Source organism: Tetrao urogallus (genome assembly GCF_951394365.1).
Source record: "Tetrao urogallus genome assembly, chromosome: 6".
Classification (NCBI taxonomy): domain Eukaryota; kingdom Metazoa; phylum Chordata; class Aves; order Galliformes; family Phasianidae; genus Tetrao; species Tetrao urogallus.
Genome location: NC_136819.1, coordinates 44,776,613 through 44,848,455, shown reverse-complemented (window position 1 = coordinate 44,848,455; position 71,843 = coordinate 44,776,613). Strand labels below are relative to the sequence as shown.

The following is a 71,843-nucleotide window of genomic DNA, read 5'->3' as shown; positions in this document are numbered from 1 at the left end:
AATACTTGCAACAAGAAATCAAGGCTTATAGAAGTATATATTAGTACTGTTGGAAACAAATTTAGTAAGCTCAAAGATTTTCAAGAAAGGTGAATAATCACAAGAAAAGTCACTTAATACAAGGAAGATTTTTCAACAGTTAGGAATTAAACTATTAAGATTTCCCTTAATTTCAGATTTCATATAATCACATTGCATGTGATTCATCTAATGAATTATTAAGTGACAAAACTTTATTATCGAGAATTAATGAAAAATATCTTTGCATATTCAAAATTTTACAGACTATTGTTTGGACCAATGACAGTGAATGGAGTGCCACATGCATTAAAAGTTCATGACCAGATGAGAAAACAGTGTCTCGTAACTTGTAGTTGTTAGCGTCAACTGAGCAATGCAGTTATTGGAAGCAATGGTGCATAAATTGCCAAGAACATCCACAATTTGCCTACAGTATTCTAATCATTCATTGGTATCAGACATCATTCTAGCTTCTCCGACCACAAAACTGAACAAAACACACTTAAAGACCTGTCAGTAAAACTGTCTAGGTTCCCCAATCAAATCTTAGGCCCATGCGTAATTTTACAGGCAATAGTTGATAAGATATTCATAATCCTCTGAAGCAAAGCGAAATATCATCTCCTTGAGAAAGCCATTAGTTTTGGTCATTTCTCCTTAAATTCCACAGAATCTAGGGCTCTTTCTTCACTCCATCCATACCTTATTTCCAAACCAAGAATACTCAGGCAGCTATCCCTCCCCATTCTCAAAAAGATATTCTCTTCAGGCTGCTCAACTAGCTAGGAGAGTTATTTCAGAATGATTTCAAAATTGTTAAAACACATGTTCGGACAACTGAAGGAAAATTCCATTTGCAGATCAAAGAAATAACTAATAATTAGAAAGTTATTCCTTTCCTACAGAACAATCGGCTGAATAGCCTTGCGAGTGCAGGACTAAGATTACCAGAAGTATGAAGCACTCAAGCTCTGTACTCTTAGGTATACAACTATTAACTCCAGTACATACAGCTCACACAGTGTTGTCTCTGTTTCTCACATTATGCACACATATATGAAAAGCTTGAATTTTATGTTAAAGCAAATCATGTAAATCATCTGTTTCTGTGTATCAACTTAAAGACATACATTTTTATTTACAATTAGCATCAGAAGTACTGCCAAGTTATTTCATCTTCCCAAAGGTTGCCTTGAACACAAAGCTGATGATTTCCTTCACTATGTGTCCTAATACCTCAACTACCAAGGCACAATGAGACTACCTTTTGTGAACTGGCTTTCTATAGCAATCCATCCTAGAAACAGAACTTGTGAAATTAATGAACATGTAAAATTAATATTATGGGTCTCAACTGACCAAAGGCAATGCACAATACTGAAGGAGGTAATGTCATTAATATACAAATAGCATTTTGAAACAGCCATATAACAGCAATTAATGTGTTAAAACAAGAACAGGCTACCCAGAATGAACCAACAGATGGATTTTTGCAGGATGAGGCTGTTATTCTGTTCTATTTTATAGCTATTCAGTTTGGAAGGTAGTGACTATATGTGACTTCTATTTGCTCAGTTATTTCCTTTTATCTGCTCTACACAAGAATTTAACACAAATGTCAACAGCACCCCCCCCACACACACACTTCTGGAAAAGAAATAAGAACTATGAGAAGTCATGAATTTCTGTGATAAACACAAAATGTTTATCTATTCAAGTTATCAACTGACAAAAACACAAAAGCTCAGCTGAAAAATTGCTGCCACCAACTCCACAGGAAGCAGATTAGGATCATGGTTTGCAATATCAGAGTGTTTTTTGACTGTAACAGAAACTAAATTTAGACCAGGTTACATAAAAAAATACTAATAGCCTTAACACTTTTAATCAGCATAAGAGGTTTAGAGATACACAAATGATTTAAAGTCTGTTGACTAGTTTTATACTGCATTTGCAATATTGTGCATTAGTAAAATCAGGGAGATTATGAAAGAAATACTGAAGCATAATAAAATTACATAAAACATGAAAAGCTGTCTATATAGAGTAACTCCAAACACTGATATTAGTAGAAATTGTACTGGAATACATCAAGAACAAAATTACTGTACAGATTCCTGCAGCATAGGGGCTAATCTGGCTAACCTACACCCTGGAGGCAACACAATGGAAGTACCTAGTAGGTTCAAAAACTGGACTCCTTAAATGCAACTTTAACTCTCGTGATTCTACAGAGGGCAAAAAATAAAATGCTTCCTATCCTCATTCTGTCACATACTGCTGATCTATGGCTAGCATAACAGCACAAAGCAATCTGGCACACTTTCAAACGCCAAGTCTGGCAAGGTGATGGGCAATATGCTCTGCCAGCTGTGCGGCTTCTTCAGGAGCAGCAACATGGCAAAAACTGAGTCCCCGATGATTTTTATGAGACAGATCATAATTATGGCTTGCGTAGCACCTGCCAATGATTTACAAAGTTTTGATCACATCATGCTCTGGGTTCACCCTCCCCTGACAGCTAAACATGTTCCTTGAAAACAAGAGAAGACATAATTATTTGCATCAGGATTGATTTGGACAGCTAGAACTGTAAAACTGTAAAACAGAGGGCAGTAATGTCTTATGTACTAACTCTCATCTTTTGAGAGAGGCTATCTTATGAAAACACTCTCAGTGTCACACCCTGAAGCAGCTGTTAACAGACCAATTAGCCAGGTACAATTATTTTTTGTTATTATTATTTTAAACCTTAACACCTCATATTATGTCATCAAAAAGCATACCTTTAAAAGCCTGTTTCTACCACCATGGACTACTGACAAAAATGAAACAGGTGATATTTACTGAATTCCAGTGATGTCTATCTGCATTCCATTTCTTTCAAAAACTCTTTCAAAAATCCTTCATACAATTTTCCTGCACTGAGTACTACTGCTAATAACAAGAGATTACCTACCTGTCTTCATGATTATTTCTGAGAAACACTGCAGGGTAAGTCACAGCTGAGACAACAACACTTTACAGCTTATCCAGATGGATTTAAAAGAAAAAAAAAGAAGAAAAAAAAAAAAAAAAAAAAAAAAGGTCAACTTGGAAGCAATGACTACAAAGTTATATTTTGAGGTTTTATGGTTTTATCTCTGATTCTTGGCCAGGAACTTCTGAGGCCAGTTGCTCTTTCTACTGAACTAGAAAGATCAGGAAAGGAAGCAGTAATTTCTCTACATTAGATTAACTGCAGTAGCATTATATAAAAGCACAATTTTAAACAAACTTTTATAAGAAATTGGCTTTCAACTTCTAAGCCATTAATCATTTTTTATTAGCAGGAATTCATTTTCCAGTGATTTAAGCTGGCTCATTCTAGGGCTCTTGTTCAGATTTATACAGCTGTAAAGCAGACAAGAAAACCACTGTCTGTGTCACAATTTTATGGTGTAGAGCTAAACCAGGCTCCGTGCAGAAAGGGCAACCAAGTTAACTCTAGGGAGGCACTGATGAAGCCACCAACTCAAGAAACTGATTGCTCCAAGTGCCATCACTTAATATCTGCGTTTTGAAAGCTCAGTCTTTGTCAATTTCTAATTAACATACAAATGATTCCTGTACTTACTGGCCATAGAGGGAAAAAAATAGCTTTGATTATATTTTTAAAAAGTTCTTTCTACATTGGACATGGAATGCAGCGTTATGATGGTAATATTTGACAAAGGTTTTACTATGTCTTCCATACCAGCAAGGGTACCATAGCCAGTACCAAATGATGAAAGCTTCCCTTGATCTCCAAAGCCAGTTTTAAGAAACTGGCATCAATCTCATGCAGGATTGGACAGAAAGTGTTTGGCTGTTAAATTACCACCTTTCCAAATTTCTTCAGAAATGTTTGTCAGAAACATCTTTTAGAGAAGTTTGCAGCACTTCAGAAAACCCGCACTGAAAACAAGTACCATGGAAAAAAATTTTATAATACTGAAATCAATTATTTGCTCGTTACTAAAATTTGTGAACACCAGATTGCAGTTACAGACTATGCCTTTTGGCAGATGCCTAGCTCATTATCATTCAGCTGCTGAACCACAGATCCAGCTTGCACCACCTAAGAGGATTATGCAACAACAGGCAGGTTATTCCTGCTAAAGCTCATATGCCAAACTTGCTTCTTCATAGCATTTTGAGCTTCTAGTGATTTTTCATTCAGGGAAAACTGATACATGGCTTATTGGAAATTCTACTCAGAAACCATTGTAATTTATTTTATTTTGTATCACAGTGGTAATTTTATAACCTATCAAAGATAATATAATCTGCAGTGCACTGCATGAAACAATATAGTTCTCCCATATCTTGATACTTCCCATATTTATCAAACTTTCACATTTTCACTACGTGTAAGAAAACACACTCGTCAAGTCATTAACGTTTAAATATTACGTTTATATTCCTTTTCCACAGTGAGCATTATAGAGCTGAAAATAGTTCACCTACCACTGAAGTGCAACCACTCTTCAGCAGAATTTCTCTGCCAGAAACACATGTGCACATCCTTTAGGACAAGGAATTAATTAAATCAGTAAAACATTTTCAGTTATTTAGATAGATCCAAAACAACACACTCTATTGTGCTTATGTTAATACTGGGAGAGCAGCGTGATGTAAACCAACAGTTCACAACGTACATTGTTTAAAATGCAGGCAGGGTGAATTTTTAGACTAAACATTTGATGAGAAATCTACCCTGCCAGCAAACTTCTTGGAAGATGATTTTCTAAGTAAACTTGTATTATAAAAGAAGAGATAATACATGCATTCATTCCTTAAGACTAATACTGCTCACATTGACATAACTAACTCTCCTGTTCTGTATTTACAGGTAATGAAGCATACACAACAGTGAGTTGCATCTACAAAATGAATCCAACTTTAAATGCCACCAATTTCTTATACAGTTTTTAGGTATCTAAGATCTAAAATTCTGTTCCCTGATATCTTTACCTGATTTGACTTTGCGCTCATCTTCCAACCCACCATCTTTTAAAAGATGACTACTGGCTGGATGGTTGCACTCAGAGAGTTGTGGTTAACAGCTCAGCGTTCCCCAGGGACCAGTGCTTGGACCAGTGTTATTTAACATCTCAGTAGGTGACAACTTTGCAAACGACACCAAGCTGAGTGGTGCAAGTGACACACTAGAGAGAAGTGATACTATCCAGAGGGACCTAGACAGGCTTGAGAGGTGGACCCAGCCAGTCCTGCATGTGGGTTGGGGCAATCCCAAACACAAATACAGGCTGGGCAGAGAATAGCTTGAGAACAGCTCTGAGGAGAAGGATTTGGGCATGTCAATTGATGAAAGACTCAACATGAGCTAGCAAAGTGCACTTGCAGCCCAGAAGATCAACCTTATCCTGACAGCAGGTCAAGGGAGGTGATTCTGCCCATCTGCTTTTGTGAGACCTCACCACCCAGTTCTGGGATAAATTTATTTATTATGGTATCCCCTTCAGTCTTAAGGGACATCTGCCCACCCCAAGACTCCTGGTTAAAAGTTCTAAGGCCAAAATTATTATGTACAAAGTAATGCACTTTATAAAAGTTCGTTAGTATCAACAATAGTAATACAATAGTATTAACCAGTAAGCATCGCAAATCATGTAGATTTACATCGCACTGCTAGAAAACAGCTAAAAAGAAAACACATTTCTGAGAAGTTCTGACTGTCCATATAGTTTGAAACATTTTTCAATACTGTTGCCAAAGAAGTGTTCAGGGTTTAGTCAATCCTAGACAGGAAGTTTTATGTAACAAAGTACATTCTCACTTAACACTTTCAAATGTTTTACGTTTTTAGCATCTAGTTTTAGCAGCTTGGGTATTTTGTAGTTTGCTTTTTTTCTTTTTGAAAGGAAGACTTCAATTTCAAGTTCCTATTTTAAACAGAATAAATATTCTGTAGATCAGATAAGACACTATTAGCCAAAGAACAAATCAGAAGGCAAATCATCTTTTCACTGATAGCCCACAGGGCTGGTTTTTTGCCACTTCGCCCAAATATTTTATTTAAACATTCGACAGAGAGCACATATTACATTGCTGTTGAATGTAAAAACAAGCAGGCAACTTTTCATTACCAAAATTGGTGGTGCATATGTGGATGGGGGGAAATGGGATTAAATAAACTCTCAAGAGGCTATTTGTATGCACACATTCATTTCTGAGAAACTATATTAGAAGAACTGCTCATCTTCACCAAAAAAGTAAGTTCAATTTCTAGCATCATCCGCTAGAATAAATCCCACTGTCAAAACATGCAACTACTATGAAACACAGCACGAAGGCATTAGATTTATCACATGAACTCAGCTTTCAAGATAAGGGATCCTGAACTTGATTCATGGCATTCTGAACAAACAGCAGTGTGTAAATAAAGGCTTTAGTTTTCCAAGGTATTAAAAATCAGAATTTAAAATAATTTATAGTTGGCACAACTCCGCAAAAGCTAGAAGGTACAAATTCAATGAGTTTGTACAGAAGTTACCCTGAAGCACATAACGGCTAGATTTTACGCTGCCTAAGGATCTTCACCAGTCTTCTTAACTTACCTTTTCAAAGTAGTTTTTTGATCCTGCAGATTAATACTTCATATAGAATAATGAAGTGCTGTACTGGAACAAGTCAGTAAGAGGAGACAAGCAACAACATTAAGATGCAGCCAGATTAGCACTGGGGGAACATATAGACAACTTTAAGCGGGCTGTTAAAAATATATTTTAACTAGACCCCATTTAAAAAGGGAAAAAAAAGAAACAAAACAAAACAAAAAACACAAGACAACTCAAGACTCTTCTATAAATCAGACTTGTTGAAATAACAAAAAACTAACAAAAAAGAGAAAACAAAGAAACCACAACTCCCTATCTGATCTTATTTGAGAACAGAAAAATGACTTTTATCTATTGCGTAATCTTTGGCAGGGAATCTAACAAATCAAAGTGTGACTTATCAATGCCAATCCTTCCTGAGAAACAGTTTGTGGTCATAAACTCATTTGTGATACATTATGTGGGAAATAAGTCATAACAGTTTGAAAGTCAAGAACATGGAACATACCAACAGATTTATGAAGAGCAACAACGGTCGTTATTTACATGTTCAGGGTGATTAACTGTTCTTTATGAATTACTTTTCCCCTGTATAAATTAGAAAACTACAAAAAGTCCAGAGAGAAATCCTCTGCATATTCAGAAGTTCAAGCGAAAACACCTTTAAGTGCTTCTTTTAGACAATAGCATATTGCTTATATAAAAGTTCTCTTATCCTATAGAAGTCCTGACAGAGACAGCCTTCCAATCCAATGCGCCCCGTTTCAGTCTGAAACAAAATGATATTTCAATTTAATATCTTTAAACTAACAAGAAGCATAATTTTCATTTAGAAAATTAGTTAGCAAAGAGTTTTAAGACACAGATCACCTACCCTGCGAACAGCCACCATATTGTTGCACACAAGCACTCCTCCTACAAATTCAGCTTGAATTCCTTCTCGCAAGAGAACTTGCTTGAAGTCAGATAGTCTTGGCTCATTCATAAACACAGACTGATGTCCAGGAACCTTTAAACAATGTACACAGTTTTAAAATTCCTGCTACTTACCGCCTTTCATTTTTCCAAAGATCTTTTCCTTATTGTGTTGGCAACAGCATGGCCTATGGATAGGCTACAGGACTACAGAGGAGAAAATTAGCAAGACAATTCCAGGATGGAAAGCCTTAAAAGTCATTTATCAAGCAAAAGACTTCTTTCCGCGCTCACATATTGAAGACTCTTTTGAGCCAAGTTATGCCAGGGCCAGAGCTGCAGTAAGCTGCACTACTGACCAGTACCTGGTTCTGTGATGGCTGTCATGAATCTGAAGAGACTTTAGAGTTGTTTATCTATGTTTATCTAGCTCCTGGAACAGATTACATTCAAGACTCTGCAATAGTATCTTAAGTAATTCTAGGATAAGGAAGTACTTCATTAACTGAACAAATGAAATTACCTATTCACACATGCAAGTATTTTCATTTAAGAGTAATATCATGAAAAAACTTAATGAGCTTTCACATCACTCAGAAGTAGAGATGCACGAATTTCAAAGACATATGTCTACTTAAGTACATAAGTGTATTTCCCATGGCATCAACAACACATAATGGAACCCAAGAAGGACTAATATCAACTCATTTAAAAATCCACAGGTATTAATTACAAATATGGAACACTAAGATCTAATATTCACAAATAGATGATAACCACATGCGAGGCACCATTATTGAATGCAATAGATAGTGCTTGCTGAAAAGCTTGAAATCTGAAACAATAGTAACAGCATTAGCACACAGAACTCAAAAAAAAAGAAGTAGTCTAATCCAGGAAAGTTTCTGTACCTCGTGAGGTGGCAGTGGTTCCAAAGTAGGGATGATTTCACTCTCCTCACACATCTCCTTATCATCGTCACCAAAGAGACTTTTCATGGCCTTTTGTTGTGCAATGACACTAGAGTCTGAAGAAGGTACATCCACTTGCATCTCTAACTCTTCATCTTCCCTCAGCTCTCCCTCTTCCAAAATAACTCCAGTATCCACTTTCGAGACCCGCATATCCAGGACACCATCTATCCAAGCCAACTCAGCATCCTTGGCTTTACAGAACTGAAGCGAGCTGACAAGAGAATCTTTTAACCTGACCTGGGGTGCACAAAAATAAAAGCATGGTTTGATAGAAAAAAACAAAACAAAACAACCCGGTTCTTACTTCATGCTTTTAAAGCAGTTTTTCTTCTACTCTCTCTGCATAGGTTTAGTTCATAGTCATTTGGAGACATCCTACACTAATACAAATTATATTTTGTATTATCTCATTTCAGGAGTCAACTTAAACAGTAGAAGAGAACTATATCTTTTAAAATCTTGATTAAAATAAGAACCAGTATGACTGCAAAACAAGTCAGACTCACAGAAGGAACAATCATTGCCTTCTAAAGCAACTTGTTTTTTTGTGGCCAAGGGGTTCTTCAATTGGCCTTATCAAATTTAAGGAAAATGTCTAAAAATATATTCGGGTTACAAAACAGCTGCTCCAAATTTCAACCTTCTTAAAAAATATATTTTATAGAGAAAGGGAAAGTTGACAATATCAGACTTTAAGTCATCAAAATATTACTTTGATTCCTCATACATTCCAAGACATGAACTAATTAAATAAGCCCTACCCTGAAAGACTGCTATCCACAAGGGATGGTGCACTATCGCAACAGAGAAATCAAGGCTGCAACTGTACAAATGAAATTGCAACTAATTATCTGCAGCACAATCCAACCAAAAGACATCAGGATTCTGATATCCAGCTCTCATCTATTATCTTCTAATTCAATGTCTCCAGAGTACTCCATCTGTTCAGTTGTTTCAACGAGAAAGAAAAAAAATATATTAAGAATCCCTGAATTTATGAAGATTGATTTCACCTTTATGAATAACAACAAAATTGAAACGAAATATAGAGCTATTATAGTTTTGTTCAGATAAATACTTTGTGAAAAATCATAGATTTGTCATTTCTTACACCCTAGCAATACTAAAAAAAAACCCACAAAAGTCTGTTGTCTTAAAGAATGCCAGAACAAGGTAATTTTGAGTAACAGGAACTTTCTACTTCCAAGGCTAACAGATTTTTCTCTGAAAAGCAGCAAAAACACTTCTTTCAACAATTCTAGTGATGCTTTTAGATTAATTGTAAAAGGATAAAAGGAATAAAGAACTCATGTCTAAACAGCATACAAAATGCTTTCCTCTAACCTACTGGGTACAGAGAGTCCAATATATGATTTTTTTTTTTCCTTTGCTCTCTAAGGTTCCTCTTGAAATTTCAAAAAGAATCTTGAATTCCAGGTCACATATGGCAGTAATTTAAATATAGACACAACAAAGCTATTAAGACTTGAGTAAAACAAACTGATGCTTCCAGAGACATAAACACGGCCTTCTGCACTACAGGTTGAAGAACACCGACCTCACATTCAAGTTTTGTTTTAAACACTTCTTATGAGAAATACTCACTTGAGCATAGGAGAATGCTTACACCTGAAAGCAGCTGTTAATGTCAAAGTCAAGTATACACATGAAATGTTTAGCATCTCCTCTAACAAAAAATTGAGGGTTAAAAAGAAAGTCTGCCACTACAGCTGCTCTACTACAGTTCTCAGTACTTGTACATACAAGTAACAAATTCCAGCACCTTACCTGGTAAATATGAGTTTCACTGGTTGCATCTACAGTTTCATGTAGTTTTGGCATATACACTTTAATATCTTTTCCACCAAAAGCTCTGCAACATTCAGCAAGGTCCTGGCTGGCTTCAGGTGGCCCGTGGACAATGATTAGTTGTCTTGGTTTCATTTGGTTAATGATTTTTTTAATTGAGTCCCCATCTGAGCGTCCTTCATAGTCGATATATGTAACCCTGGCTCTAGTTTGAACAAAAAAAAAAGATGCAAAAGAACAAAAACCATATATCTCAAAGATATTTTGTGAGATTTAATTTAAAAATGGAAAACATTGCAAAAAATTCTTCTACATCATAGTAAAATGTCAGCAAAAGGTACATTACAGATCAGTAAAATACAGATTAGTACAATATCAGCATATATACACGTGCAGCTCCAAATAATCCTCTAACAGCTGAGGCTTTGGAGGATGGATTCAGGAGAAGTGCAGTACTAGAATTCACCCATAATCTCTTTTTTGTCACACAGGTAACAAGCAGAACAAAACAGAATGTGAAATATGTGCATTATTAATAGCCTGACACTAGACTGGCATAGATTTCTTATTGATCCTTCTGCAAAAGACATTTGTGCAGTGGGAAAAATACAGGGAGCCACTATCCAGTCTCACAATGTTAAAAAAAACAAATAATTATATAATAATGATTCTTTTCCTCTCTTGGCTCTGAAATTATGAAAACAAGAACAAAGCCACTCACTTAATTTCCATGGATTCTGTTGCTGATATACACTTGGTAGGAACATCTGATAAATCCTGGTCCATTGGCTCCTCTCCATTTGTCAAACCAGATTCTAATTTGCTTTTTTCTTCTTCTGTTGCCTGAAGTTCTGGAACTAGAAAGTCTTCTGGTCTAAAGGAGAAAAAGCATTTTGCTTTTAATAGTCTTATAGTAAATCCAAAGCATTACATAGTATAGAAACAAGCAGTTCTGACATAAATACTGAGTTATTTTAAAATTTTTAGTGTTAACAATTTAAACATGTTTTCCTTAAATAATTCCACATATGGACAGAGCTCAAGTGGAAAGTGTCACCTTTGTATCTTAAAAAAAAAGAACTTTGATATCTTGCAGAATACTACTAATTTAAGGGTTTCTACTATGTATTCATCATAAAAATAGGACAAATATTGCCAGATTTTTCTAGGCTAAATGATACCCCTTAATGAAGCTCTATAAATTTTTCAAAATTATGCGGAATATAAAGCAGGAAAATGCCAAATTCAAAAGAAGTTTTTAATCTTTTCTCCCATAAAGAGAAAAAAGAAAGCAAACAACAGCAACAAAAATCAAAACAAAAACCTGGACTGGAATCGCTTTGTATTTTTATTTTTGTTTTCATTACTTCTATTTTTGAACTATTTCATGGCTATTACATGTTACTAAGCATTACCACTGCTCTCCCCACATACTTGATAATCTCGCCATATTCATCCCATTTAATTCTTTCTTCAGGGGCTGGGAACATTGGATAAGATTTCTTTGCCTGTTTGAAGAAGCTTCCTTTCCGGCTACCTTCACCCTTCATCATCAAATCATGTTTGGTCTTATGCACAGTTGGCTGATCAATGTCTTCTTCCGCATCACTCTCATCACTGGAATCAATATCTGCCCTGAAATGGTATTCCAAGAATAATAGCCTTTTCTTTTCTTTTTTCATCAGGTTTAGTATTACAAAAACACACTGACTGGACAGTAACAGTTAAGACTAAGGGCAAGGACAGTTGAAGAGAAAATGTTCAGAAAATTCAGATGAAACAGGTCTATAGTAACAATGGATTAAAGACAACCACTGACTAAAGACAACCATTCTGACTCCTCGATGCACTCAGACAAACCTACCAAAACTGTTACTTTCACTTGCCCCTGTAAATGGTTGAAACATCAGGCTGAACATGCATCTCAACTAATAACAGCAGAACACAACAGCTAACATACTTACTCTTTAGACTGCTCTAACTTCTTAGCTGCTTCTTTCTTTAGTTTCTCCTTTTCTAGGTATTCTTCAAGTTCTTTTCCTTCCAACTTGACACGTCTTCTCAACTTATAAATAAAGTAATAATTAGACTTTCTGTGAGTAGCTGACTTGCTGTTAATACTTCTCCTACACACTGCTGGTAAGATAATATTTATACTTAAGTACCAAGGACAAATATGATCTTGTCCTTTATGTAACAACTTACATAAACACATGGCACCTTAGCATGACAACGTCATGACAACGTAGTCAATTAGTACAAACTACATAAGAACATAAAATTAATTCTGAAGTATTAAGATCAATTCATTTTACAATAATTCCTTAAAATATCTTGAGGAAACACCTCCCTTCAATAACTAAATGCAAATACTCTAAGGTGAGCTGCTATTTTTTGACCTTTGAGCCTCTAACGTGAACAGAAGTACCTGGCAAAATTACATGTTAGCAGGCAAAACAACATTAAGCCTTGTTTCTTTTTTTTGGTTTGTTTTGGGTTTTTTTTTGTTTGTTTTTCAGAACTGATTAGACTACAGGTCACATATGATAATGTTCAATTCTAGTAACACTGAACCAATCCAACCTAAAACTGAAAGCAAGTTGCATCATCAGGACTGAAATGATTACTGGGATCGCAAAGGACTCCCAGAAATTACCACTATTTACCAGAGTGAAGTAGGCACAGGTATACTATTTGAATACAATCTGGCAGCATAACTAACAAATAATTGTGTTCTTTTAGTTCATAAGTTTCACTTATCTTACTCTGGTAGGATACACTGTACTCATTTGACTTGATTCTCCCCTAATCTAAACCCGAAGTAGTTTCCAGAAAGAATAATCCATCCGTAGTTGGATCTGCACCTAAACTGTATGCAGAGATTTTTTTTAATGTGAGGACAAAAAACACTGTGTAAAGATAAATATTTAAAAGCAACTTCATGCTCACCTTATTAGACCCTAATTCAACTGCAGCAACAAAAAATATTTTGCACTTCCTACTAAGACTTGTTTTTTTATACAAATTTATCCTTAACACTTTATATATGTAACATACTCATTTCAGATTTTCTTCTGCCACTAAAAGCATTTTCAGCAGGTAAAAAAAGAGAACTAAATTCAATTTTACTTATATTCCCCCAGGTAGCCCACCACAAAAACTTTAAGATATACAGGCAATTTTTACCTCAATATCTATAACTTTTTCAGAAGGATTATCAATCAGGAATCGTGCCAGTGTTCCAGGTGTGGTACGGTAAGTTAAAATTATGGAGTTCTTGGAATCCTGGCACCACTGAATGAAAAGATCTCTCGAAAACCCGCATTCTAAATCAGGTTGGCTGGCAAGGACAACTTTTGGACTAGGCACTCGAGCCAAATCAGACAGACTATGACATAAGGAGAGATGGCGGAACTGGAAAGGATTGTTTCTCTTGTCTTCGAAGCACCTCATCAATTTATCACTCATCCATTCCACCTACAATATAATATTTAGACAAAGTTATCTATAGTAATACAAGCTATATAAAAATGTATAACCTGACAGGAAGCAGAAGAATGAAATATGCACAATTACAAAGTTTCTCAATATGTGTAGAAATAATGTAGGGTAGACAACACAAGTGAGTAATTTAAATACACCTTTTTAAGAGCTATAAACTATTTTAACAAGTTTTGTGATAAAATGAATATCAAGAACCACGGCAGCAGCCATGACTGGACTTTGTGTAACTTAATTGAAAAGAAAAATATTTGCTTGAGAAAAACACCCACTCTAGAATAAGGACAACACCCAGATTTCAGCCACTTCTTACTGTTAAAGAGGAAAAAAAAAAAGCTCTTGAATACACATCTTGCTACCCCCCTCACAACTGCATATCAAAATGAAAACAAACCTGTGATTTAGAGAACTCCACTACATTGTAGCTGACGTTATTCAAAAGCGCCAGAGAGTAAACTCCTAATCCTGCATCTTTCGTTCTCCAGATCTGATCAAGAAGTTGAGCAAGTTCCAGAACTCTGCCAGCTGTATCCACAGCTATCAACACATTTCCATCACCTCGTAATGTCTCCAAAACATTAGCTAAGTAGAGTTAAAACAGAAAGAACTACTTTTAACCACATCTAGAGCTTTGAAGATCCCACCACCTTGATTACTAATTTTTACAATAACTTTTTTTCAAACATCAGTAAAATGGAGATTAATAGAAGAATGTGCTAAGGAAAGTCATTTAAAAATCCCTCAAGTCAAACATTACTGGGTAAAATACACTATTTTCACATACACTTGACTTTCACATGACTGCAAGTCATTGTTTTTATGAAAACATTTTCCCCACAGGGTTAGTACCATCAGGAAAAAGCAATTCAAAAGTTGTTAAAATTGAATAAAGATTCTTAATTTAGATGTTAGCAAACTTCTTAAAAAAAAAACAAAAAAAAACAATTTACAGTGGCTAATAAATCAGTTACTGCTATCTTGAGCCCCAAACAGAATACGTACTTAGTAGCTGTTCATCCCTTTGTTTCCTCCTGGGTTGTACATAAGTAGCATTAAATGAATCTGTAATAAGCAATGAAGGCCTGCTCAGCATTTCCAATGAACAACCATTCAGATGGCTGTGGAAAAAAAGGCCAGAACTCACTGTCAGCATTTTTATTTTACAAGGAAAAAATAAGACAGCGAACATACAGTTTTCCATGTATATTTCAACAGTGGAAAAAACAGGGTATCACATATAAGCAAATCAAAGAGCTGCTTAAAGAAAATACTTCAGGCCAAGAATAAGAAGGTGTCCAAGAGTCAGTCTGATTAAACAAGTAATTCCAAGGAGGTTAATGTAGTAAATATTTATTATCAACTGTATAAATATTTACAATTACTAGAAAAAAACAGTTTCAATTTAGTTCACTTTACTTCCTTCCTCTTTTCCTCACTCCCTGAAAGTCTCTTTAGCGTAACTTCAATTAAACCAGAAATAGGCTCCCTAAGGCTGTAGTCACAGCACCAAGCCTGCCAGGGTTCAAGGAGCATTTGGACAAGCTCTCAGACATAGGGCTTGAATGCTGGGTGGCCCAGTGTGGAGCCAGAGGCTGGATTCCATGATCCCTGTGGGACCATTTCCATTCTGAATGTTCTACAATTCTGTTTTTATGCTTAAATTGGGTGAGATGCATATTAAAAAGCACAGTAACAAACACTAACGAGTAAACGCTACTTCGATATTTATTTTCTTGCCTTTTTTCCTCTCCTAAACAAGCATTTTATGGGAGGAAGGCAGGACATGAGAAATATTCTGTCAGCTAAGATAGAAAAAACCCACACATTTTTCTTTAACATTTTCCAGGAATTTCAAAACCATGAACTTTCTTAAATCTCAACCATCCAGTAAGCCACGCAGTAATTTTTAAGAGTCAACATTCATCTACTTGCTCCATAGCCTCTAGGATATTTTTCAGAAAGTAAATATTGTGTATCCCAAAAACATCCTAAAAACAACTACACTCTATGGTTATACTGCAAATTCCATCTTGATAGGTTGAATTTGAGCACACTGTTTTAAGAGTTCCTGTTCCTTCTAAGTCAAGTAAGATTCTGAGAAACAGAAAACAGAGTTTGTAAAAACTGTTTCCTACATGACAAAGAGAAGCTGTGTGTTATTTCCCTCTTCAAAATAACAAGAAAAGCTTTTCAAGTGCATGATACAAACGCTTTCTGAATGTTTCCTGCTTCAATCTAAAAGAAATCTGAACAGAATGAAGAAACCCAGGGCTAAAGCTTGTTTCAAATTCACTGATATGAATCCAAGTAAAACTAGTGGTTCTCTCACATCTGGAAAGGCACCACTACTTCCATACTTATTTATCACACAAATTATACACACTTAACACATCAGAGAAATATAGTTAGTTATATTGAACTTACATCTCCCTCTTGTGGTTGAAATCAACTGCATAAACAATTTCTTCCTCTCCATCTTTGACAATCTTCCAAATCGTGCCTCCTATCATGTGACCTGCAGGCAATGGCGTGATTGACAGACCGTGTCCTTTGCCTACAAAAAAGAATGGTCTCTTAGATAGCTTTCAATATTTTAGGTAGATGACACGTATGAAAACCTATTACTCTAACTAATAGGTAAATAAGTAGCTAATCTCCAAAGCTATCACTTGGAAAAAAGTCAATTGAGGTATGAAAATCAGTAACATCTCTCTCCTTCCTATCTAACCAGTAAAATCCATCAACCCTGGCATAACCTTCTCCTCATTAAATGGAAATTCTACTGACATTTGGCTGATGTAGACTGACACCTGGGAAATGCACAACATTCAAATAACATACTCCTTTTAAAAAGTTACCTGAACTGCCAATGAAAGGGAACAGAATCACTAAGCTATCAAAACTTGCTGATGGGACTTTACCTTTCAAGTTGACAATCTGAGAAAACTTTAGCTGCTGTATCTTATCAAATGCTGCATCTACATCATCCAATGTAAAGAGTGTGAAATCTTCAGTATTATGGCGAGACTAAAACAAATAAGAAGCACAGAATGTTCAAAAATTCAAGCCCTCTACCTTGTCAAAGATATTGAGTATTAAGGCGTGAACCGAAAAGATACCTGATAGAGATCATACATAAACATCTGTCCCATTTTATACACAGGAATAGTTGCATAAATGGCACAGTTCAATCCCATTTTTCCAACTGCATATGGAAGAGCACCAAGGTGTAGAGGGTCAGGATGAGAAAGGAGAACAGCATCAACTTGGTGTACATGCCTACAAAAGAAGTACAGCAGAAGATGGTGGGGAGTTGTATATGGTATGACATACTTCCTACCACGACTGTCTTGAGATCAACTGCACAGTATGAACAACAAACATGGGAACTCAAGTCTTTTCAGTTTAGAATAAAGTTTTTAAAAACATAATTAAAAGTTATGTTTTTTTTCCAAACAATCTCAAGTAAAATAAAAACTTAAATAACTTATGTTTTCAGATCTCAGTTCAAGGACCGGGTGACATACAAACTTCCAAAAGTTTTGCACTATGTTCTTGATTAGAAAGACTTCAGCATATATTTGGATACCAGAAAGTTCATTAACTGAAGAACCAAAGGTATATTCAGAGCAAACACGATACTGCTTATGTATCTAAAAAACCTAAAATACATTACAACTTTTCTTCAAATGAGGAAGTACAAACAACAGGATGCAAAGGCCAATCAAATCAAAATACATTTGGGTTAAAAATAAGGGCGAGTTTTAGCTTCATTTTAAAAATTAATTTATATAAATAAAAACACAAGCTGCTTTTCCTTGAAAACTGTGGTATAACTTCAGAACTCAGGCCAAAGACTAGCTATCATAATTCAAAAACATAAGGGCCTAAAACAAACGCAACAAGTGAAAATACAAGTTGGGCAGAAGGAGTCAGCTTTTTGGTCCCTTACATAGTGACTGGACCATGCACATTATTCTTGACAGCTATTATTAAAACAGGGATTAAATTTAAATGCTTCTCAGGTAAGACACCCAAAACATCTTAGATGCTACTACACAATAATTTCCATCCCCCCTGCCACACGCAGGGCCACCAGCCTCCACATTCAATACTAGACCAGGCTGCCCAGGGCCCCATCCAATCTGGCCTCGAATGCCTCCAGGGACGGGGCATGCACAACCTCTCTGGGCAGCCTGTTCCAGCACCTCATCACTCTCTTGGTAAAGAATTTCCCACTGACATCCAACCTAAATCTTCCCTCCCTCAACATTTCCCCTTGTCCTGCAGTTATCAACCCTTTCAAAGAGTTGATTCCCATCCTATTTGTAGGCTCCCTTTAAGTACTGAAAGGCTGCAATGAGGTCACCCCACAGCCTTCTTTTCTCCAGGCTGAACAAGCCCAGCTTCCTTCTTCATGGCCCTCCTCTGGGAGAGATCAAAATGTATATATACAAACATATATACATATATCTATACACACACACACACACACATCTGAACTCTTGCCTTGTGTTTCAAGATCAGCAGACTCGATCTGAAAACCAACTTCTGCAGAGTATCCCAACTCTGTCAAGAAGTTATTTTGAGAGCTTTCAGAAAACACAAAGCATATTTAGAGTGCACAAAGTACTTACTTCTTTAGGGAATCAATAATATCCATAGAAAAGTTCTCATCCCAGCCACAGTCCAACAGAAACCGAAACTCATCCACTTGCAGCAGGTAACACAGGGCAGACTCCTCCTGCACTCCGGAGAGCGTGGTCAGCTTGATGATGGATGTCATCCTGCTGTCCAAGTGTCTTATTTCCTAAAGAACAGATCTGAGCAGGGGAACACAACGTGTTACTGAGTAATCCAAAACAAAAAGCTATTTATTTAAGAAAAAAAAAGACAAGAAATTGAGAGGTAGAGCTATCTCTGCTAACGTTTCTGAGGACGCACATGATAACAGCAATGCGTGATGCTGACTACAGCAGCTGGATACCTATCGACAAGTTTCAGATTGCAACACCTGATTCTTGGGGCCTTTTGCAAATAGAAAGGGATTAGGAATTCATTAGAATTAGACACGAACGTTCACGAATCACCGAGGCGGTGCAGCACGCGCTGCGATAGCTGCGGCCCTCCAGACCCTGCGGCCGCCCGAGGGCAGCCCGGCCCCGCAGAGCGGCTCCAGCTCCCGGCCGGGACCCGCCGCTCGGCCCCGGTCCAAGGGGAGGAAGAACGAGCGCGGCGAGCACCGCACAGGCCCTTTACTGCTCGTCTCCCACGGAGGGGCCGCTGCACAGCGGTGCTCCCTCCCCACCGCTACCTGCCTCGAGTTGCTCCTACTACCTCACGACGCGCGCCCACGGCCGCCCGAACCGGCGCCGCTCGCAGCCATCTTGCGCAGGGCGGGCAGAAGGAGGAGGAAGGGGAGAGGCGAACGGACGGCACCATTCCCGGGGGGGTGAAGGCGGCTTCCCTCGGTCCCCCGCGCTCGTGGGCTCTCCCGAGTTGCTCGCGCCGCCCGTTGCCCTTGGGGTGGCCGCTGTGCGGGGCCTGGTGCAGTGAGCGGTGTTTGTGAGTCCCGGTAGGTTCCGGGGTAGCGTTTCGTGTGCGTGGTGCGCTGGCAGCCGCCTTGCCGAGGGGTCGGTACCGTGAGTGTAGGCACAGAGGGCGCCCTGAGAGCTCGGCTCGGGTGGGGCGGGAGGCGGGAAGGGGAAGAAAAGCGGCTTGTGTCTGCCTCCTGTCATCCGAGCTCGCATAAATGTCACCATTAATGCCTTAAGAGAGATGTTCCGCTCCCATTTTAGGATAAAATCCCATTTCTAAGACCCGAGCGTTGTTTAGGGCTGTTTCTAAGAAACTTGCATGTGCATTTGAGAGCAGGCTGAGAGGGGATCCTGTCTGTGTTTATAAATATCTGCAGTCTGGGAGTCAAATGGTTGGGACCGGCACTTTTCAGTGGTGCTCAGCGATAGGACAGAGGGCAATGAGCACTAACTGGAACACGGGAAGATCCCTACAAGTATGCAAATGAACTTTGTTGCTGTGAGGGTGATGGAGCACTGGAACAGCCTGCCCTCGGAGACTGTGGTATCTCCTTCTCTGGAGATACAACCCATCTGAAGACTTTCCTGTGCAACCCGCTGTAGGGAATCTTCCTTAGCAGGGGAGGGGATTGGAGTAGGTGATCTCCAGAGGTTCTTCCAACCTCTTTGATTCTATGAAATCCATGTCTAGTTGGAAGTGTTTAATGGCCTGTATGTGTATGATCCCAGGGTAGGATTCTAGCAAGTGTGGTTAAATGTTCTAAGCATGCACCAGCTTCCATGTACAGGTTTATTACCAACTCTTATTGTTATGGTTTTTCTTTCTAGCAGCCATGGTGAATTTTGCCCAAGCTGTGCGTGACCACTGGGTTCACATCCTTGTTCCGTTGGGATTCGTGGTTGGATGCTATCTGGACAGATGGAATGATGAGAGGCTGTCAGCCTTCCGAAACAAGAGCTTATTGTACAAGAGGTCTGCTTTGTCATGCCTTTTAAAAATATGTGTTTGGTTGTTTTCACAAATAGACTTTAAGAAGCGCTTCTCTGTTTGTTGGTAAAATCATACATATGAAAAAGAATTCTATCAAAATATTAAAGGGAAAAATGACCAAAATTTCAGCAAGCATTTGTGAAGGATTTAAGATCCCTAATGCCCTCTGAATATTTAGCTCTAAGCCCATCTTTGTGCTCTTAGCCATGAAAGAAAATATATGTGGATCTCTGTGTTTGATCTTTTAGCCAAAATAATTGGTTTAAAATGGTCAATTGCAACAGTGAATCAGAAGTATTGATTTTAATTAATCTGTGAAAGCTGGATAAATGCAGACTACAGTAATAGGAAGTATGATTTGTATCTAAAATTGAAAAGGAGGATGCTCTACCTGAGATCAAAATATAAAGTAAACACGTTAATATGGAGGTGAACAGAAATCATTTTGCTAGGAAAAAGGTAAATAAATAAAACTTAACAATTTGCTGTCAAATTCTTAAGTCATGAAATGTGGAAACTGTAATTTTGTCCTTGAAACTTCAGTGAGAAACAGTCACTGAATTTTCATTTTCAGCTTTTCTGTATAGTAAGCATCTTTAAAATTATCATAGCATTTAAAAATTGTATGAATTTGTCATTAAAAATTATCTACTTTTTAAAAGTTAATGCAGCATCTTTAAACATTTATGTTGGGAACTGCTGTCTCCTTTCTTGGTAAAACAGTTAGCTTATGACAAAATTAACGCAGCTGCTACACAAGCACTTTTCTTTCTGCTGTTCCTGGTGACTTCAGACTATTTCAGCATCATTGCAAAAACCTTTTCCACTTTCACCTCTATTTGTCTTTCCACTAAAGCAATGGATTTTTGTATTGGAAGGAGTTAGATTTTTTTTTCCTTTAGAGTCCCATTATGTAAAAAAAAATTTTTTTTAAAAATCAATCTGTTAACTCAGTAGAGGTTTATTTATAACAATGGTAGCAAAGGACTCAATCCTTTGATGCTTTGGATTGAAAAGAAAAAGCTTGCCAGTATAGGAAGGTTTAAAACTGACAACAGTTGCAAATAAAAAATCAGGATAACTTTCCAAATCAAAGGATTCTAGAATAATTCTAAATGTGTGTTAATTATCCCACAACATTTATCCTAACTTTGGCCTCCACCTTTTTTTTTCTTTCTGCACAGGGAGCTGAGGCCCGGTGAAGAAAAAACATGGAAATAAAGGCTGTTGATGAATGGAGAATATTTTTGCTCAGTTAATCACCTTATCTCATGCATTGAAATAATATGATTATGGTTTTATCTCGAGACTGTACCAAGCTACAGAAAAGAACACCTACAATTTGTCAGTGCTACTTTAATTTCCATTGTTACTTTCTGAAAGGTGATTTAGTTATATAGCTAATTTGTACCTGGGAAACCCACAAATGTTGAGAAATGTCTGACCCCAGAAGTACCATTCAGGAGTTGGGGGAGGAAAGACTTAATGTAATAAAGAAAACACTATGCAAAAATATTTTCCTTTTTTATTAATCTGTATGGTGTGGAATTAATGCGTTTATGGCTAATTTATGAGCTAGTCTTCAAGGAAGTACTTAAAGCAGCACGCTTTAACTCAGCGTCACGCGGAGACGGGCGGCACAGAGGGAGCGGGAATTTCCGGCTGCTCCACAACCGCGAGCAGGCGCGGGGTGTCGCCAAGATGGCGGGACCTCCCGGCCGCCAGGGGGCGCTGCGGCAGCCTGGCTCAGCGGGGCCGAGCGGAGGCAAGCTGCGATTGGCTGCGCGGGTCATGTGAGGCGGAGGCCGTGCCGTTGACAATAAACATGGAGTCGATATTCCACGAGCGGGTGAGTGAGCGGTCGCGGTGGGTCCGGCGCTTCGATGTAGGCGTCCCGCATATGCAGCGCCTTCGGTCGTCTGGCGGGGTGGAAGCGGGGATGTCCTCCGCAGGGACTTCTCGCGTTGGGCTCTCCGTAGCAGTTGTTGGGTACGCTCAGGTATGGCCTAAAGCTGCTGCTTCTCATCTGTGGCCGAGCATGGAGGCGAGCAGCGGGACGTGGGGCGGTTCTGCATTCCGAGTTCCGTGCGCTAACACGCTGCTCGCCGCCACCGGAGCTGCCCGGTGTGGGTGTGCCGCCCGGCGGGAACGGCGCTGGGAGGGACGGCCCGCATCGCGTGCTGAGCGGCGCTTCCTGTTTTGGAGAAGAAATGCTTCTGGAAACTGCTGCGCTTCGCCAGGGCTCTCACGTACGGGCTGTGTGCGAGCTCTGTGTTACTACAGTACAGCTCCCTTTTTCATCTGCTTTGCCAATGACTCTGCATCTTTGTTGTGTTGTAGGTGATACCGATTTCTAGCCGTTGTTCTTATGCGTAGTAGTTGGTTTAGTTAACAAATGAAAAGAGTTAGCTGTACAATTCTGTTGGTTTTTGTTTTTTGTTTTTTTTTTAATATATCATTATTTTTACATCAGTAGTAGAACATGGAGAGTGTTCTTTCAAGCTGGATTTGGGTAGCAAAACATGGCAAACGTCATGAAGCTGCTGTTCAGAGGGTAAGAGCTGGATTTCAGCCATTATAACCCATGCTGCAGTAGCTTCAACTTCCAGCTGGGACTAGAAAATGAGTTCTAACCAAAAGTGCATACCTTCCTTTTCTGTAGCCTTTCACGTACCAACCTGGCAACTGAAAGAAGGGTTTATCAGTAAACTGCTTTGTACTTTCGGAATAAACTGCGGAAATTGTAATGATCAAGCATACTACATTCAAAGAATTGGTATACCTTTAACTAAACAAAGACCTGAAACAGTGTTTCATTTGTAACAGGAGGGTGACAGTTGCAAAAAGTAGGACTGCTGCAGATTTGAGCCCCTATTATTAAAAAATTGGCCTTTTCTCTTAAAGGATCTGAGTGATTGAAACCACTGAAAGCAGGGCAGCTGTTGAAACCAGGATAGGTTTCAATAAGGGGATTTCAGATTATGGAAAAATACCATATTCTCTGCACAGAAATACTGCAGTTAACATTTATTGCAAAACAAAAAGATGTGTTTTATGCACTTACAGTATGTACAGGTTGTCATTTTATTTTTAAGATGAATTTTTTTCTGTACAAGTACAGAGGGGCCCTTTCAAAGAAATTAGGGCCTAAGCTTATAATGCAGCTCATTTTTTTCAAAGGTATCTTAGGGTTGGTTTGTTCCTAATTATTTACATGCTTATGGTGAAAACAATCTGTGACTGTGAGCAAGTTCTCCTGTTTTAGTTGTACGATGGGACCAGCAGCAGGAATGTGCTCCCAACAGGGCAGGAGTTGCTGTTTAGTCTGGAGTTTCTTGTGGGATAAACACGAGCTGGAGGAGCTGTGGAAGATGAGGTTTTAGAATTCCATTGTACCTTGGCTGTACAGCTGGTCCAGCTTTAACTCAGTGTTCAGTTGAGTGATGATGCCCTCAGAAAGTACTGCAATCTGAAGTTCTAGGGCTCCTGCTGTAAGGGAGACCGCAGGAGGTTTGTGCTCCTGACTTGTATGTTGGAAGGGTGGATGTTTAAATAATATTCCTACAAGGCACGCTTTTGGATTCTTACTTTCTGTAGGTTTTGGCAGAGGTGAGAGGCTGGTTTTGATTCCTTGAAGACTTTGTTTTGTTTCCAACATGTTTGTTCTGATGCATGTTCTTAATGTTAGTATAAACGAGCATTGATACAAAGAGGAGAGGTTATTTTTTTATAACTGGTGTTAAACTGTCTTGTGCTTGTAGGTTAGTTATTTTTTTAGAGAGAGATTGCTTTGTCATGGGAAACTAATTTCTCTTTTTGTGAAGTCCTCTTTTTCTTCAAAGTCTCAATGCTCTGTTTTTCTTCAGCCACATGTGGAAAGCAGATTTTTGATGGCCACGCCTGACAGGGAGCACAAGTTTAACAAAGAGCAAGAGCATCTCTTGTGGAGAGTGTTTGTTACTGGGAATTGAAGATTAAAAAAAGAAAAAAAGAAAATGAGTTTCCTATTTCATATGGTGATGATTTGAAGGGAGCAGAATCCATTCTCCTGATGGTTGTAAAGTACCTGTGTGACTGGACAAGTTGTAGGTGATTTTTATGCTGTTTCCCAAAACATTTTCACTTGGAGTTTATTTTCTTCAAGGAAATGTAATGTTTGTTTTCTTTTTCGTCATCAGATTTAAGGAGCAGAGGAATGTATTCTACTGCTCACACTGTTACAAATCTGGAAAAAAATACAGTATTCTGGGGAGTGGGGGCTGGAGGAAAAGTTTGCTGGAATACAATCATTGAATGTTTTTGCAGAGCGCATCATTAACATCGGTTTGTTATTGTTTTGACATTGTTTTTTTTATTTTTCTCCTTTTTCCAATATTAGCAAGAAGGCTCATTATGTGCTCAGCACTGTCTGAATAATTTGCTGCAAGGAGAGTACTTTAGTCCTGTTGAGTTATCCTCCATTGCACAGCAGTTGGATGAGGAAGAAAGAATGAGAATGGCAGAGGGAGGAGTGTCTAGCGAAGAATATAGAACATTTTTACAGGTAAAATCTGAATGTGACATTGCACGGTGTTTGCATAAAATCTAATACTGTGTAGCAAAGGCCTCCTATTCTTTCATAGTTACAAAAGGTTCGTTTTCTATTGCTGACATTCGGAAGTTTGCTGATACTTCCTTTCAAGCATTTCAGTTTTGAGGTTTTTAAATGTTATTTCTACAACATTGTAGTGCTTCTAAAGGAGCTATGTTATCCTCATCTTAAGGATAGGAAGGTCAGGCATGACAAGGAGAAGAGTAAGAGATTGACCATTTGTTTTAGTAAGCCAGGGGTAGAGATGGTAACCTGTACCTGTCTGTCCTTTAAGCAGTAAATATTTGTAATTTGAAGGTTTGAGTTATTAATGAAAATGTAGGTGTTGTAATCAGCATGCAGAGTAGAATATATTTTGTTGCTGCTTTATTTATGTACAGTTGTATTTTTTTTATGTGAAATTCTTTCTGAACTTTTATGCTTACACGACTTTTAATTTTCTTTCCCCCAACCTCATATGCTGAGCAGCAGCCTTCTGTAAACATGGATGACAGTGGATTCTTCTCAATTCAAGTAAGCAGTGCTCTACGCTGGCATATTTTTTTTTCTTTATGGAATATATGTGCTGTCATATAATTTAAATGACATTGAACTATTATCTAGTTTCTATTTTACAGGCTTAATGGCTTGAATCTTGAATTACATTAAGAGCAATGGTGACCTGTGTTTGTTCTTTAGGGTAATATGGTTTGGGTGCAGTTGGACTTGGTGATCTTGAAGGTCTTTTCCAACCTGAGCAATTCTGTGATTCAGTTTATGGGCCTTTATTTAAAGAGTCAAAGCATAGCCACCCTCGGTTGTGATACCACACCTGCTTGCAATAAGCTTGCTTTCCAAATTGCTGGTTATGGGCTACAGGTGAAAAAAGAGACTTGAGATTGTCTTCTCAAATTATAGACTGTAAAGTCTTTGGCAGTGGTTACAGAATTATTGCCATGATTTGCAGAATGAGAGAAGCTGCAGTATCTGTGTTCCAGTTTTTACAGTTCTCTCAGGGCACTTTGAATTGTGGTTTTTAATGTTTATTTGCTTTTTTTTTGCTTTGCTTTTAAAGGAATGGGAAAATAATAAGAAATACATTAACCAGAATAAAAAGGTGGTATTGAACACTAAACTGGGTCTTGTGTCTAGACTGGAGCTGTTAACAAAATTCTGCACCTTTAGCTGTCTCTCTCTTTCAGAGGTGCTTTTCAGTGCTGCAGGATAGAAAATGCTTCCCTATATTCTGTACCCTTCTGTCCTGTCACTGCTTAGCGTGCTTGCTATGCAATTGGCTGACAGAAAGGAGGATGAATTGCTGATTTAAAATTTTCTACAGTGTTACTGCAAGTAGCTTTAAGAGTTATTGTAAAAGAATTTGGTAGTTACCTTTTATTTTCAGATTTGCTGATTATCTATCGAAGTCTCTTTGAATATTCTAGTAAGTTGAGAAGATTCTTATTTAGAAGCCTTAAGACATAGTGACTTCCAGGGTTTTGTTATACAGCTATTTGCTTGCAGTACAGTAGAAACTGTAAGTCTTTACATTGATCAGCAAGCCTTGATGGACAGACAGCTCTTGGAAGTCAACTGGAGCTGTCAACCTAAAAATGCTATCAGTAAGCCAGTACTAATGAAACTGACTTGATGATGTGACATTCAAGTGGTGCAAATGCAAAATAGTTACTGTGGGGATAGATGACTTTGTACTTAGGAGAGGGCAAACAGAGCAGTGTGTGGAGAACAGAGAGATGGCAACATAGGCAGTAGCTGTGGGAGGTGAAATTATAGCTTTGACTATGTTTTGACTATAATTTGCAGCAGTAAGTTTATTAACATGTCTTAGTTAAATCACAACTTTGATATTCCCCCTTAGATATGGTAGGCATGTTATATTTGCATGTAGGTTGATGAGGGTGGCATTTTGAATAATCTGATTCCTAATTTTCCCTGCAGGATTTTGAGATGAAAGCTTTATGAGGACAATAGAAGTGTTTGTAGCGGCTAAAGGGGTTGTTCTTGCTCAAGTTAGATCGGATAGGTTTGACTCATGAAAAGTATTGTTGGTTTTCTGTTCGTTTGTTTTGACAGGTTATAAGCAATGCCTTGAAAGTGTGGGGTTTAGAACTAATCCTCTTCAACAGCCCAGAGTATCAGAGGCTTGGGATCGACCCTATGTAAGAATTTTTGTTGTCATCATTTTTTAAGCACGATTTCCTTTAATTTTAGGAAAAATACTGAAAAACAGTTATTGATTTCTTTAAAATCAGTATTTAAGCTCTGTTGCATTCTTGTTTGTTTTCTTACACCCTGATCCTTTGACATTTTTTCTTCTTTTGAGGGTGTATATGAGCACCTCTCCTTTGTGCCTTTGACATCTCAGTATCTGTGGCATCACAACTATATGAGATCTCAGTAATGCCGATGTGATGAAAAAGACAATTTCATAAATATTATAAGTTATAAAAGCAGTATGAGTACTCTGTAGCATCAAATCAATAGTTTTATTACTGAAAGTTTGTTTTGTAAGTTTAAATTAGTGGTGGCAAAGAACTGAAAACATTAATATGCACTCAATATTATTTAATTTTATCTATACCTTTTGTTTTTCTTTTTACAGAAATGAAAAATCATTTATTTGTAATTATAAGGAACACTGGTTTACAGTTCGAAAGTTAGGAAAACAGGTGACACTGTCTTTTTTTATTTAAAAATTGACTTCAGAATGGGGGTGGAAGAAGTGGTTTCAAGTAGACCATGTGTTGGCCTTTTGCAGGCTTTTTCTGCAATTTTATTTAATAGTAGATATAAATAAATGAGTAAATGTTTGTTATATGAAATGCCAGGCAGCTTCCCTTGAAGTTTAGTTTGGGGAAACGTCCTAGGATCATTTTCCTAGTGAAGCTGTTCTATAGGAAATTGTAGCTGAGGCAGTCCTTGTGACCTCTTGAGTTCTCTCCTTCTTTCTATGTGTGAAACAACAGAAAAAAATTATGATTTGAAAGCTGTACTAATGAATATTAATAATTGCAGGTATTTAAGGGTATCCAAGGGATAAGGCTGGGCAAGGTAGAATTACAACTTTCCACTATTGTAAAAATCAATCTGAAGCAGCTGTATTATAAGCAGAAAATAACTATTAAAGGTAAAGAACAGCCATACATATGCATAGTACCTATATAATAGCACAAATCACGCACAGATCTGTAATGCCAGTGCAGTCTTTTTTTTCAGTAACTGATGATTGTTCTGGATTGTACTGCATAAGCTCTTATACAACATAAATCAATTGGTTTGGTGTGGTGTTTTGGAGTTGATTTTTTTGTTTGTTTTTTTTTGTTGTTGTTGTTGTTGTTGTTGTTGTTTCTGGTTGTTTTTTTTTTTTTGTCATAGAAAGTGTCCCATAAAATAAGCATTCAAATTCTAAAAGTGTAAGCAGAAGTTGACTTACCCATTTGATGTTCCAAGTGGTGACTACTTATGTTGGCATCCAATTTAAAAGAACTGCAATTTTGCCCATGAATAAGCAAACTAAATTCCACAGTTCTGGTGCAGTTCTAGAGTTTGGCTGATAATTGTTTACAGGCATTTTTTTGGGTGTATTCGAAATTGAAGAGGCTGAATGGCCTTTAAAGGGTTGGATAAGCTCCCTGGTAAAAATTATAGCCAGCTGAAACTTGTTTGAGACACTGTTCTAGCCTACAACATGTTTAATTGGAGGGGGGATGCATTTGTTTTCTCACATGGTTTGTAGCCAAACAAAGAAAACACAAGGTTCTGTTCACTAGAGAGTAATGAGAAGGGAGAGACAAAACAGATTGACTTACTGCTTTCAGCTGTTTCTTTTCTGTTACAGTTATAGCAGTTAGTTCTCCAAACTTTTGTCCTCCACACTTCTAATAGTTTATCAGTAATCTGTCTGTCACATATGTTCACATAACTTTTTAATTCTTTCCCCATTCCTACGCTGTTTGTTTTCTTTACCTTATCTTAGTGGAACAGGGGCTGTTGACTGACAATTTAAGAATGGTAGATAGTTGACTCTGAATTCACCAGGTGAATTACAGTTTGGCCCTGACTGCAAGTGTAGAATTGCATATTTGATAGTTTATGCAGACAGATGAATTTTTGTGATAAGAGATAAAACTCTTCTGTCTGAAATGGTGTGTTCTCGTTCAAATTGGTAATGTTGAATGGGTATGGAATATAAAAATATTCTTCAAATTCATTGCTGTATAAATGGAATACACCAGGTAGACCATTTTGCCATACATATTGAGTATATTTTCTCCCTAGTGGAAATATTATATATAATGAATTGTCTTCAGGCATCTGAAAATAATCTGTGACCCATATTGTAATGTATACATGCATAATTGGCATATTAAATGTTAAGTTCATTTTTATAAATATTTAACAGTTATCTCCCAAAGATGTGAACAATAATTCGCAGTATCATCATCTGATAAAGGCAGCATGTTTAATTAATACAGTGAATTCGATTTCTGTTTCCTGTAACTACAAATATATTAAGATAGTGTTAGCTTTAGAACTTTTTTCTTCATGTATTCCTGAACTGTTTAAAAAAAAAAAAAAAAAGAGTATTTTACAACTATGCCTGAAGTGATTATTCTGCCATCCTTAGATTTGTGTTTTGGTCTGCTTGCCTGCTACCAGTGTTCAGAAAGGAGAGAGAGCATGCAGTCACTTACATGCTTCAGATCTCCTGTTAGCTGAAGAGATTTTGAAGGGAAACTTTGAGCAGTATAGTTATTGTGCTTCTATAGACTTCTAACTTGATGATTTATTTTATTTGGTGATTTTATTTTATTTTAGAAAATGACCACAATGTACAGAAATGGATAACTGAGTTATCTTTATGCTAATTTGTTCTCTCAAACTTTTTTTTTCTTAATTGCAGTGGTTTAACTTGAACTCACTCTTGATGGGTCCAGAGCTAATATCAGATACATATCTTGCACTTTTCTTGGCACAATTACAACAGGAAGGTAATAGTAACTTGCAGATGCTAAGTCTCTTTAATTAAAAGCAGGTAATCATTATTTATTAGAAGTTATGTATTCAGTTAACTATCCTTGGGTTATTTCACTATTTCAGTAATGAAACTAAGTTCGTGTAATGAGAGTTTGAGCCTTAATTTTAATAAACTGCAGACCACTGTATTCCGTATAAGTTTACATTTCACATAATTTATGTGTGCAGCTTAATGCTGTAGACCTATGATTTCTGTTTTTCAGGTTATTCCATATTTGTAGTAAAAGGTGACCTGCCAGACTGTGAGGCTGATCAGCTGTTGCAGATGATTCGAGTTCAGCAGGTGCAGCGACCAAAACTAATTGGAGAAGAGACTGCGCAGTCAAGAGACCAGAGGTAAGGTAAACAGACTTACTTTTAATAATGTTCAGTAAGGTTTGTTTCCATGATTAATGCCTACGTGGAAACAAACCCTTTAAGATGTAATTAGAAGTACCTCAAGATCAATATGTTCTATTGCACACTATAAAGCCAAATTAGTAGATGACCTAGTTTCAACGGGGACAGAGTTGATTTTCTTCATAGTGTATGGTATAATGTTGTGTTTTGGCTTTGGGACTAGAACAGTGTTGATAATACACTGATGTTTTAATTCTTGCTGTGCAGTGCTGCACAAAGCCAAAGGCATTTCAGCTTCTCATACTGTCCTGCCAGTGAAGGGCTGGGGGAGAAGCACAAGCAGCTGGGAGGTCAGCTAGGCAGGTTAGCTGACCCAAACTGGCCAAAGGAATCTTTCATATCTTATGACAGAAGAATTCAGAGGAATTAATTTAGAATGAATTCGTTATTGTTACTTCCAGTTCATAAACTATGGTGTTGTAAACAAATGTCGTAAAAACAGTAAGCTACTTGGCAGTGATGTGAAATTACATATAGTTTGCAGAGGATCTTTTGCTGTAGTGTTATCATCAAAAGTTCCCGAGGAGAGACCATGTACACTTTTATCTGTGGGTTTGACTGTCTTACTTGAAATAGGTTCAAATAAAATTCATGTCTTTCCATAGCACTTTTGCTTTTGAAGTTTCTCCTGTAAAGTAAATTCTCATCAACTTATAAGCATATATTCATGGTTTTGGTATTTTCATTTCTATAGCTGAAAACTATTCTTGCAATTCCTTCAAAATGTTTTTTTTTTTTTTTATAGAAATAAGAAAGTATTTCTGATTTTCATAAGTCACTTTTTGTCAAAGTTAAAAATATAAGTAGTTGAGTCAGCACAAATTACTTTAAATCTCAGTAGAAGCAAGCACGATTGTGGTTTGAGTATTATAAATGTATCAACTTCACAGGCTACCTAGAAGTGATGTGGACCAAGCGATAGAAGTTAGCCATCCTTTTGATGGGACAAGCATGTTAGATGAAGATGAGGAGAATTTTCAAAGAGCTCTGGCTTTAAGTAGGCAAGAAATTGATATGGAAGATGAAGAAGCTGATCTTCGTAGAGCCATTCAACTCAGCATGCAAGGTACAGTGCTTTTTTAAATTGCAGTGTTCTTGCTGCTTGCACTTTAGCAGCTACTGAAATCAGCTTCAGACAGTTGTTTTCCGCAGGCTTCAAGCTCTGAAAAGACTGTCTTTGAGGCATAGAAGGATAATCCAAACTTGTATCTGTCTCCTTCCTGCTGTTTGAAAAGTTACAACTTCTACATTAACACTGATTTTTAGGAGGCAAGAACAAGTAGGGAGGGAGGAGTGAAAGGAATCAATTCTGGGGTGAGAAAGTGACAGTGAACTTAGCCTAGGTGCTTCTTTCACTAACAAGTCTGTTTTCATGAAGTGTGAAGAATGATTCGTTTGGGTTGGGTTTTTTTCTTAATATAAAAACAAATTAAAAAAGTGAGCTATAATTTTACTGTAATTAGTAGGATATGGCTTGTTCTGATTTTTAGGTAGTCGTCAAAATGAGTTCTCAAACTCGTTACCACAGAATGCTTCTCAGCCACCACACAGCAGTCAGACAGACTCTCCTTCTTCAGAAGATCTGCGCAGGAGAAGACAAGCATATTTTGAAAAGTAAAGTAGCCGATAGAAAACTAAATCTGCATTTGGAAGTAAATGTCTTATTGTTCAGTGCTTTTGGGCTGTGGGTGGATTTCTCTCAGAGATCCAGCTTGATTTTAACCCTTAACCTGTTTTCGTAGCAGTACTAGAATTTTGCTATTCCCATGCGTTCTTAAGAAATGAAGCCTGTAAATAAGAGGGGATCTGTTAGTAGTGTGCCATCAGTCTTTTGAAGGAAAGCAAATAAATATGTTAGAGTATTTCTACTGCTGTAAATAATTTCCATAATTATTTTCCTGAAGAATACTCTTCCTCTAAGACTTCTGGAAATTATTTCTCTCATGAGCATCACACAAAGATTTTCTAGATGCTACTTCATTTTTTTTGTTTCTGGAGCGCTGCCTTAATACGTATTTGTGGTTTTATTGTAGTCTTTGCTTGTCTCTATTTCCCAGTGATGGAGGAAATTTAGATAAGGGAGAAATGCTGCAGAAAGGAGGTGATAGGTATTGCATGAGAGGATAGTAATGCAGAATGCCTGAATTCTGGAAAACAGGCCTGTAATTTGGAATATCAGCTATCCCTATGTGAGGCTTAGTGGAGGAAGCAATTAAACAGATTTGAGGTGGGGTGGGTGGGTCTGTATTTCGAACGGCAGCTTATACATCTAACTCTTGGCCTTCCTTGACAATGAAATAGACTTGATATAGGAGTTGTACTGATCTTAATTCTACTTTTCTTTAAATTTATAATTATTTCAGGCAGCAACAGCAGATAGAACAGCAGGATCTGACCCTGAACCTACGTGATAAACCAACTATAAACTCAAGCACTCTGGAAGCTGATCCAGGTAATGTTTTTTAAACTTATTTCCAACATTAAAATATATTTTATTTACCTTTGTAAATAAATATATGTCAGTATATTTTATTTACCTTTGTACTGTGCTCTGCTTCCTCACTTTCCTTACCTGCCTTATTTCTCACCCCAGCAGTGGTTCAGACTGTGCATCACAGTCATTACTCTTTTTGGCAGAAGGGAAGGATCACTTTCTTGAAATGTCTGTTTTGTTGTGAATGTCAGTACCCTGTTCCAGGGTGAACTATTAGACTGAGCTCTGGCTGTGCTTTTTGTTATTTAGTTTGGCTGGGACAGAGTAGGTATGGACAAAAGGAGTAAAGAAAGCATTTAATTACAGATTCAGTTGAGAGCTGAAACTGTGCATTTATTACAATTTGTGTACGTCTGTTTTCTTTAGGAGGTGATATGAGTGAGGAGGACATGCTTCAAGCAGCTATGAATATGTCGCTGGAATCTGCTAGAAACCACTTGAGTACAGAAGAGAAGAAATGACGTTGTAATTTTTCCCCTCTATTGTCAAAACACTACGTCTCCGTTACAATTTTACTGTGTGGATGTTGCACAAGCTGGGTTCATTTCAGAGTTCTGGAAGCAGGAATGAAAGGTTGGCTGGAGCTCAGAGTTTAGAGGGAATCTGCAAATAGTTTGCACTAATTTAGAAAACCATAGCACTCCTACTACAAGAGTAACAGTATTGAAGTTACTTATGTTACTCTTGACCAAACATGCACATGTAGCAGCTGTAACTTGCATTAAAAAAGTTTGTTCTGAAAAATTCTATGGAGAACACAAAAGGTGCCAAAAATTGGTATCAACCACTTTTTTTCCATACTAATACAAAAATAGATAGAAGTAATGAATTGTATTCATAAGTTGCTAGATATAAGAAAATACTTCAAATGGGGAAAAAAAAAAACAACTAGATTCTGTTTATCTTAGGTAAAACTTGTTCTGTGATTCGTTCTTCAAATGACTTGATGTCAACTTTTTGGTCCTGCTGTCCGTTTTTGAAATGACCCACCCTGCAGGAGAAACCTAAATCTGTAAATGTATTGCTAGGCAATTAAACAGAAATTCTCCAGTGTACTGTAGATCATGACATTCACTGAAAGATTCCAGAGTGCTTCTGATGTTCTAACACTTTCTGGTTTTACTTTTAGTTTTACTTGCAGTTTCCAAGTTCATGCTTGAGGTAGGATTTTTGCTTTGCCATTTTGTCTTTTTGTAAATAACTTTTTAATGTTAGGTTGTTGTTTTTTTTTTTATACTCCTTCTGGTTATACCACTGTTTTTATCATGAAAGTATCACAATGGGTTAAACAGGTTTTTCTTTTATGTTTCTACTGCGTTATCTTTTCCTCTTCAACCCTTAATTCTGGCCTTTCAGTATCATAGAGCTGTAACTGAGTCTAGGAGAAAGGAAAATGGGGAAGATCTGGGTGCCATAAAATCAATGCCACATAAGTTGCATTCCTGCAGTCTGCAATGACCTCTGTGCAAGTAGCTCTTCTAAGAATGAATATTTATGTCTGTGTGGGTGCTCTTTCTGAAATGCTTTTTGACTGTCTGTCAGAATGTTGTAGCTTTTTCAGGAATGGCCTTTACTCATGCACCTTAAAATTTTTTATCATGCTGTTTCTGATGCTGAGGAAAAAAAAAAAAACACAAAACAGGGAGCAAAGGATGAGAGAGAGACTATTCTATTTGTTGTAGCACATTTGTTTTGATACCCAGGATGAATGTGTGATAGGGTGAACGAACTTGACTTCCAACTTAGTGCAGAAATTGATGTTTCATTTTACTAAATGGTGCTTGAAATACAAATTCTGTTTACATATAAATTATGTGGAAATATGTTATAGATACAGTATGCAAGCTGTATTTGATGCATTAACAGCACAGGCATTCTAAGAATATCTTTTGCAAATAAACCCAAATTTCTGTATCAAAATATCCTAATGTAGTATCATTGCACAATAGTGACATATAAAATTAGTATTAGAACTTAATGGTAGTTAAATGGAAGTATGCATCCAGCATCAAGTAGTACTTACTTGAAAGGGCTCTTACCTCCCAGTAAATATTTGTTTACAGCAATGGTTTTTCTTGATAGGTTAGAATATTATATTATACATATAGAGTGAATTCTGTTTTCCTGAATTTCCACTGCTGGGATGTGTAGTATGATGTGAATTTTGACATGACAGCACTACTTTTTAAAAAATTTAAGATTTTGTTTTATATATAATCCTATTCTGCACATGTAATCTCTATAATGTGCTGAAGTAATACAGCCAAGTAATGGCATTGAGAAGTCACATGTGTGCAAATGCCATTTTGAAATGCTATATTTTTCAGGAGGTAGATTTGATTGAAATTTATATGAAACTGAAAACAGAAGAGGAGTATGTAAAGCAGTGAGTTATCTCTTTGCTTGTTTGCAAATTATCCACGACTTTAACTTCCCTTCCTTTGTTGTGCCATAAACTGACCCTGAAATCTCTCTCCTTTTAATAAATAGGTGTAGGCTGGCAGAGCTTGTTAATACTTACTTGATACTTGGACCTTTTATCTTCTTTTACAAGAATATCATAAAAATACCATTTCTTTAGCTACATAGTATAGTGGTCCTGTATTTAAAAATTAAAAAAAAAAAAATTCCCTTGAATTGCATTAACTAACCTGTGACAATTACATCATAGAATCATAAAGCTTGTAAAAGTCTTCTAGGAACATCTAGTCCATCCACCTACCACCAATACTGCCCTCTAAACCATGCCCCTCACTATTACATCTGCCCTTTCTCTTAATACCTTCAGGGACGGTGACTCCACAACTTCCCTGAGTAACCTGTTTGGATGTCTCACCCTCTTTCTGAAATAAATTCTTTCTGCTATCTAATCTGACCCTCCCCTGGAGCACCTTGAGATTTTTCCTCTCATCCTGTGCCTGTTACCTGGGAGAAGAGGCTGATCCACAACCTCCTTTCAGGCAGTTGCAGAGTGCTATAAGGTGTCTCATGAGCCTCCTCTAGGCTAAACAATCCCACTTCCCTTAGCTATTTCATAAGATTTGTGTTCCAGACTCCTCGCTTGCTTCTCTGGATGTAGTTTAGGGCCTCAACTGTCTGTCTTGTAGTGAGCGGCCCAAAACTGAATGCAGTACTTGAGATGCAGCCTTGCTGGACTTGAATACTCAATGGAGTTGAATTGGAGTTGAAAAGAGGGAGGATCACCTCCCTGCTTCTCCTGGCTGTATTGTTTGTCATGCAAGCTGGGATGCCCTTGGCTTTCTTCACTACCTGATCACACTGCTGGCTTATGCTTAGCTGAGCGTCAACCAACACCTCCAGATCCTTTTCCGCTGTGCAGCTTTCCAGCCTATAGTGTTGCATGGGGGTGTTGTGACCAAAGTGCAGGACCCAGCACTTAGGCTTGTTGAACATCATCCCATTGGTCTCAGCCCAGCTATCCAGCCTGTTCAGGTCCCTCTGTAGAGCCTTTCTATTCTCAAGTAGTTAGTTCTTACCCCTAACTTGGTGCCGTCTACAAACATACTGATGGTGCACTCAGTTCCCTCATCCAAATTATCAGTAAAGATATTAAATAGGATGGGCCCCAGTACTGACCTCTGGTACGTGTTTTTTGTAATCACTAAAGTGTGGAGGTTTGCATTTGAACTTTCATGTTGTTTTTTAAGTTACTCTACCCAAGTGTTTTAACCTGTGATGCTTGTAAAGTAACAGTGCCTGAAAAGCACAAATGTGTGAGTCAGATTACAGGGCTAACCATGTTTCTTTCTGTTTAGAAACAGCATCACTCTACAAATATCAGTTTGGCATTCAGAGGAGTGTTAAGTTTGGTGAAGTATGCTTAACTGCCAAGTAAAGCAATTCAGAGGTAACAGTTAAAGCTAAGTGTGCTGATTGCACCAACACGAAAGACTAATTCTTGACAGAACATATTTTTTTGACCCAGTTCTAAAGTTCAAAATGTGTGGACCTGCCAAATTGTCAATAAAAAGCTGATCTTGTTTTCTCTGTGTGCATTCTTTTAATGATAAACACTTCTCACTGTGTTTGAACTGTACTGATAAATGTGGCATTTACTAATTTGGAACCTGTTCCTAGTGAAACTGAAGAAGTTTTTTTTTGTTGTTTTTTTTTCTTTTTTCCACATAGCTATAAGCCAAAGTCTGATGTTAAAGAGCATACCTTTATTTATTTATTTTAATTGCAATAAGATATTTAAGGGGAATTCAGGCTTCATTCATGTGAGAGATGTTTACTATTTTCCTCACGATCCATCTGACACAATTTGTGTTCTGCTTATAGAAATCAAACTGGTAGGGAAATGAGTGATACTTCTGTTAGGTGGCTTCCAAAATAAGTCTGTAAGTATAATTCTGTAAACTGTTCTCATGGTTTTGTAATGAGGGCAGGATGAAGAAGTAATACAATTGTGCTTGAATGCAGTTGTTGTTAGGCATGGTATTAAGGTTATGAATTTGTATTTACAAAATTTTCTGGCCTTGGAGCTAATCTGATAGAATACTGGCTTACTCCTCCTACCTTTGGGCTCTTTGCACTATTCAAACTTCAAAAAAACCATGAGCAGTGGGTTTAAATGTAATTTTCAGCTAGAGTTAATGTTTATTTTTTTTCATATGCGATTACTTTGCAGAATTCACACTATAAGGTGCCTATAAATTTCTCACCTGGAGTACTAAACACCATTACAATATTAAATCTCCAGTGGATTCTAATATTGGACTATTGCAGCTATTATGAATCTATAAAAGGGTGGGCTGTAGAGATAAGAACTATGCTTAAAATAGCACCCACACAAGTAAGTGGTTCTATTTCCCTATCTTGGACAAATACTGTTGTCTGCAAGCTGCTTTGTTTTATTATAAAACTGACAATTCGGCTTTCAAAAAATGAACAACAGAGTCTTGAAGTTATTCCAGGCAGAATGAGAATTTTTCTAGAATTTAGTAACTTTCAAACATAGGGATTAAAGTGAACAGATGGGGTTTTTCACTGATGAATGTTATGAAGAATTAGGTTTGGGAGCACCAGAACTCATATTTAAAAGACATATAGCTGTACAATTCTTATTACCAATTTTAAAAGTTGGCTTTAAAGAAATAAAACATTTTAAAACATCCAAGAAAAGAAAAAATGTAACTGGAAATATTTTTAATGGCATAGATAGAAGATGAGCAAATTAATTTTATAAGCTGCTACTATCTTATGTTGAACAAGCCAAACTCTTGAGAAATCTTCAGGTACTGATAAATCATTTAGAATCACAGAATCATAGAATCACCAAGGTTGGAAAAGACCTAAGAGATCATCCAGTCCAACCGTTCACCTATTCCCAATAGCTCCCACTAAGCCATGTCCCTCAACACAACATCCAGTCTTTCCTTGAACACCCCCAGGCTCGGTGACTCCACCACCTCCCTGGGCAGTCCATTCCAGTGCCTGACCACCCTTTCTGAAAAGTAATACTTCCTGATGTCCAGCCTGAATCTCCCCTGCTGTAGCTTGAAGCCATTCCCTCTGGTCCTATCACTAATGACACGAGAGAAGAGGCCGACCTCCAGCTCACTACAACCTCCCTTCAGGAAGTTATAGAGAGCAATGAGGTCTCCCCTGAGCCTCCTCTTCTCCAGGCTGAACATTCCCAGCTCCTTCAGCCTCTCCTCATATGGCCTGTGTTCCAGACCCCTCACCAGCTTTGTTGCCCTCCTTTGAACACGTTCCAGGGCCTCAATATCTTTCTTGCAGTGAGGGGCCCAAAACTGGACACAGCACTCGAGGTGCGGCCTCACTAGTGCTTAAAAAGAAAGGTCTGACAGACTTACGCATGCACCTACCACCAGCTGTTCAAGTTAAGACCAATATTTTGTAAGGTCCAAATATTCATTATTTACAATACAGGAATGAGTAGCATTCTTGTATTGTATCCAGGCTGTTGTGGAAGCATGAACTATTTTACAATCTTTTTTTTTTTTTTAACCTGCTTACGTACTTTGTGCCTTGCCTGCATTTCTGGCATTAAAGAACTTTTTGGTATTCAACCTGTGCTCCTCCTTCCTCAGTTCTCATTCTTCAGAAAGTGTTTAAATGCGTGCATCTTTGTGCCTACTTTCACAAAGTCGAAGTGCTTTTCCATTATTTATTTCAAGAGAAATGCAATTATCATTGCGTTTATGGTTTGTTTTTCACCTAGTACTGGCACCGTGTAAATTCAGGGAGGGGGAGACTTAAAAGGGTTTGAATGGAAAGGGGTGTAATACTGAGACAAAACTGTGCAAGAAAGCAGGAGAGCTTTGATTGTCTTTAAAATATACAAGCTTTGAGAAATGTTATGTTACTGTGAGAAACCTTGCATGTAGAGCTTCCTATGGGCATATTTTCTTTCCTTTTGTCAAATAGTTGCATATTCTAGAAATAATTTTCAGTAATACGTTCTCATCTCTACTTTCAGTATGAGATCTTTGGCATTAGATTGCTCCACCGTTTTTGTGTATATGAAGTATATAATGCTGAAAAGGTTTAAAAAAAAAAACACCTTTGTCATTGTTTTGAATGGAAAATGGCAGCAGCGCTGTTTGCTATTTTCACAATAGTGTCTAAATAGGCACAAATAGATACGGCTGCAAAAGATTCTCAGGAGGAGCAGTGAAGACACGGGAACGCGCCGTCCGAGGCGGTCCTGGAGCGGCAAGGAGCGCCACCTCCCTCGGCTCCGCCACACCGCCCCCCGCGCCTCCGCCACGATCCCGGCATCCTCCGCTGCCCGCCGGCCGCCGCGGGGCGCTCTAGCCGTCCGCGGCCGCTGTCGATGGTTCTCCGGCAGGCGGTGTCATGGCGGCCGTTGAGGTGGCAGCGGCCGGCGCTGCCGGGCGGAGCCGCTGAGCCGGGGGATGCGCACGGCGCCGGCGGAGGGCTCACCGGGAGCGCTCTGTTGAGCCCGCGTAAGAGCTTCGATCTCTCCGGCGAGGAGAAGAGCGGAGGCGGCCACCCCCTTCGGCAAGTCGGTGCTGCCAGGCGCGGAGCCGGGAGCTGCTGAGCGTGGAGGCCTGCGGCCGGCCGAACCATGGCGTCGTGGCTGGGCGGGCTGGGCTCGGGGCTCGGCCAGTCCCTGGGGCAGGTGGGGGGCAGCCTGTCCTCGCTCACCGGGCAGATCTCCAGCTTCACCAAGGATATCCTGCTGGAGGGCGCGGAGGAAGTGGGCGGTAAGAGGGGCTGCGGCGCGGGCCCGTCCGGCAGTCGGGGGAGGGAGGTCGGTGCTGGGCTATCTGGAGCTACCGCCCCTGCCCGCTTTGGTCTGCGTTTTTTTCTGGCCTCAGGATCGGGAGAATAAACAAGCGCGTTCCCAGGCTGCCGTAGGAGAGGCCAGCCAGCGCTGTGTTGGTTACTCTGTAGTTTCTGAATAGAGTGAAGTGTTTGGTTGTCCGTCGTGGAAGTACACGACGTTCTTCTTTCTTTGCGTGGGCCTCGTTTGTGTCAGACCCGGTTTGATGAGCTGCTTTTGCAGTGACCTCATACGGCTGCAGTGCAGCGGTGCTATCGGTCTGACGTGTCACTCAGACCGCGGTCCCCTCTTGGTTTTGTTGCAGATCTTTCGGCAGGGCTGAGGGTATTCTGCAGTGGGCATAAAGAATAGCAATCACGCAGAGCTGCTCGTGCTTCTCTCTACAGAGTGTGGATTTCAACTACCGTGGCTTATTTGCAGCTGTGAAACACTGTGAATGTGTTGCGTAAATCGTGTTAGCAAGCTCACACTGGAACTGTGATGCAGATGGGGCTTTTGGTGTGTGGGTAAAATGCTCACAAGAGAGATCTTTATTCCGAGAAGAAATCTTTTCCTCACTTTTCTGAAGTATATGCTCTTGAATTATTTTATATCCTAAATTCTGTATTGGCTTCATTTGGAAACTTACCTTGTGCTTCCAAGTTGTGCAGTCTTCTGCTGGGTTTCTTGGCTATAGTAGAGTATAAATAGTGATACTGCTTCACAGGTTTGTGCTTTGGTTTGTGTGAAAGAGAGCTGATGATCAGCAGTTGCTTCCAGTTGTACCTGAGTGCTAGCATTGCTAGCAACAGCTTTCAATTCCTACCAGTTTTGGAGCAGTGCATTTGTATGGGATCTTATGCTTACTGACCTGGGGTGTAAAAATCCAACATCATCTAAGTGCTCTGATCCCTAAAGGCCTGCACGTATCATGTGGCCTTAAGAACGCTTTTAGAGCAGTTCCTTTCCTTCCAATGAGGCACTGGCACAGGCTGCCCCAAGAATGGAGGTGTCACCATCCCTGGAGGTGTTCAAGAAAAGTGTTGGATATCACACTGAGTGATGGGGTCTAGAGCAGTCTCAGGTATGGGCTGGTGTTTGGACTGGATGATCTTAGTGGTCTTTCCAATCTTAATAATTCTATGGTTCTCTTACCCTGTCTTTTAATGTTCGCTGTTTTGACTGCTGGCCTAACTCATGATGCTGTTGGTGGATTACAGATGATAACATCTTCAGTTTAATGGCTGTATTGCAGCTCCTGCAGCACTCAAGCAACACTGGTTTTAGACAATGTATAGGAAACTATAAAATACAGCATTTAGGTGCACATTTGTGTTCATTTCAAGTTTTGAAAAAATGTGGAGGTTGCATTCTAGCCCATTAATTGTGATTCCTCGTTAATAAAAGGAAGTGTTCTATTTATACCCACTAAACCTGGGAGAAGGGAGAAGTAAATGTAGGTTATTTAAGGAAAATTGACTTTTAAATAAAGAAGAGCCAAGGGGAGAACAATGCACTTTTTTGTGTGGTCACACTGCATTGCCTTTGTAAATGACAACGAGTCTTAAAGGGTTTGTGCCCCCTGGCATATGGGACAGGTTGGTGTTCTGTTGTATGGGTTTTTTAGCTGTTGGTTTTTGTTTGTTTGTTTTCTTGACTAAATTTAGTCATCACTGTATGTATTTTAGGGAGCTAATCCTTGTTCTGAACCTTCACATGAAATTATTGAGAAATAATCACATGCAACAGTTATGTCAGGGACAAAGTCCTAAATGAAGAACTGACTCAGTGACACGTAACAGCCCAGTGAAAACTACTGTTACACGTATTTTTAAGCTTAATTTCATGCTTTTCCATTAGTTTTGTGATTTGACTTAAAGACTTGATATGAGAGAACTAAATTAAGTCCAGAAGAATTCTGGCCTGAAAAATATTTTCAATAGCATTCTGATAAAGGTAACTTCTCATATTTAGGTGCTAACAAATGTTAAAGCAGTCTAAAGAAAAGATACTTAGTAATAACTGTGGTTTTAAGCAATGTTTGCTCAGTGTTTTGTAAGTTAATAAAACTGAACATTTTCACCTTTCTTTCAGATGCAGCAACAGAGCTACACGTGTCCAATTCCAGATTCAGAGAAATAGAAAGTATTAATGCAGCACAGAAGTCTGAAGTAAGAGATTTCAGAACATTACTGTAATTAAAAATATAAATAAAAATTGTTTCTGGTAAAGATGAAATTTTGCATCAGAGTTCTTCAGCCTTGTGAAAATCTAGAAACAAGGATAACAGTAGTATTAGATTGTGCCACTTTCCTTTGGTGACTAGCTGCCATCATGGTTAGGGGGCAAATTTATTTACCAGTGTTTGTGGTGCATGTTTTCATCTTGTGCTAAATAGTGCAACTGTTCCTACTGATTTGAGAACTTGCGCTGCTACAGTAGATTGGTTGTAACGAGCTTGCAAATGCAAAGTTCTTGTTAAGTTTTGTTAAATTTTGGCTGGCAAAGACTTAATTGTTTTTTAGCGTTTTGTAAATGTGACTCTAAATGTGCAATGCCCAACCACACACGACAGCGTGTCGTTTGCTACAGGCATTGAAGTTGGGTGAGTGTCTGTCTCAACTGGTGCAGTTCTCCTTCTGTCTCCCCACTTCATGCTCCTTTTGACATAGCTACAGATGCTTGTGCTCTTCTGCTGTTTCTCACAATCCCGTTGCTGGTCTTGTGACTTTATGTCTGTAAACCAACCACCTTCATGTATGTCATCTGCTCTCAAGAACACTGAACACTTAGTGTTTTGGAGAGATGACAGTTCCTGCTTCTTTTTTGTGATGATTGGTGACGGTTGTTGACCAATGTTGAAATACTGGGCTGTTAGGGATATTGGCCCCAGTTTATGCTGCGTGGCTATTTTTAAGTTCCACATGTAACTCAGCTTTGAATTTTTCTTCTTGGCCTTTATCTCTGATCACCACAAACTACCACACTATATAAAAGTGGAAAGATTGGGTGTGATCTTGAGTTTTGGGGCCACACTTGGAAGTTATAGTTACTGTGTATTTGGAGTGAAATAATGCAAAATGCCTGTTCTGTTTAGATGATTGTCATTTGGGGTTGGTTGCTTTTTGGTTTTTTTTAAGTCTTCATCAAGCTTACATTTTTCTAGTTCCATAAGAACAGTTTGGATGTGGTGCTCAGGGACATGATTTAGCAGAGGGTTGTTAGATGTAGGGTAGCATGGTTAGGTCATGGTTGGACTCGATGATCTTTAAGGTCTTTTCCAACCTGAGTGATTCTATGGTTCTGTGTTCAGAATTTGCTAATACCCATTTCTCATTTTTCCTAGAACGAGAGGCTGAAAAAAGTTTGTAGTGACTTAGAAGAAAAGCATGAAGCAGCAGAGCTTCAAATAAAACAGTTATCTGTGGAGTACCGAAATCAGCTGCAACAGAAAGAGGTATGATACAAAGTAAATGATGTAAGTACAACTACAGTGTGTTGTATTGCTTTTGTTGTTGTTTAGTTACAGTATATGTGCCCTTTCAGGCGAACTATTAGTCACAGTTCTGAATTAGTGTTATGGTTTGTTTGTTCGTGAATATAGAAACTGACTAAAACATGAATTTAATTGACTTGCATAATATTAACAGAGCTGCCAGCAGCTGGGAGAGAAAAGAGAAAGCTCTGGGAACGTCATTTGTGTATAAGAATTTCTGTGATCGCTGAGAAATGATACACTAACTGCTCTCTAGTTCAGCTATCTTCTGAAGGTGCAGTGTCAACAAACTCTCAGATAAATAGTCTATGGATATTGCAGTTGTTTATCTTAAAGTGTAGAATTAAAGGAAACAGAGCTACCTTTCCTAATTTGAGAAAGTATCCCTTTGATATACACATTCCAGTTTTATTGCCTGCTCTGTAACATGGGCTTTCATAGCTGTGTAAATGAAGAAGGGTGCAAGTGTGCCTAGAATATTATGCAAAATGAACTTTATGTCAGCTTTATTTGTAAATACATGGATGAACAAGATGAAACAGAATTTTGAGATATATAATATTCTGCTCTTTAACTATAATAATAGAATTCTTATGTAAATATGGCAGGGAGTTAATTTTAGTTTGTTGTAAGTAAGCACATTTGCAATACACTGAAATGCTCAGAATAAAATAAATGTTACCACATTATCTTGAGTCAGTAACTGGAGGAGCATCATACGTTGTTTAATTTTCATATCTGAATTAACTCTTGAAATAATCTTTATTTGGTGCAGCCTGTTAGTGTGAATATAGTGAAAGTATACAGGTATCTCAGTACTGAGACGTCAGCAGAAACTTCCACTGAAATATATGTAGAAATACTTAACCAGAAGAGTATTAACACTTTTAGTGTGAGTCTTGTATGAGATTCCTTGTAACTGTGACTGCTTTTCTCATTCAGAAGTGTTTAGAATTTTTGTTCTTTACTTTCTGGTGGAAACGACCACTGTTTTATGCTGGGAGGGAGTTGTATTTCATTGTTCTTTTGTGAAAGTACAAATAGAGCATATTTTGGTATTCTTACTGAAACGGTGCCTTATATTCTATATGTTCAGGTGGAAATCAGCCATCTAAAAGCTCGACAGAATGCTTTACAGGAGCAGTTGCAGAAACTTCAGACCGCTGCTCAGTCAGCACAGTTAGGAGGTGGTGTTTCACAACCAGCCACTACATCAGCCTCCTTTGTTCCTGTGGTTAGACATTCCTCAGGTTTTGAAGGCGATGACATGGATTTTGGGGATATAATCTGGTCTCAACAAGAAATAAACAGATTGTCCAATGAAGTTTCTAGACTTGAGTCTGAGGTTGACCACTGGAAGCAGATTGCACAGGTGAGTGATTTCTGTCTCCCCTCCAAAATACTGTTTGCATCGTATTGGCTATTTTTGGAATGGATCTTTAATATTCATGTTGTTATTTCTACGAATTTTACTTGATGTGATGGAAGGTGCAGCTTAATGATGTTTTAGTCTACACTACTTTCTGACAACAAAATACTATCAAAAGTGATAGTGGGATATTGTGTACTGTTTTCACCTACTTTTCTGCTAGTACTTGCTATGTCAGTTGCAATTTATGATCTGCTGAGACAAGAAAGAACATAGTCTTTCAGGCTGTTGTTGGCATGAATTGTCATTCCTCAAGCTGTAGCCCAGTTTCAGAGATATTTCTTTCTTTATATGGAAAAACTGAAGTAAAATTAGGCAACCCTGTTTCTTTACCAGGTGCAATAATGTCCCCCCCTCCTGCTGTTACACGTTTGCATGTAAAAAAAAAAACAAAAAAAGTCAGTGGAGAATTGAAGTTTGCTTTTTTTTTTAATTAAAATACCCTTCTTCCAAGGGAAATGACTCTAAATTTGAAGATTAGAAGCTTCATGTTACCTTTGTTGTTTTCTACCCTTGATTGCCAAAAAAAGGAAACAATTATTTGAAAAATATATGTATTTATCACAATTTCCACTTGGAGGTGTGATATTTCTTTTTTCAGTCTTCCAAAGTGCAAGGAGCAAATGATGCTGAACAAAGCGAAATATGCAAACTGCAAAATATCATTAAGGTAAGATGACAACTTTGACAAACTTGTCCTAGCTTGTACTTTATTCTTCATGGTTTTGTGTATTGTCACATGATGTGAATAATGTTAAATGCACCTGGACATGTAATGTAATTGTATGTGCTATTGAATGTAATGTGCTAGATTTCAGAACAGCCTAGCATTCTGAGAATGTGGGGGTGTTTCTGTAATTTGATTAACTTAGCTCCTAAGCTTAAAAGAATGCCATCAGCGTTTATGAGGACAAATCACTTTCAGAAGCTGTTGTAGACTTAAGAATGAATTTAGATCTGCAAAGTAAGGTTTTTTTTGTGTTCTCATCTTGCCCTTTTTTTTCATTGAAAGCGCATGATACAAATTCAGATGAATTCCTGAAAGTTATTAGAAATATCCTAATATAACCACTTCCTTTGGAAACAGTTGTAATCTTTATTCACTCTACTATTAAATGTATTTTTTTTGTATTTTTATTATTTGTACAGCATACTGTCTGTGTAAATCTGTATATTCAAGGGAATGTTTTTTTAAATGTAAAAAAAAAAACTTTGACGTTTTCTTTAATAAATCCTTTGATTTTACGAAGGAAAAATGTTGTTTCTTTTGTGTTCTTTCTTAAGTCTCTGTGCTGTACTTTACCATTCTGTTTCTCTAACAATGTTTTTAGGAGCTTAAACAGAACTTAAGTCGAGAAATAGATGAACATCAACATGAACTTTCGGTGTTGCAAGATGCACACAGACAAAAGTTAATAGAGATAAGTCGTCGACATCGAGAAGAGCTGAGTGAATATGAAGAGCGGATTGAAGAACTTGAGAATCAGTTACAGCAAGGTCTTAACTGCATGCTTATTGCTGAGGTTCCTTTCTGATTTAATATGTAGTGAATTGTGGTTAAAGCGTACATGTTACGTTATGCACAGTGTAATAAATAGGAGGCAGATCAGATTTAGGAATTTGAATTTCAACTTTAATTCAGTTTCACGTTTAAGGCAGGCACCTGTTCTCTTACCTTTTATTCACTGTGTTGGGTTGGATCTGAATTATAGCAAGGTTAGAAAATCTCAGCACAAAAATAGTGAGAAGTACTATGTGCTGTTTGGGTTTCTAGATTGAAACTTTGAGGTTGCTGTAAGAACCACACGTGTGTCTATAGTGTGAATAGATTGTAGTGGAAGCTCAGTAGTTATCAGAAGGAGCCTTCATTGTATCTTGAAGGTTCTTCATATTCCATGAGAAGTTGTGTCAGTGGGAATCTCCTCTAGGAGCTTCGTTGCATAAGTATTTAAGATCTACTTCTAAGCCTTTGTTTAACTTGTTAAAACTCCAGCTTCTGAAGATTATAAGTTCTGGTTTTTGTAAGAGATATCAATAAAGAGAGAAAATATTTTTTCAGGCTCATAACTTTCAAGGCAGCACAGGTAACGTATTTCTCAAAATCAGATGACTCATAAAATGTTATCTGTCTTTTATGTACGCTGCACTTACACATACCAGTAGGGCACATTTATTAAAGTTAAAGGCAGGAATCACATCTTTTCTTTACAAGTTGTCTGTAAAACAAATGCTGCTCTCAGCTTTCAAATAATTTTAGAGTGTATCTGATATTTAGTTGGTTCTGTTTGAGAATGTAATATAGACTGGGGAGAGAGGAAAGCTGTCTGAGCTTACACTTGAGTTCTCAGACAGTATGTTTCCATTTTTCTTCTGTACGTTATTTTATTCTGCTTTTTTACACTCTGTAACTTATGTGGAAATTGCCTTATTAGGATTATGCAGAACTATGTAGTACTAATATGTGGATCTGTAAAAACATGTCTGGAAAATGAGGTCTTTAGATGAAAAACTTGGCGCACCATTTGGCAAATGAGGTTATCAAGTAATTTATAATTTTTGCAGCCACTTATAAACTCACGAAATGTAATTCTGTTATTAAGATTTACTAGCAAAAATGTGTTGCATATACGAAGTATTGTACTCTGTGAGAGCCATTCAGCAACTCTTCAACATTAAGTTATAAAGAGTTTTTTTGCGTGAGACTGAATTGGATGAGTTTTGATAAATTAATCTTAGAAAACAGACAGATTGTGTCCTGATAAATTGGCTTCTTTCATTTTTCCCACTCTTCCTGGTCAAGAATGATGTGTTAATGAACTCTTGAACAATGTGTGTCTTGCAACACTTTTTAAAACTCATTAGAGCCAAGGAGATCCAAGTATTTGAAAAACTGTTTATCAAATCAGTCATATGCATGACAGTGCTTCAACTTGATTCTGTTTACTTTAGTTTTCTGTTGATTGACATGTTTTTGTTTTAGATTATCCTTCTGTCAGGAGAAGGGATGAAAGAGACTTTTAAACAAAAGATCTACCGTGCTGGCTTTGATTAGTATTGCAAACTCGATCTGTTTTGCTTTTTAGATGGTGTAAGCACTGATGCCATGGTTGATTCTAAAATTAGTGAACAGGAAAAGACTGCTCAGAATCTAGAAGGAGGGAAAGTGGACAGCTTGCAAATGATAAAGGACCTAGAGGATGAAATAAGAAAATTAAATCAGAAGTTATCTTCTACCAAAGAAGAAAACAAAATTCTTCTGAAAGAGCAAGAACTGTTAAAGGTAGAAAAAATCCAACTAACCCAGGAACTTGAAAGTCTAAAATCTGACTTCAGTATGCTTCAAAGTTCTGTTGCAGAGCAAGGTGCTCTCTTGAAAGAACAGGAGAAGTCTCAATCCAAGACACCGCTACCAGAAGATGTTGTCAGTCTGCAACAAGCACTGTTAGGTACAAAGATGATGTGGGTTTATTTTACTGTTTTTGATTTTTAATAATATGTTGTCACATATTTTCAACTTTATTGCTTAGAATTTACTCTTACAGAATGATAGAGCAGTTTATATTGGAAGGGGTGTTAAAAGATCGTTTAGTTCCAACGTCCTGTCTTGAGCACGGACACCTCCTACCAGACCAGGTTGCCCAGGGCCCCATCTAACCTGGCCTCAAACACATCCGGGGACAGAGTACCCACAGCTTCTCTGGGCTGTCTGTTCTACTGCCTCACCACTGTCATATCAAAAAATTCTCTTGTAATGTCTGGTCTAAATCTCCCCTCTTTTAGATTAAAATGACTCCCTCTTGTTCTATCGCTACGCTCTCTGATAAGGAGTCTCTCTCGAGCTTTCCATTAGGCCTCCTTTAGGCACTGGAAGGCCACTGTATTTTAAGAATTTGGAACTGAATATTCAACTATGTACCTTTAAAAGCTGCTGCTTTAAATAAGGGTTGTTCACTGAGATAAGAGCAGAGAATGTTGTTAGGCCTGGAATGATAAATGTAGAAGTTCTGATGCCAGTAGTGTATCAACTGTGTGTCAACTGTTCAATAGGTTTTTTTCCTTTGAAATAAACCTGGATAGAAGTTTTATTGTAAAAGTACACTTTTTCTGTGATACAACATGGTGTCGAATTTGGCCTTCTGTGCATTCAGTTGTAAAAGGGAACTTCTACTTTCTAATATGTGCCTTTCACTTCTTTAAAAAAAAAAAAAAAAAAAGAAAAAAAAAGAAGTATCTCATTACAATGCTATGAAATGCTATATGCGATGCTATGATTTTCTTAGAGTAGAATTCTGTTGGGCAAGGTAGGAGGATGATTTCGTTTGATTTTTATTTTTATTTTTATTTATTTATTTATTTATTTTTGGAAGTAGTAAAAGTATGTTTCTTTTTCCATTACAGAAGCAGAAAGAGAAATAGCAAGGCTTTCGATTTTAAGTCAGGTAAGGCAACTTCTGAATTAAGCTAACAAAAAGCAGCAACAACAGTAACTTGTGGAAAATACCTGTTCTTAGTAGTATCCATTCTTGTAGCATTCACACTGTGTATAAATAACCTTGTAGTCGAGGAAGTAGTTTTAAATTGGTTTTATAATTACATGTGGAAGTCAAGGGAGCAATACATTCCGCTTTGTTATACTCCACAGTGTTCTCTCTTGAAAAAAACAAGTACAGTTCCACTTAGCCCGCTTTACTTAGGCTACTGTAATATATATTCTTAAAGTATTGTACATAAACTTCCCTTTAAATTACTGGAAAAACAGTACTTTAGACAATATAAAACTGTATTCATATCAGGTTTTTATTCTTCCATGTTCCTCCACTGATATTTATTGGTAAAGAGTTAATACAGTTGATGGTTTTTAAATGCTCTGGATTCTTACCTTAAGTATTTCACTACTGTTTTTGTAGGCTGACAATCCTGTTTATATGGCAGAAGATGTTCAGGCATTTACATTAGATCTCCAAGTTCTTAAAGAAGAAAATCTTAAACTTAGGAATGAAAAGGTATGTATGTTAGATTTCTGATCTGTATTGTTTACATATTTTTTCTACACAGTGGTAAGTATTGGTATATTCAGAATAGTTTTGACAACATTGTTCTAAAATAGCTTTTTCTTCCATGTAGTGCTCTAACATCACATTTTATCTTACTGATGAATTTAATGTATCTTTTTAATTTTTTTTCAACATTCCAGCAAGTCCTTCATAAATTCACACTTGAGAGATATGACTTAGTTTATTTTGTATCCAGAAATTTTTTCAAGTAGGATCTTTTGTATGTTGCATCAATTAAAGACTTCCCATAGCAGTTTTTGTAAGGATGTTTTTCATTGCCCTTGACTCCTTTCTTGCTGTGCATTCTGTATGTTTAAAATGTCTCTGGAAGTTGTAATAGTTTATCCCAGCTGTGGATCCATACTTCAGTAGTGGATGTAACTGTGATTGTCAGGCCATGACTTTTTATGAAGAAGTTTGTAAAGTACACTAACGAGCATCATGAAAGAAGTAATCATGAAAAAAAAAAGTATATATGAATGTTAAAGATGAATACTTCATGATAAAGAATTTCTAATTGGGATAATGTTCCTATAGACTCAGAGATGTTAACATAAAAATGTGTGCTCTGATTTTGTTTTTGAGTAAAATAAGGCATTTCACAGTGGGGCAGTACAAGTTTCGTCAAGAGAGGCTAATACGTAGATTTGTTTGTTTTACTTAAGGAGGAACTTGAGAAGGAACTTCTAAATGCACAGTGTAAAAATGAGAATATTATTTCTGCATATACTGAGGATCAGAATTCAGAATTAAGACAGTTAAAGCAAGATTTGGAAAGGAAAGAACATGAATTAAATGAAAGTATTGCTGAAAGAGAAACATTAATAGCAGAATTGGAAGAACTAGACAAGCAGAATCAAGAAGCTACTCAGGTAACAAACATTCAAATTATTTGTTGAATTTCAAAAATGTATGTTTATATTTGTGTGTGTTTATCTTTTAAGATGATCTTTGTATGTAGATAAGTTATCCCTGGGGCAAATAAACAAATGGGGATATTGGGGCCAGTGTTTCACCATCTTGATGTGAAATCCTAAAGTGTAAGAAACTTGCTTGTTGCAGACAAAGAAATATGACACATCTGCTGCCCATAATGCATATCACTTTCTAAAGTCCAGATAAACACCACATAATTTTTGTTTGTATGTAGTTCAGAGGTTTTTATCCTATTAATACTTTAATTCTTTCTTACGACAGTTTAATTAAGATGAATGGTTTTTAAAAGCTTTTCGTCTTCCTTCCATTGTTTTTCATTTTGTTGACCAGTTAATATGCTGTATCACAACTTCTTCATAATATGGATGTTTGTGGAGCCAAGGTCATGTTATATATAATGAAATTAAAATTATACTTTTACGTCACTGTCTTGTTATACTGACCATTAAGACCAGTCATCATTTGAGGGGCTGCATCTTCAGAACTGTGTTTAATTTTAGGCCTCTCTATACAAGAAACACATCAAGGCCTTGGCGCATGTCCAGAGAAGGGCAGCAAAGCTGCGAAGGGGCCTGGAGCCCAACTCTTAGGAGGAGAAGCTGAGGGAACAGGGATTGTTTAGTCTGGAGTAGAGAAGGCTCAGGGGAGACCTTACTGTTCTCTACAACTCCCTGAAAGGTGGTTGTAGCGAGGTGACAGTCAGCCTCTTCTCCTGTGTAAATAACAATTAGTCATTTAGCGTTGACTACTTGATACTACTTGTTAGCTCAGTTTTTTTAAGTAGAAAACGTTTTTGTTTTCAGGCAAATTTTTAATTGTTCAGAGGATGAAAATCAAATACATACTTCTGCTTATTCTCCTTCTTTTCTAACAAATTCTTGTTTATCTTCATTCCAGCATATGATTACGCTGAAAGAGAAGCTGTCAAGACAACACATAGAAACTGATGGCATCACCAAACAGTTGAAATTTGACATAGATGTTGAAAGAAAGAAAGTAGCAAAATTAGAAATGGAGAAGATGGAAACTATTAAGGAGTTAGATACTCAGAAAGAAAAGCTAAGTCAATGCTCGTATGCACTTAATGATTTGCATATAAGTAAGCAACAACTTCAAGATAACGTTAGAAACCTTCAGGAGCAGTTGAAGAAGGCCCAGGACTGTAACTTGCATAATAAAAGAGAAATTAGAGAATTGCAACAAAGACTGAAAGAAAGAGAGGAGGAACTTTCTCTGTCCTTGAGCAAATTAACAGAAAATATTGAGCAGGCATCTAGCCACAGTAGTCAAGATCTGATTCTGAAAGAAAGAGAAGCAGAAATTGTGAAACTACAGAATAAACAACTGGAAAATAAGCAACTAAATGAAGACTTAGAGAAATCTCTGTCTGATCTCAAAACAGAAAATGGAAAGCTAATAGTAGCCTTTGAAGAACTAAAACAGGAGTTAAATGATACAATTTCTGAGAAGAATAAAGTTTGCTTAGAGAAAGACACAGTTGTGGAAGCTTTGAAATTGGAAAAAAGGCATTTAGAAACAGAATTAAGCCAGGCTGAAAAACAACTTTTTGAACAAGCACACAAGTATGAGCAAACTATTGAGGAGCTATCAAATGCTCGTAGTATGGATACCACTGCATTGCAGCTTGAACATGAGCGCCTGGTTAAACTCAATCAGGAGAAAGATTTTAAGATTGCGGAACTCAAAAGGGGCATGGAGCAGATGGAAGTTGACCATCAAGAAACAAAAGAGATGTTAACTACTAGCTTAGGGGGACAAAAGCAGTTGACCGAACTTATAAAAGAAAAGGAGGAATTTATTGAAAGACTTAAAAATCAAGCCTCCCAGGTGAAGCAGGAACTTGAGGAACATAGGGAAGTTTCAAGAAAGCAGGATGTCTTAAAACAGAACTTAGAGGAGAAAGACAAAAGTCTTGCTATAATGAAGGAAGAAAACAATCATTTGAAGGAAGAAATTGAACGTTTTAAGGATCAGCAAAGTCGAGCAACTCCTGTGGTTGAGCCTAAAACTCTAGATATTATTATTGAACTTGAAAGTGAAGTGACACAATTGAAAGTGATAAAGAATAATCTTGAAGAAGAAATAGAAGTTCACAAAAAAACAATAGAAGACCAGAATCAAAAAACAGTACAACTTCAGCAGTCCTTGCAGGAGCAAAGAAAGGAAATAGATGAGTCTAAATTTCAGTGTGAACAAATGAATGTTACACATGAAAGACTTTCTTTAGAGAAAGATGAGGAAATTAAAAATTTGCAGAAAACAATTGAGCAAATTAAAACTCAGTTGCACAAAGAGAGACAGGTTATTCAGACTGATTCTACTGATCTTTTTCAGGAAACAAAAGTTCAGACACTTAATGGAGAAAATGGGAATGAAAAACATGACTTATCTAAAGCTGAAATTGAAAGACTAGTAAAAGGTATCAAGGAAAGGGAGATGGAGATTAAGCTTCTAAATGAAAAGAATGTTTCCCTAAGTCAACAAATCGATCAGTTGTCTAAAGATGAAGTTGGCAAACTTACTCGAATCATTCAAGAGAAAGACTTAGAAATACAAGCTCTCAGTGCTAGAGTTTCCTCAGCTTCCTATCGGCAGGATGTCCTTGGTCTTCAGCAGCAGCTACAAGCTTATGTCATGGAAAGAGAACAAGTACTAGCAGTTCTAAGTGAAAAGACAAGAGAGAACAGTCAGTTAAAAACAGAGTATCATAAGATCATGGATATGGTGGCTGCTAAAGAAGCAGCTTTGGTAAGGTTGCAAGAAGAGAACCAAAAATTATCTAATAGATTTGAAAATAGCAGTCAAGATATGTTTAGAGAAACTATTCAAAATTTATCCCGTATCATTCGAGAAAAAGATATTGAAATAGATGCTCTAAGTCAGAAATGCCAAACCTTATTGACTGTCTTGCAGACATCCAGTACGGGTACTGATAATGGCTCAGGAGGTGTTAACAGTAACCAGTTTGAGGAACTTTTACAAGAACGCGATAAATTAAAACAGCAAGTAAAGAAGATGGAAGAGTGGAAGCAGCAGGTAATAACCACAGTTCAGAACATGCAGCATGAGTCAGCTCATCTCCAAGAAGAGCTACAAAAGCTTCAAGCACAGATTTCAGTTGAAAGTGATAGCAATTCAAAATTGCAGGTAGATTATAATGGCTTGATTCAGAGTTATGAACAAAATGAGAAAAAATTAAGAAGTTTTAGTCAAGAATTAGCACAAGTTCAGCACACTATAGGACAGCTTCATAATACCAAAGATCTTCTCCTGGGTAAACTTGATTTGGTAACACCATCCGTGACAATGGCTTCCATCATTTCACAGCCTTCAGTCGTGCAAAGCAGCACTCCTGAAGTACTCAGTGATGAATCTAAACTCCTTCAGAAGGAATTGGAACAGCTGAAAAAAAAGCTGCAAGAAAAAGATTCAACTATTAGGACTCTTCAGGAAAACAATCAACGATTATCCGATTCTGTGGCTACAGCATCAGAGTTTGAAAGGAGGAGTCAAGAAGAGACTGATTCAGAGATGAGGCAGATAAGAGAAAAACATGATGTCTTACAGAAATCTCTTAGAGAAAAAGACATACTGATTAAATCAAAAAGTGATCAGTTACTTTCTGTGAGTGAAAATCTTAGTAACAAAGAAAATGAAAATGAACTTTTAAAACAAGCTGTGACTAATCTCAAAGAAAGGAATTTAATATTAGAAATGGATATTCGAAAACTGAAAGAAGAAAATGAAAAAATAGTTGTAAGGTGTAGAGAAAAAGAAACAGAATTCCGAGCACTTCAGGAAACTAATATGCAATTTTCAATGATGCTGAAAGAGAAAGAGTTTGAGTCCCACTCAATGAAGGAAAAAGCTCTCGCTTTTGAGAAGCTATTGAAAGAGAAAGAACAGGTATGTACGTTCATGTTTATTATCTTCTGAAATAAGTGGCATGGTAATGTATTTTCACGTAAATGTACACGTCATGTATTTGCCTGGAATTGGTGACTCCTCACCACATCGCATTACAGAGTAAAAAATGAAAAATCAATGGATGAATGGCTTGTAATTTTAACTGTTCATTTTATATCCATAAACCACATTTTTCATTCATTTGGAAAATATTTAATGAAGAGCTGCTCAGTATTTTGGTTTTGCCTGTTCTGCATTAACTACTCTATGTTGTTTTTATTTTATAAAATTTGCAGAGGTGGCAAGGAGAACTAATTTCTCAATGTTCTTCCTTCAAGTGTCAGTCACTCCAGTGTGGTTGCTTCACAGCATCTCTAGGAGATAAATGACTTCACACATCTTTTTATAGCTGGAGAAGCTGCACTGGAGAAAAAAAAAAAAAAAAAAAAAAAAAAAGGTTTCTCATAATTTGACATATGGAAAAGTAGATACTTTTTTCTCAGTGTATTTTCAGAGAAAGGTTGCAGTAGCTTATTAATTACTGTGAAAGTAATTAATGAGTGAGAATCTTTTCTAAAGAAACAAAAAGTTTCTTTAAAGGGTATCTACTCACAGCAGTTAATTAAAACAGTGAGTGCGTAGTGTCCTTTAGGAATAACTTGTATTTTGTCTTTTAGTGATGAGTGGAAAAACTTCAGAATAATGTTTTCCCTGAAAGTGTTCCTGTGCTGAAGGGCCATGTGTGTCTTGCCCATTTTCTTGTTACGTTAGTATTGTCTTTACATTTATCAAGGCTGATTTCCTTTAGTATAACTGCTGTGCTTGAAAAGCTTTTTTATGTCTTCCACAGGGCAAAACGGGGGAATTGAATCAACTGCTCAATGAGGTTAAATCGATGCAGGAAAAGGCTGCTATTTTTCAGCAAGAGAGAGACCAAGTTATGGTAGCACTCAAACAGAAGCAAATGGAGAGCAGTGCCCTACAGAATGAGGTATGCTACCACATAACTTATAGTTGCAAGAGATAAAGAATAAGAAAATGCACCTATAATATTTTCTGCATAATTGTTGTTAGTAATAACTTGTAAAAGCACTCAAAATCATTACACAAGCACTATGCTTTAAAGTACGTTTTCTTTGCTTACTTTCCTCTATGAAAGCTGATAATACAAGCAACTTAAGGTGTGTTCTACACAGATACAGCATTTGCATGAGAAAGAGCAGCGCCTAAATCAGGAACTGGAGAGGCTGCGTAACCACCTTATAGAAATGGAGGACTCCTATACACGAGAAGCCTTGGCTGCAGAAGACAGAGAGACCAAGCTAAGAAAAAAAGTTTCAGTTTTGGAAGAAAAACTCGTGTCTTCATCTACTGCAGTGGAGAATGCCAGGTAATCTTTTCATTTATCCAGCAATGCCATTGTCTATGAATATTACGCTTAGCTGGAGGATATTGATGACTTCATTTTATTGAATTAGCATTCTGAAGTGTGCTAGGTGCTTGAGAAAACAAAAAAAAAATATTAATTAGTCTCTGATCCTGAATCAGAGAGGCAATATGAAATAACCTTGACAACTGTAATGAACTAAATTTTGTCCTTTTGCTAGCTATAAATATCTCAGATCTTTGACTGATTAGAACTGGAAACAAAGACAATTCCTCAACCCATCAATTTAATTGCATGTGGCAGGGTGAAAGATTCTTAATTGCCTTTAAAATCAAGGTTTCATTCACTTGGAAAGAACGCAGTTCAAAACAGGTGTGCTTGTGATACTCATGTTGGTTTCAAGATGAGTGCACATCTTCATACTTTAGAGTAGAAGGGTGTACAGTGCTGTAAGCATTTATATATTGTTTTAATTATAGTTACAGTTTTCATTCAGAATAATGAAAATCAGAAAATGAAAATTACTCAAGGCTTGTCTTTAATATAGGCATGTTTGTTACTTCAAGCAAAAGATTTCATTTCACTGCAGTTGCCCAGAAGAACAAGAGTATTAATCAAAAAATATATATGTAGCTGCAGTCTCTTCTACTTCCTTAAGTGTCAAAGATAAAGTTTGCTCGTAACATTCTCAGCAAAGAGATTTCTGAGTTGAGCAGAATTTGTTGCGGAAACCAGTCAGAAGTTTGAAGAGTTGAGAGAAGGCTGTGTAAAAACTGGTAGAATATTTTTTAGTTTTTTGCAGGAACGTGTCAAATGTCTTTCAAGAAGTACATCCTATTTTTGTACATGATATGAGCCTATGTTAGGGGGTGCCTTGGTTATCAGGTTCATAAAATTTCTGTATAATGGGAAATTAAATGGATACTCAGTCGTCAGTATGGAGCTGGCTGTACCAAGTTATTTGTGATTGCCTTTAACGCTAGAAGTTGTTAGAAGGGCTTGTTGATTCATTTAGTAATTGAAGCAGACCACTTCAAACAAAAGTTCTTGCAAAAATGGTATTAGCAGGCTTATTTAAAATGTGTTGTTAGGAGATTTTTTTTGTTTGTTTTTAAGAGGAATTCAGGGGATGGGAAGGGAATGTCTTCATTTTGTTGTAGTTTAATTTTCTCTGTGATGATTTTTTTTCGTTGTCTTAAATAATTTATTTCATGCTCATTTAAGTCATCAGGCTAATCTGCAGGTTGAATCCTTGCAAGATCAATTAAACCTGGTTTCCAAGCAGAGAGATGAAACAGTGCTACAGCTCGCCATCTCACAGGACCAAGTGAAACAGTATGCATTGTCACTGACCAACCTGCAGATGGTACTAGAGCAATTCCAACAGGGTAAGTTTTGTCGAGAAATATCAGTCACAGCAAGCATTCTTCAAATGAGATAACTACCATATTTTGGTGCTTTTGAAGTACATGGTTACTTGATCTTCATTTTGATAGCTTGAATTTTAAAATCTTTCATATCTTTTAAGAGATGTGGAAACTGGTGGCCATTATATGACTTAAGAAATTAGAATTCTACCTCACGAATGCCAAATGTGATAATGCTGAGATTTTGCGATTGTGTATCTCAAAAAAGAGAATTATGTATATGAATACTTTTTTTCTTTTTGTATTTTTAACTCATTAGAAGAAAAAGCCATGTATTCAGCAGAGCTGGAAAAACACCAAAAAGAGACTGCAGAATGGAAAAAAAAAGCCCAAAACTTAGAAGAAAAAGTTGCATCACTACAGGTAGACTCAATAATGAAGTTGAACCCAATGAAATTCCATGCTAATTACTGATAGATTTTTTTTTTTTTTTTTTTCCCTTTAACTACTGTGTAAAGTGTTAATTGTCTGTTACTGTATAAGAGCAGCCTGTGTAAGTACAGATTGAGAGAGCTGGGGCTCTTCAGTCTGGAGGAGAGAAGGCTGCGGGGTGACCTGATAGCAGCCTTTCAGCATCTAAAGGGGAGCTACAGGAAAGAAGGGGGTGGACTCTTTAGCAGGGTTGGTGGTGACAGAACAAGGGGAAGTGGTTTCAAGCTCAAAGAGGGTAGATTCAGGTTAGATATAAGGAAAAAAAATTTTACAGTAGGGGTGGTGAGGCACTGGAACAGATTGCCCAGTGGTGTGCTTGATGCATCATCCTTGGAAACTTTCACGGTGAGGCTGGGTTGGGTTCTGGGCAGCCTGATTTAGCTATGGTGTTGCTGTTCATTGCAGGGGACTTGGACTAGATAGCCTTCAGAGTCCCTTCCATCTCTAAGGATTCTGTGATTCTAGATCAAGTTAGATAATTCTTCTTTCTTATTCAGATCAGGGATGGGGCCATGCTGGGACTGAAAGGCCAGCAACATAGCATGCTGGGAATGTTTCCAACCAAGTTATTATAAAGTACAGATTTTTGCTGTGTTTGATCTGTGTTGCATTAGCATAATTGTAACTGAACTCTTGTGCTTCCCTTTTTGTCCTTTTCCTACCTTCTCTTTAGGAAAATTTAGAAGAGGCGAATGCTGCACTGGATGCAGCATCAAGGCTTACTGAGCAACTTGATGTTAAAGAGGAGCAGATTGAAGAGCTTAAAAGAGAAGGTAAGATATTTTTCACCAATTAAATATTTCTAAATTACTAAACATTTTTAAAATTACGTGTACCTTCTGTTAGCTGTCTTTCTCTAAGAAATGCCTTCAAGTTGTTCTTTTTTTTTCTTCTTTAGATACCAAAGCCCTTGAATCAGCTTTAGTTCTGTCTCTTAAAAAGTTTGTGAAATACCAGATGCTGTCACATTTTTTTCGAATTAACTACCATATTTCACAGACAAAGTTGCTGTGAGGTGAAGGATATGCTATTGGTAAAGATGTAGAAGGAACTGCTCTTGTACAGGAATAAGACTAGAGAAATCATGCAAAAGGCCTTATGCATGTCTTTTAGTTTGAATTTTTTTATCTCCTTTCAGATGAGCTTCTGGATTGCTCTTGTTTAGAAATATGCTTTTCATACTGTTCTCTGATTAAATACTTTGACATTTTACAACCTTTGTTACTTTGGATTTGAAGACAAAAATTGGCTAAATGGTAAGAAGAGTTTGCCTGGAGAAACGATTTTGAAAAGGAGGAGTATTTACCTTCTTGAACTGAGGGGGTTGGACTGGGTAACCTAAGGAGGTCCCTTCCAACATAAATGATTCTGTGTCTGTGAATGGCATGGAAATGGGTATTTTCTCTCCTCGCTGGAATGTAAAATCTGTGGTAGGTACATAGCCTTCTCTTTGTAAGCACTTCTAGCATTAAAGCTGTATAGGAAAGCCTAAACAGGCAGAATACAGTGTAGGAAAAACTAGTACCATTTTTATGAATTTCTGCTTTATGGTCTCAAACTTTAATCAAATAGAAAAAACTAAGCGGTTTCTGTATAATGTATTTGAATGCCAGACATCAGTAAGATTTTTACAAGCTCAGACTCAATTAGAGATGATGCAATAACTGTATGAATAAGATAAGATCACTGTGGTGTTTTTTCTTCATTAATATCAGCTTTCATGAGAAAGGAGTTGTATCATTAAGTAAAGCAGAACTTAGAACTAATAGTAATTTTGTTGGATTTCTGTCCTTAAATCTCAGCCCTGGCACGTAATTTTTTCTTCAGTGTTTCCTTGAGCCACAAGGGGAAATGGTCTGTCTAGCTGTGTGACAGTTCTCATATGAGTGTTTAACAGTACCAACTATTGAGGGAGTATTAACATCTTTTTCTTCAATCACTGTTATTTGTGTTATTTGTCTTTTTCTCTTCTGCTTTCCAGCTGAGTTCTGCTTTTTCTTTCCTTCTTTTTCTGTGGGTTACCATATTTTGCTGTTACTGCCATATCCTTTGTTGCAGTCTGACTTTCAGGTGTATATATGCGATAAATATGCAGCAAGAGGAGCCCTCCAAGGGGGCTCTCAAAGAAGAGTTTGAAGGGCAGAGACTTGCTCACATTCTGTGGTCTCAGACCTTCTGATTTTTTTTTCCCCCCCTCAATATCTGTGGGAAATCTGGGGGTGAAGTCTTTTAGTTAAGGGTTGCTATAGGAAGGTGCTTGCAAAATCACCTCTGCTGAATGTAGTGGTAACTCTTTTAGCTCTGACCATATTGAACTAATTTTTGCTATTCATTCTTAAATTGTGATTTGTTTTCCTCTTGGAATATAAAATATTTTCTTAAAATAGACTTGCTTGTGATCTTACAATTAGTGTGAATAGCCATTAAAAAGCCCTTGCATTTTCAGAAGGAACTCAAAAAAGCTGCAGCTTTTTCATAACTGCACATTATTTAAATGTATTTTATCCATAAGTGCAGTTTGACGTCCCAGTGGGCACCATAGTATTGTTTTGAGTTCACATATGAACTTTACAAACTGAATCAAGTTTCACTCTGCATCAATCCACTATTAATTCAGTAGATTTTGTTTTTAATCGGCTGTTCTTTATTATCTCTCTTACAAGAGTCATCACAGTGGAAATGTTCAAAGACTCTGGATTGAAAATAACTTTAACATAGGCAAATTTGGCGCTATTATTTGGAGAGTTCTTATGCTACTGGTTAATTTGATAGCTAAGCTTCCTGAAAGCGTAAGGGATAATGTGTTAATGGGTTTGAACTGAACTGAAAGAAAACTGGGTCTCAGTGTTTTATCAAACCGGCCGTAGTGGCAAGCAATTTACTTGTTAAAAATTGAAAGAAATTGTTTTATAACGGAAGAAGCACTTCAATATTGTTGTAGAATAAATCATTATTTTTACTGAAAAAGAGACCATTCCATTTTTTCTGTTTATACAAGAAAACATATAATGTCTTATTGAAAACTAGCCAAATACATTCCCAGACACGGTTTTGTTGGCCAAATCCTTTGATGGATTTCTTTATGGATTTTTTTTGGCAGGAGAAGTGATTTTAATGGAAAAGTATAAGATGTACCAGATGCAGTTTTTGGGATTGCCATAAATGGTTAACAAATTACTAGAGACTGCTGTAAATGTCTGGTTTACAGCAGTCCATGCTGAATTTTGGCTCAGGTCTTCTTTATTATTCAGTCTTTTCATGCACACGGAGTACATGCTTAAGTCCTTTTCAACTATAAGGTTCCATTTTAGAAGGAAATATTCCATTTAAAAACATGTCCAAGGGTAGAGCTGTAATCACTGTGAATGAATGTAGCCATGTAGCTGTCCTTAAAAGTTGATTCTCTGATATAAAAATTTTCTCAGGAAAAAATAGAAAACAGAAGTAACATTTCACTTCAAAAACTGTTAATTGGTTTGTTTTAAAAAAGTAAAAAGGAAGCTTGCTGGTATCTCGCCAAGTAGAGCAAAACATCTTTCAACATCGTGAAACAAACTTAAACCCTATTTTCAGATGTTGTTTCTCTTTTTTTAATCAAAATTGGTAGTTTAACATTTTAAAATTCTCTTTTATTCTGTGGAAACCTAAATAACCACTCAGCTTCCATGGTTCACCTGCAGTTTCATTCAAATTTGGGGGTCCTGTTTAACCACGCTTGCAAAGAAGCATAATTTTAAGTAATGTTCCCAGCATGACACTAATTAGTTTGTTCTACTCTTTACCTTCCAAAAGTCATATTGGGGAAGTGTTTATGAAAAGTTGTGGAGTATTTGAACAGGACACATGTCGCAGCCTAGCTCTCTGTGTAGATGCACCAGAACTCTCACAGGTTCTCAGGGAGGCACTGCTGTTAAATAGAGAACCATGTAGTGACATGCATTTATTAAAGACTGAAAGTCACATGGAAACCAGAATGGAAAATTTTTATGCATCTTAAATGATTCAGAAATTATAAAACTTCCTACAAGTCACTTTTTCTTCTTCCCTCATTTCCATCTTCTCACAAGAAAAATGTGATTATTTCAAAGAATTTCAAAATACCCAGTCATTCCTACAAATATTTACCAAAAAAAAAAAAAAAAATAATTAATTAACATGAGCTCAAGAAATATTAAAATAAGAGGAAGTTTATGTTGGTTGGGAGTTTTTCCATAGAGTTTGAAAACATCTGAGGAATTCAGCCTTACAGAGAGAGGGGAGAAAAAACTCTTCTGTAACTTCAGGGTAGCAATTGTCTTTATATTGAGGATCTATATTATGTTGTTTGGCTTGTGTGTGCTATTAAGACTTGTGCTTTTATTAGGAAAAAAGTAAATTTAAACATAGCATCTGGCAGAACCAAGGTTTGGTGACAAATTCTGTTTTTGCTGTTCTTAAACTTACCTTCAGTTAATTCTTTGTATCTTGTAGCTGTTCGTTTTCTTCTCAGAAAACAGTTTGTTAGTGTTTGTAATTTGATATAAGTGTCATGTATTTGGGGATATGAGTTTTTTTGTCACTGTGTCCTTGTATCCTTAGTCAGAAGGCTGTGAAGTATTTTAGCTGGTAAAACCTTCTGGAAATTCTTTTTCTTTATGGTGGTGAGCTTTAATTTGTGAAAGATCAGAGTAAGCCAGAGCTCCTGGATGGGGTAATCAGGTGTATTCTGAATTTAAGTTAACAAATAATTTGTTGAAATTTTAGAATTGTAGCAAAATCTATGCTATGTAATTATTGGACGAGAGTGAATATTATTTAAATACATTGAGCTCCAAAGACCTGATGAGAACATGATAAAGAACTTCTTTCCAGTTCTGTACAATCCAGATGGAACTGAGCAGTTCATCAGATCTTCAGCAGTTCTCTGACATCCTGTGTTTCTGTACTTTAGCTTTAAGTATTGTTCTGAAAATTCTAGCTTATGAAATCAAGTAATAATCACTAAGTTGACACTTTTTATAAGAAATTGTGCTGATACTGTTCTAAATAAATATATACATATATTAGCTTGTCTTTATTTTAAAAGACATGTATTACTAATAACACTTTGAAACAAAGTCTGGGATTTTTATTTGCTTTGATATAACATTTTATAGGTGAGATCAGAAGAGAAATGTTAGAAGATGTACAAAATAAACTGATGAATCTCATCAACAGCACAGAAGGAAAAGTGGACAAGTAAGTCATTATATTGGTGTACATCTTTGTTCTTTATTCTTCTTTGCAATGAACAGGTGTGTTACTAAGAGTTGCAAGAGTAGTGCAGAACTGAGCTTCTGTACGTAATCTTGAAATTATACTTTGATTATTTTGACATTTCTCAATTAGTGATTGTAAATGTTAGAATTGATTAAAACCAATGTGTATCAAAATTTGGATTATATGTTTAAGTAGTATTACACTTCACTAGTGTGAGTTATGAAAATGGGGAAAAAAGTTCTTAGTGATCAATTTTTATAATGCATCTTAGGTTTGAATGGCATCAGCTGGCTGCTGTTCAGATTTGATCTCTTTCTGAGTCATCATCATAATCTCTCTCTGTGTTAGAACTGAAACCAGGATAGGCAAATGGGTTCCCCTGCTCATTCCTTAGGTTTGGAACAGTTTAAAGGTTCTCTTGGGTCAAGATCTGGGAATAATATTTTCCTGCATTGTGTCACTTGCATCAAAAGTTGGTAACGTACAATTCAGTTTCATGTTACTGCATACAATACTTACAATACTGTCCAAATCACAGCTCATTGTTTAAAAAGTGTTTTAACTTAGAGGGGAAGGAAATTCATGGCATTCCCTTCTAGTTCCTTTACTGGATTGTTTATTTGGGTTATTGTTGGTTAGGCAAAAGTATAAGGAATAAATGCATTGGAATTTCCCTGTCACCTATTATCTAGGAGCAGACAGTGTAACAGTCTTTGTTCTGCAGGCTCCTGATGAGGAATCTCTTCATTGGACATTTTCATACTCCAAAAAATAAACGTAATGAAGTGTTAAGGTTAATGGGAAGTATCTTGGGTATGAAAAAGGAGGAACTTGATCAGGTAATTCTATGATTCTAATTCATTTGCAGTATCTGAAAATAGAATGACTTGATGCTAAAATAAATGTGATTGTCCTGGCAGTTATAGTTGGTAGCAATTAAAGTTACCTGTTTGTGGATTTTGTGGAATTCCCACATGACTTACAGTGATACAGTGAGCACAGTGATGCAGGTTTTTCATCTGCTGCTTTATTTTGCTTCCTAACTTTTTTTTAAACCTTATAGTTACTCTCTGAAGACCAAAGAGGAGTTACAAGATGGGTGACGGGCTGGCTTGGTGGAGGAACAGGATCAAAGAGTGTCCCAAGCACACCTTTACGACCAACTCACCAGACTGGTTTTAATAGTGTAAGAATTAATCATGTATTTTGAGTGGAAGAACTGGAACAGTTGCATATTAGTGTTTATGTTTGGTTCATAAGTATATTGAGCTCAATTTTTCAATTCTACTTCATCTTACAGTATTTATATGTTCTGTGCAGCTGCTGTGGCATATTTTGTTTTGGGGATGTGCTCCCAGGAATTGTTCCCTTCTGACTAAATAAATGTATAGGTATTGAAGACAATTGCGTAATTGTAAGTGTTGGGCTAATACAAAACTACTTACTGTTCCACTGGCTGCTGAAACCACTGACTTCTTCCAGTATGGACTTGATACTACAAACTGACAGCATCAGAGGTTAAATACACGTGGGAGTCTGAATGTCTGCAATTCAAAAAAAAAAAAAGATCATAATACCATATTTTCATGACAGTGATTCCCATCTGTCCTTTAAATTTTACTTGTCTTAGCTGCTTCAGTTAGTGTCTCTTATGTATAGCATATAAACTTGATAGTTTAAGCTTCCAAATACTGTGAAGCAACAGTTTTCATGATGTGGTTCATGGGAGCAGTTATTCTGTGGAGCTTTCCATTTTGCAGACCATTTAACAATGCATTCAAGATTAAACATTCAAGATTGAGCAGATTGGATTAACTTCTTTTTTGGTTGTTATTCATTGAGTTTGACAGTTTTGTTCAGAAATAACTCCTTTACATTATCTTGAAGCATAGGGATTTTTACTTATTTATTTTGCCCATTGAAATAATGCAGGCAGCAAGTACTTGAGATTTCTGTAGCAGCATAGGTTTTTTGAAACTATTTGCTAAAATCAATAATAGGACCATGGTGGAAGTGCATGTGTTATCTTTAAAATTCATCAGTTTTACATAAATGTTGCTCACTGAGACAACAAATATTTTGTTTTGAAAATAAATTACATTGTTGCTCATTAAGTAGAACATTTAAGTACCAGTACAGAGTACTTCAGAGCTTGCTGACAGCTGCTTTTTAAAAATATATTTATTTATTTATTTTTAATTTACTGATGCTCCTTTGAAAAGCATGTAAGATTTCATAACAAGTAGCTTTTTGTAGTCTTTTTCAGAACTGTTTGTGAAATTCCTTGAAACAGAGTCTTGCCCAAGCCTTCCTCCGCCCAAGCTTTCTGTTCATGATATGAAACCTTTAGGAGCAGCAGGAACTGGTAAAACTAGCAGTACTCCAAGCAGCAGTCAAATACCAGGTAACAATTAAAGAAAATTTGAAATTATGCTGAGAACAAATTTATTCACTACAAATAATTTTTTTTTTTTTTAATAACTTGACCAGCGTGCTAACATTGAGGACTCAAGACTCAGTTGTGACTCACTGTCCGTGATCTTTATTTACATGAGTTCTCTTGAAGCTGACCTTGGGGCAGCTGCCCCAATACAGCTAGGGTAGGAAGCCTGAGTGCTGTGTGATAATGCATGTGTATGGACCCTTCTGTCTTTGCATAGTGCTGGAGTCAGTGTGACAGATACTTTGTGTTTGATTGCATAGGTGAAGTGAACCTTCGCATAGGGTGTTTGTGCTCCATGTCACAAAAATGTATGGATTTTATTGCATATCATGAGTTTCTACTGAATTCCATGCTAACAAGCACAATATGGTTGGGCATGTTCTGGAAGTGCCATGATTTTTTGACTGGTGACTTTTAGTGTAGACACAGGAATTGTTGAACAAAAGAAGCATTGGGGCAGGTAACGTTCAAGATGAGAGAAGATAGAAATAAGTCTATGAGAGTATCTGCAGTCCATGGCAAGCAGATGAAATTTTCATATTGGGAAAGTAATACGCAGTTGTAAAATTTGTTTTAGGGCAAATGCTCAAAAATTAGATAGACTTGCAAAAACTTTCCAACACAGTGGAGATTTTTGTTTGTTTTACATTTCAGATTCTGGAGTCTCAGGAATCAGCAGAAGACCAGATGCAAATCCATTTCTGGCACCTCGATCTGCAGCAGTGCCTCTCATAACACCTGCTTCTACTTCTGGGCATCTACTTATGAAACCTATTTCAGATGCTTTGCCTACTTTTACACCACTGCCAGTGTCCCCTGATGCCAGTGCTGGTGCTGTACTAAAAGACCTCCTAAAACAATAGATGACCTTGAACCAATATGGTGTTGATAGCACTTTAAGGAAAATGAGAACACTATGCTATATATAATTTACCACAGTGAGGCCTTCTGTATAAAGTTGTATACTTGTTTGCAATTGTATCTTGTTTTTCTTTTAATTACAAACTAATGTAAATTTGAATGATTGCATGCAGAGTTGCCTTCTTTGTAGCAAGTATTCATTTGGGACATAGGTTAGATTTTGTTGCTAGATTTGTCACAAGACAGTTTGAAGGACTTCTAAACACTAGTTTTACTTGAGTCCTTTCAGTTATGCATATACAGCATTAATTCTTTGGTGTCGAGGTCCTTTTTTCCATGAAAGTGATCTGCTGTTGGCAGCAGAACTTTAAGAACCAAAATTTAAAAATAAATTAACAGAAACACTTAGCCAAACCTGAACTTATTTGAGGTGTTGAATTAATGATATGAACTCCGAAGAGTAAAAAATTGAGTAAACAGAAGAGTGATTATTGAGTAGCTGTACTTTTCCCAAAGGGAATTCATTATGCTTAGTTGTATTAAGACATGTATCTCTTTATTTACAGGAGTATTCATTTTGGGGGGCAATTTGAGGCATATCAATCTCTTTTGCACGTGGATTTGATTCTTTTTCCCCCACCTAACAATTGCTTTCAGCAGTCAAGCCCATCAGCACCAAGGAGTTAACTGTGGGAGTGCTCCATTTTTTAGAGGTGCGCATGTGATGAGAGTGGATAACTGAGCAAAAGATAAGTTCATGTATGTAAAGATGCTGTATTGTAATGGTCTAAGATGTATATTTGACAAACTTTTTATCTTGCTGTATTTTGTAGATTCCAGTATAGGCTTAAAGCTTTAATATATGTACAGAATTCAAAGGGAAGAACATGCTTACTTATCCCAAATGTGTAAATAGGTCTTTGTAAGACCGAGGCCAAAGTCAATTTTTCTGTAAATTTTGCTGCGATGATTTGTACACATTGTTGGCAAGTAAGGAATGATGTTGCACACTAAAGGGAAAAATTCATCTTGTAACAACAGTTAATCACGATAAAACATCTTCATTTTAAAGTGTGTAATTTCTAAACCTTTTTCTATATGCCATTGTTTAGTCAGTGTTGAAAGATAACTGTTGTGCAGGTTCTATATTAGAACTGTCAAACTTTGCTTCTCATTTTCATTAAGATCCTGGATTAAATTGTAAGAGTTATATTTAAATAAAATTAATCAAAGAAACTTGTACAGAATCAACCAAAATAATGCAAGAAATCTTTGCATTTATTTATGTAGAGGTCAAGTAGTGAATTTCTTTTCTTGCATTGAAATCTAGCAAAGTTTATTTAATTACTGTACTCACCCTGAGAACTCGAGCCCCTTTTCTCCAGTGACTATATTGGATTTTTATTTTACATTTTTTACTCCCTTAAGAGACAAGTTCTAATGGCAGTCTGACTTCTGACAGAGTGGCAGCCACAGATAGTGTACCAAAGTAAATTATGCATTACATAATAAATGAAATGAGAATTTAAAATTACCTCTTCTGGAAACGTTTCAGTTTGGTACCTCAGATGTACATCTTTATTTAAACAACTGGACTGGAATAGGCAATATTTTTTCTGTAGCAAATATAAAGAAAAGTGATATTGGATGTCTTCTATACAGTCTTCCTTGTTCTTGTAATCATGTTCATTTGAAGATGCTCAATTGCTTCAGAATAAAATTGCCTTCGGGTGAATCAAAGCACAAATAAATGTTTTAAAAAATCATGTATGTTACGTATTACAAATGGAATACACTAACTAAGCAGATCTTAACTTCAGTGTAATTTTTTTTTTCTTCAATTATAACGAACTTGATACGCATGTGTTTCTCTTCCAGGAGGCTTTATAAATGCCAATAAATAAAGCATGGTGAGACCATTTGTTTCAGGATGCTGTAAATCAGCTTCGTTTATACAGTAAGATAAGAGAGTTTGAGGAGGGAAATATAAAACCAAGCAAAAGTATTGAAGAACTTCAGAGTTCTTCATTAAGGTCCTTTGGAGAGAAGAAGAAAATCTCCAGAGGGGGGATGTAAGAGGCTTTGGTTCTTAAATACTAGGTCTGTTGAACTGTAGTGAAAATCTTCCATGGCTTAGAGGTTTCTAGGACTTGTTCTAAAATTACATTAGTGTGTTTTGTTCTTTATTGGAGATAAATTGTGTTCTGTGTACCAGCCAGTGCTTTCCCACTGAAAAGTGTAGAACAAATACACTGCCTTGATTCTGTTTCTTAAACGATCTCACCCATGGCTATAAGTAACTTTCAGTATTTGTTTTTATTGAAAGATTTATGAAAATATTTTTTTTCCTCTGATTTTTTTTCTTCTGAGTTTGCTTTGTGCTTGACAACCGTTTTGTATATATTCACTTCACCAGTTTCCTGCACTTAAGTATGTGACTCATGTAGTCTATCCTGTTAATTGTGTGGGTCTTTCACACAGGGGGTGGGGGAGAAGTCCCTTTAGAATTTGAGCAGTTGCAGTAGTTGAAAATTTTCCTTAACTCAGTTGCTTTCATTTGTTTTTGCAGAGAGAAAGGAGAGTGGTCCTTCTACATTTGGTCTAACAGGCTGTTGCTAGTCTTCAGTGGTAAAGAAACAGAACTGTAGTAGGGAATACATATAGCAAACTTGGTATAAGGAAAAAATAAGGGTTCTTCTCTAGTTTCTTTATCATGAATGCAGGTCATCCTGTGTCATGCATTCCATGCAAAGAAGAGGATGTAGCTGATTGGTCTTTGTAATTATTACTATAGAATAATGCATTTTGCTTGTTTTAAGTTAAGCTTTCTTGCATTAAACCAGTTAGTCACAGTCATATGATACACAGTTTTTGACATTATGTGATAAATATAGAAAGAATGTATTTTGTTTTTTATCAAGCGTGAGTTCCCAGCCTGTGTTTTCTTACTCCTTCTTATTCATATTCTTGACACATTTTGCACTAATAGTTACTTATAAGACAGGGTACTTGGAAAATGTGGATATGATTGAGTGACAAAGCTGAAGAGACTGAACAGAAGGTACTTGCCTTGTAAGTATTTCACATTATCACGTGCCTCATGAAAGCTTCATAATGTTAAGCTTTGATGTCCTGTTTCTGACAGTTTTGATGACTTGATTGTAAAAGCTCAAGAATAATTTTTCAATTAACTTAATCTGACATAATCGTAAATTGAATTGTAATCTGGGAACAGTTGTAACTGGAATAAAATTAAATTCTTAATTTGCCATCTACTTGAAGAAAAAACAACTCTTAGCTTAAAATGGAGAAACATTGCTAGTATACTGCAGAAGTAACAAGGATAACAGCTTTGTGCATTCTTTCAGAGCTTTGAGATAGCTATACATTAAAACTGAAGTAGCCATTGTGTCAGTGTATCTGCATCAATGTTTAAAAAGATAAATATATGTGCCATACATATGGCAGTGCTAGCAGTAAAGCTTAAGGAATTAAAAATATTGTTTGTTTTATTTCTGCTCTGTTTCTCCCGCCCAGTAAAATTTATAGTTGGTTTCCTTATATGCCTGTGACTTTCAGGTGGAAAGCTTCTATCTAGCATTCTTAGAAATAACATACAAGGATTAGGAGCTTATTTTTGTTATTTTGGTTTGTGTAATTATATCTTACTGAATTTATTTGCAGCCCTGCAGAGCTTAAATATGAAAGCCAATCCAGAATAAAAATAAAGGAACAGACAACTGCTGGCTTCTTATTTAAGTAGGAACAAACAATTTGTATAGAGCATGTCGTTTACAGCAGTAGCAGTGTTGAGTCTTGAGCTGTTACATTTGTCTGAAGCTTGTAGAGCAGTATGGTGTTCTAAAATTCCGTGTCTGAAAGCATCACATATCTTAACTCTTGAAATACATTTTATGGAAACTAATGATTGGAGGACATTATCAGTGTTAAGTGTGCAAGAAATGTCTTTTGTTTGCTGATTTGTATTAGATCTGTTGCAGCGCTAATTTAGATTAATTTGTTCCACATCATGAGTTCAGCCATGCTGCTAAAAGTCTCAGACATCTTGCCAAGAAGAAGAAAATTGAATCATGTAATTAAAGGCTTATTTTTCTTGTCGGAAATTGTAATGAGAAGATAACTGTTAATTGTTTCTCACTTTAAAAAGGGCATTTATCATTCACTAAGAGCCCATACTAAGTAATTTGGGGGTCACTCTGTCCCTTCTTATTGAGTTTGTGTTATTGCTGATTAAATCTGATTTCTGTTAAGTATTCACAGATGTTGTACATCATCCTTGATCTCTGACAGTAGATTAATCTTTTTTCCACCCTTGTGTTAAGATTCCCATTGGACATCATCTCACAGATTTTAACATTGATATCATCTGCACTCAAGTTTCTGGCAGCCTGCTCCAAACTGCCGTTGGAAAGGTTACTGTTTCTGGGTCTGTGATGGTCAGCTAATAACTGTTGTTCACACTAACACACACACACAAAAAAGCACCACTTCCCAGGCCTCTTAAACAAGGAAGCTGAGAACACCCTTTTTCTCTGTAGCCATTTTGATTTGAGGTCTTCCACACTGTTGTTTCTTTGTTTTTTCTTCTTCTCATTGGGAACCATACACAAATGTTTCATCCTCTGAGGAAATGTGATGTAGTTACCTTGCTGCTGATAGCACCCAGGTATATGGAATATTACACTTGAAAATGCCTTTTTTGAAATCCTATTTCTCCCAGTTCTGTTTCATTCCTATTCCTATCAATGAGAATTTAGACTATTCATAGATGTAAATTCTAAGAAATATTCCAATACTACAGTTGATGTGACTCTTGTGGTTCCAGAAACCGAGTGTGAGTGCTTCCATATCACCTAATTGTCTGTCAGATGTATGCATGTAGATGTGCAGTTCAGGGCTGAAGATGAAGAGACACCTGAAATAGCTAGAAGCTACAGAGAGGCAGGTTCACACCAAGTCAAGAGTTCAAGGGGAAAAAAGGAGGGAAAGGAGTCATTACAGATTGCTCTTTTTGCTGCATTTCTGTTGTCAATTATTAGTTGGACTAG

At 37.0% G+C, this 71,843-nt stretch overlaps 4 protein-coding genes across 6 annotated transcripts; 3 read left to right on the top strand and 1 right to left on the bottom strand.

Annotated features, from left to right (window-relative positions):
* Positions 1–7,299: 7,299 nt before the first annotated feature.
* Positions 7,300–18,620, bottom strand: CPSF2 (cleavage and polyadenylation specific factor 2; the record flags this gene model as incomplete). Of its 2 annotated transcripts, XM_079537619.1 has the most annotated exons (14): positions 7,300–7,392; positions 7,498–7,632; positions 8,450–8,749; positions 10,301–10,526; positions 11,043–11,195; positions 11,756–11,956; positions 12,286–12,386; positions 13,508–13,798; positions 14,217–14,404; positions 14,825–14,940; positions 16,247–16,376; positions 16,744–16,849; positions 16,942–17,101; positions 18,460–18,620. In XM_079537619.1, 14 exons carry the CDS (start codon positions 18,606–18,608, stop codon positions 7,300–7,302), a joined length of 2,349 nt encoding a protein of 782 aa, XP_079393745.1. The 2 variants fall into 2 exon arrangements, with proteins under 2 accessions (XP_079393745.1, XP_079393744.1); XM_079537618.1 differs by lacking the exon at positions 11,043–11,195 and having other exon boundaries at positions 18,460–18,608.
* A 733-nt stretch (positions 18,621–19,353) lies between these two features.
* Positions 19,354–21,592, top strand: NDUFB1 (NADH:ubiquinone oxidoreductase subunit B1). The gene is made up of 3 exons (XM_079536613.1): positions 19,354–19,397; positions 20,188–20,332; positions 21,535–21,592. Exons 2-3 carry the CDS (start codon positions 20,193–20,195, stop codon positions 21,569–21,571), a joined length of 177 nt encoding a protein of 58 aa, XP_079392739.1. The 5' UTR covers positions 19,354–19,397; positions 20,188–20,192; the 3' UTR covers positions 21,572–21,592.
* Positions 21,593–22,175: 583 nt separating this feature from the next.
* On the top strand, positions 22,176–33,329 carry ATXN3 (ataxin 3; the record flags this gene model as incomplete). 2 transcript variants are annotated; one of them, XM_079537290.1, is made up of 12 exons in its annotated part: positions 22,176–22,199; positions 24,729–24,893; positions 25,410–25,454; positions 27,012–27,097; positions 27,541–27,607; positions 27,954–27,989; positions 29,842–29,929; positions 30,179–30,311; positions 31,265–31,440; positions 31,865–31,988; positions 32,738–32,826; positions 33,235–33,329. In XM_079537290.1, the coding sequence occupies 12 exons, from the start codon at positions 22,176–22,178 to the stop codon at positions 33,327–33,329; spliced, it is 1,128 nt and encodes a 375-aa protein (XP_079393416.1). The 2 variants fall into 2 exon arrangements, with proteins under 2 accessions (XP_079393416.1, XP_079393417.1); XM_079537291.1 differs by lacking the exon at positions 27,954–27,989.
* A 6,617-nt stretch (positions 33,330–39,946) lies between these two features.
* On the top strand, positions 39,947–66,776 carry TRIP11 (thyroid hormone receptor interactor 11; the record flags this gene model as incomplete). Its single annotated transcript, XM_079537338.1, has 21 exons — positions 39,947–40,085; positions 42,239–42,315; positions 43,491–43,601; positions 44,737–45,012; positions 45,671–45,739; positions 46,401–46,566; positions 48,153–48,515; positions 49,468–49,508; positions 49,977–50,072; positions 50,789–50,995; positions 51,957–54,986; positions 55,837–55,977; positions 56,183–56,376; positions 57,598–57,761; positions 58,060–58,163; positions 58,906–59,005; positions 63,368–63,449; positions 64,195–64,309; positions 64,534–64,656; positions 65,727–65,874; positions 66,568–66,776. 21 exons carry the CDS (start codon positions 39,947–39,949, stop codon positions 66,774–66,776), a joined length of 5,955 nt encoding a protein of 1,984 aa, XP_079393464.1.
* Between the last annotated feature and the right edge of the window lie 5,067 nt (positions 66,777–71,843).

Excerpts from the sequence above, each read along its gene's own strand:
- NDUFB1 (XM_079536613.1), top strand. The coding sequence starts at position 20,193 with ATGGTGAATTTTGCCCAAGCTGTGCGTGACCACTGGGTTCACATCCTT. Across the intron at positions 20,333-21,534 it reads AAGAGCTTATTGTACAAGAG|GGAGCTGAGGCCCGGTGAAG; the intron begins GTCTGCTTTGTC and ends CTTTCTGCACAG.